Raw genomic sequence first — 72,089 nt, 5'->3', positions numbered from 1 at the left:
TTCTGCCCATATCAAAAAAAAATTGGCACATCCCTTGGCCTCCGATAGGAACAAAAAATATCGCGTCACATTTTTCTACCTTCGACAAGTCAAATTTTTTTCTCGCCCATGCTGAGCAGTGTACACATGGCCCAGTCAGTAGTAAACATGTGGATTATTCTCCTTTTTCCACGTCCCATGTCTTGGACTATCATGTCACCCATGGAACTGGAGGATAGTACCACATCATCATATAGAATTAAACATGTACACCTTTTTGTACAATAAGAAAATCCTAGTCAACATCTAGTCAGCCTGATACGTCACCCTAGGTTGCTATTTTTTGCTAAGATCATCTTTTGCCTAGGTTAAAATTGATGATCATTTGACCATCATTCCTAGGAATTTTACAACTATATTGATAGCCATTTGACTGTCAAATTGAAACTAGTAGTTTTTGATCCAAACCCCTCTCCATATTGCTTTTCAGTTTCGTAGCCTGAATTTTGCGAGCCCATATCTCGAACATCTATACTCTGATTCAGGTGCATTTTTTTTTAAATTAGGAAAAATTTCCTTAATTTTCTAGTGGTGGTGTAATTTTCTGGTTTTGGTGCACAAATTTTGCAAAAATTACATTTTTTGGTGACTATACCTACATAATCCTACGTTTAACAACTTCAAAAGCTTCGTATGGGCACATCTAGTCACTTTTTCAAGTTCCATTTTTTTTCAAAGTGCATATTTTTTCATCTACTTTCTAGATCTAAAAGAAGATTCTTTAGTTGTGTGGACCAATTTCTAACTTTTAGAGCTAGGCCTTCCTTGGCATTGTAAAGCTTTGATTCTTTTTCAAAATTGTTGTAAAACTAAGCTATAGTGCTTAAGTGATAGATTTAAGCCTCATACAGTAGTTGTAAAAGAAAAATAAAAAATTCCACTTTGTTCATTTTGACAAGTGGCCCATTGTAAACACTCTACTTATAAAGTGCCAAAAGCATCTTTTTTGGGGGGGTCTTTTGATTGAGTGAAAAAGGGTGGGGGGGCGGCGGGGGGTTGGGGTGTACTGTGTTCTTCTATCTCTATTTTGTGCTCTTTTCATTTCTGCATCATGGGTTTTAAATGTCCTCCTCTAACTTCATGCAACTATTATACATGGAAAGATATTGCATGGAGTAGATTAATGGAAAAAGGATATAGTCTTTATGTTGATGGTACAATTACCAAACCTACTGATGCTAAAGAACTCATTGATTGGAAAATTCAAGACCAATAGGCTTTAGGAGTTATCAGGAGTTGTGTATATGGGGATCTTCTCTTTCACATTAAAAATTGTTCAGAATCTAAAGAAGCTTGGGATAAACTTGAACAGTTGTATGGCAAAGTGGATGAAGAAAAGGGATTTCAAATTGAGGATGATCTACTTCTCTTGGATCCTAAGAATTATGACACAATTTAGGATTACATCATCAAAGTCAATGAGTATAGGGTACTTCTAAAAGATTGTGGAAATCCCATGAAAGATGATAGGTTGATTAATCATATCCTGAAGAGGCTAACTTCTTAGTATGCCAACTTTGTTTCGAGTTTTAATACTCATAGGTTGACCATGGGATCTACTTACCAGAAGCCTTCCTTTGATGGATTTAAAGACATGTTGATTTTTGAACAATCTCACTTGGTGGATTTTGGACTTCTCAAGTCATCTAAGACCAAAGCCTTGGTGGCTAGTGATGATCAAAAATCAAGTCAAGGGGGGAAAGCAAAAAGAAGAAGAAGCAGTGGAAGCAAAAAACACAATCTGAGACACAATAATCCTCCTCTCAACAAGGTAGTTCTTCTTCAAACAAGAAGGGAAGTAATGAAAAGAAAGACAAACTCTTTTGTGCATATTGAAAAAAGCCAAATCATGATGAGCATCATTGCAAGACAAAAATAATTGATGAGTTAGAAAATCTACTCAAGAAGAACAAGATTCAATTGCTAGGTACTTCCAAGGATACAACTCCAACCTCTTCAAAGGGTAAATGTCAAGCAGTTATGGAAAACACAAATTCTTCTTTGGAATGGGTACTTGACTCAGGTGCCTCTTACCACATGGGTTCTTCAAAAGAAGATTTTTGTTCATTAAAGCAGTCAAAGGTGCCACACATCTTTGTGGAAGATTATACTAAGATGGAAGTTGAAGGGAAAGGACATATGGAAATTGAAAATGTGGAATTCAAAGATGTTCTCTATGTTCCAAATCTAAGCTCCAATCTCCTATTAGGTTACAAAATCACTCACCTTGGAGATGGCCATAAGGTTGAGTTCCTTCCAGATTTAGTGATGGTGTGAAGTCTCAAAGATGATTCATTGGTACCCGTGGAGAAACTCAATGATGAAAAGAGGCTTTATTCTTTCTCCCTCTTTGTGCCTAAGAGTCCTTCCCAAGCCTTTTTGACTCACTCTACTTCAAACATCAACTTATGGCATGAGCGGTTTGGTCATCTTGACTTTCTTTCTCTTCAGCAACTTTGCTCTAAATATATGGTCAAAGGTCTGCCTAATATCATCTTTTCTAAGGGAGAGTGTTCATCTTGTTTAGTGGATATGAATCTCAAGGAGAAGTATGATAAAGTGACATCTTCTCGAGCTCCAATTGTTCTTCAGCTAGTTCACATGGTATTAACAGGACAATTTAAAGTTGAAGCCATTAGCAGTGCTACTCACATACTTAACAGATCTCCTCATCCAACCTTAGATGGCAAGACTCCTTTTGAGGTATGGTGCAGTAGAAAACTAGTTGTGATTCACCTTAGTGTTTTCAATTGTCCAAAATTGGAAAACCTATCCTTGAGGAGTTGCAAGGGACTGACACCTAGGCCTTGTACCTTTATTGATTATGAAGAGAATGCAAAGGCTTACAGACTGATGGATCTAGAGACTCACGAGATTTTTGTGGAGAAGGATGTTCACTTTGAGGAAAGTTCTCCTAGCTTGTCCTCTACTCCTCTTCGCACATCATACACAATGGAAATTGATAGTGACACCAACAATAGTGCTTCAACAAGTTTAGATACATGGGGTTATGTAATTAGTTGCAGTGAGCGGTCACATTAGTTTAGTCCACATGCTTATATTGCCACAGTGAAAGGTCCATCACAACATGGTACATCTTGTCTTCCACCTACAACTTCACTTGAATTGGGAGATATACTTGAGGACTTACATCTTCTCATTGATGATGATTCTTCTACAGTTGTTGTGAGGGCTCACTCTGACCCTCATGTCCATTCTCTACATGATCAATCTTCACAAGTTGGCATGATTGTGGATCCTTATGAACAGCAATTAGTGGATGTCTCTTTGTCAATTAAGGAGATAAATGGTTCAGTGGAATAGGTTCAACAGACATCCTTTCCATATTTGCATTCATTTTTTTAGTACAATTGGAAGGGGTGAACTTCAATATTAGTACAAGAATACTTGATTAGGTTTTAGGGCCACCATACATCTTCAAGATTGTACCTTAGCCATTGTTACTTCTTAAGGGGAGGAACACCTTTCTACATTCATGGACCAGCTTCTTCATCAAAGCATCTTTCACTTTTTAGAATTCTTCTTTTTGAGGGGGGGAGCCTATTCTATCTCTCTTCCTTCTCTTATTCTCTTATGTATATATTGGATGTATGTCATAATGGGGGGGTCTTGATTACTCCATCCATCAATGCATCCTTATTTATAACTCTTTTTTGGGGGAGTTTTTTTTCCATGAGGTATTCCCTCTTTCCTTGCTTAATGAGAGATTTTCATCTTCATTATGTACATGGGTACCTAACATGTCCTAGTAGTTGGGACCCATTCTAGATCTTCATCCTAGTTTTGTAAGCTTAAGGGCATTCCCCTAAGTTACACTTAAGGGGGGGTGTTGGTGTAAATAATTATTTACTTATTACACTCACTTAAGTTTACTTAGTTTAATGGATTAGTTTATTATTTTTAATTATTTTATTATTTTTCTTTTTGAGACACTTAGGAGTTTGTGCACTTTTTTGAGTTGTCATGTACGCAACACAGGAGTATGCAACTCTATTTTAGCACATCTTGTCTACAACACTGTTTTGTGTGTCACACCCTTGTAGGCTTATCCTCTCATCACCGCACTTACTTTTGTACTTAATGGAGGACAACCCATATGTAGTGGAAATGTGCTTGGTTGTATGACACATCATGGTGCTAATTATGAGGCATTCTAGATGCATCTCATAGGCCTTTATATACAAGCACTCCTAGTGTACTTTTACATTACATTGCATGAATTATGGCATATTGAATACATTGTTATTCTGATCATACTCTCTCTCTTTGGTCTATTGTGTGCTTGTGTTTGAGTTCTTAGTTTCTGGGTGAATTTTTCCCTTAGGAAAATTCTTACAAATACTAATCAATAGACTAGAAGAGAAGACATTAGAGGTGAATAGGATTTCTCACATGCAACTATAAATATTGAATCAAATAATGATTTCCAATCATGAATTGAATGGGAAAGATAGTGAAATCACAAAACTGAAGTTTTAGAAGGAACAACTGAGAAATGATCTAAAAGGAGAAAAATAATTTGTTATAAGTTTCAATAGACTTAATGAATCCATCAAGTATATTGAGCAACTGATGAGATCTCCTAGATCTAATAGTGATACTATTGGATTGGGTTACACGAGTACTTAAGAAGGAGAATCATCTAAAACTGGTAAACAAAGGAGGAATAGTGTTAAGAACTACAAACTTGCTTGTCATAATTGTGGAAAGATAGGTCATACAACAAATGTTTTTAGGAGCATCAATGCAAATCATAACCCTAAGAAAAAGTTCATGGGTAACTATCACAAGTGTAATGAACAAGGACATCATGCACATGAATGAAGAATGAAGACCATGAGCACACAAATATTTGAAGGTTACTACTACAAAAGTAAGAAGTATAGACATATATCATATCAATGTAGATCAAATCCTAAGTGGTCATCAAACAAGAAAGTCAAGGAAAACCATACTAGTAGATCCTACAATTAGGATTACAATAAAAGGTATAGTTGTGAGAATTTTCAAGAGTATGGACATATTGCTGAAAATTGCATTAGAACACATTTTAGATGTGACTACAAAAGATGGTTGAGTCAAACTACATAATTTAGTTGTTTTAAAACTGGACAATAAGTAGAGATTGTCTAATGAGGTCAAAAGCACCAAGCAATGAATTCAATAAATGCAAAGGAAAGGTTGATGTTGAAGAAGTCAACATGCATATTGAGCAAGACATGGAAGAAGAAGAAAGATTGTAACACATCAAGTTCAGATGTGATCACTTAATCCAATGGATTAGGTGATCCCATCATTTCCTTTTAGATAGTCAAGAGGTATGTATGGGATTGATATTTCAATGTTCAGTTATACATCAATTCTAAGGATTAAGTTCTAAAAAGATCATATATGCATGAATTAATATGCAAAGTATTGGTTAGAACTTAGAAGATGTCTATAAGTTTTCATGTTGCTGCTAAGCATGAAAAGTTTCACTATGGTTGCTGAGTGAAAGTTAGTTTTTGCCAAGTTATCAAAGGTGCCAGTGTTGGCAAAGCTCATATTGGTCGCCAAGCATGAAAGAAATTACATGGAATCTAAGTGAGTCAAAACTGCTATTGGAAGCTGAGCTAACAACTATGTAAGCATTGATCATTAATTGCAAAGTTTTAAATGCCATATGGTTGATTTTCAACTCATTTGCAATTATTTGAGATTGAAGAGAACATGAAGCATTGAAGACAAATTGGGGAAAAGGATTGAAGAATTTGTAAACTAAATTTAAGTACTACTCAACACTAGTCATCATAATTTTTCAAGGTATTTATCATGTGCCAAGCTATGCTATTTGAATTTTCATAAACCCTAGTTAGTTGTTATGGCATCTAGTTGTTCTGCTATTGTGGTTAGGGAAGGAAAGAAAGTTTTGAATGTTCAATTGATAAGTAATGAGATCAAACAACCACATCTCCAAGTAATTCTTGACATTGAATATAAAGGAGACCCATCTGGTGTGTTATCTATGATACCATCACAAGTTTTGGTGATACAAGATTTAAGGTGTTATTACACTTGTAAGGTTGAAAGCATTGGAGACATGCAGATAAGAGATTTTTATGGAAAATTGTGTGAAAATGGAGTATTGAAAGAAAAAACACAAGGTTGTAAAGAGGGAAGTGTTTACCTATACCCTAGATTTTCCAAACGTGTTCAAGATAGAATGGATAAAGATTGTTCTTAGTAGAATTCATGAAAATTCTATATGGTTGGAGAATGGCCCAATAAAAATCTCAAAAATGATCATTCATAGAGTGATAGGGTATCCAACCCTAAATAGACCTAAGACAATGAGGAGTGATCAATGCAAAAGAGGTAATTGAAAAGAATATAGGGGAACTATGGAACAAGAGAGGGATGACCATACATATAATTATTGATCCCCTAATTGCATTTAAAGTAAGAATTATTGCACATAAGTTCATTCAATCCATCAGGTTAAACAATGTATAGTGTATGGTTGTGGGTTTGTGTTACAAGATAATAAAGAAAGACCATTCTTATGACCTTGTTGAGTTACAACTCCAAAAATTATCTAAGAACTTGGGAGCCATAAGGAAAAAAGAAGTCCACAATGTAAATTTGGTTCAATACCTATTTGTATATTTTTCTATGTGCAAATTTTTTTTCTCTCATTTGGGAAAATAGCTTTGAAAAGAAAAAGATCAATTGCAGTGCAGAATGCTGAATTTATAGAGAAAAAGGGAGCTATTTTTTAGAGTGTGATGACTAGCTATTTTGAGGACTTTAAGAAGTTAATGAAACAAAGACTAAGGATTCTAGTTTCACTAGTTGAGAAGCATTTCAATGATTTTTATTTTCTAGTTTATGTTGGTTTTACTTATGTTCAAGTTGTTGTTCCAAGGGTGAGATGGCTTAGACCACTACCTTATGAGATTAATGTTGATGAGGCATCTACAACCATCACTGCTTTATTGGTGGAAGAAGTTGATAAGGATGCTATTACTTTTTCAATCTATGATGTAGCAAAGTCAAAGATCAAAATGGACCTAAGGACAACTTATGTGATGAGGAAGAAGAATAAGCATGTGAAGAAGCTTAAAGAACAATTTGGTGAAGGGGCAAAAGGAGATGAGAAAGAAGAAGATAAAAAAGATGATGAAGATGCAGCTTCCCAAGCACCACTTGCTATCACACAAGGTCAAGGTGAGGACCAAGGAGAAGAAATATAAATTGATGAAGGATCTAAGGGAGAAGAAGGCAATAAAGCACCTATTGCAATAGAAGAGAAGAAGAGGAAAGAAAAGAAGCTAGAAACAAGTAAAACTAAAAAGGTTTTGTAACCTTCACAACAAAAGGTTATAGTTCCTGTTACTAGGGCTAGCACAAGAGCTACTACCAAAAATACTTATGAGGTTCTAAAGCCTAAAGGAAAGAGATCATGTAAAACTACAAAAGAAGATGAACCTAAGAAAAAGAATAAAAGGAAGTATATTTCCCCAACTAAATCATATGAGGATAGGAAAAAGTTAGATGATAATAGCCAATTTAAAGTGATGAGTCATTGTCCCCCTTCTGATTTGGACATCTTGTGTGAAAATATTAAAATGAATGCTAATTTAAGTGGATTCACACATGTTGATTTCGATAAACTTGGGAAGTTAGATATGGATAAAATAGAAGATTCTATATATTGTTGGTCTCAATTTGGTTTTAACAATTAAGTGTGAACAAACTTAAGAAATATTCTTAATTGATGTCGAGTATAATATAGATGCCAAGTTATTTAGCTACTAGGTAGAGAGAAAGTGCCATGTTATTTAGAAGTCAAGTGACTAATAGATGCCAAGCTAGTATTTGTGCCAAGAAAACTATAGATGCTAAGAAAGAAAATTTTTCTATAGGTACTGAGCAAGAAAAAATTCTTATATGTGCCAAGCATCAGTAATTAGTAAGTGTTGAGTAACATAGAATCAACATAAGAGTTTGTGCCCTCACAAACTCAGATATAAACCATTTTTGAGCTGACACAAGAAGAATCTTGAAGGATTAAAATATAAGATCGAATCTTTTTGATTCCCGATGAAATCAACATGCAACCAATTAGAAAAATGAAAAGATTTGAGTAGGAAAGGTGGATGAATCTCAATTGTAGATTCATACCTAACCCTAAGTCATGAAACCTTTTTAAGGAGGTTGAGATCCCATAATTTAGTAGTGTACAAGAATGCAGAAGAGAGTATGTGAGAAGAGAATACATGCAAGGAGAAAATACTAGTGAAGTGAAAAGGGGTGAAAAGGCTTAGAAGAAGGACAACATTGAAAAATAAATTAGTAGAACAAAGTATCAAAACTTTGAATAGAATCATATCAGATCAAAAAAAAGGGATTAGATTAGATTGGATAGAACAAGGATCTGAAATCAGCAATTAAAGATTGTAAGTTATTAGGTCAACACATTCTACTATACTTCTAGCCGTTGTACTAGGAGAATGAAAATTCTATGAAGATAGGTTGGTTTAATAGCCATTTGTAAATCCTTTAGATAGGTCACTTTTAATAGGGTGTTAGAGCCTTTAGTAGGCTAGGCCTTTCATAGGGTAGACCATTGATGATAGTCAAACTTTGTAACCTTTACAAGTTACATATTGCTACAGTGATAAGTTGTGTGTGTCATCCCCACCCTAGGTTTACCTTCTCATTTTGATGAGTTTTTGGGTTATCAAATATTGTGTTGTCTATTTTCATGGATGTCTTTACTTTCATGATAATTAGAAATGTTACATACATGTAATGATTTCAGTTAAAAATTTTATATGTTAAAGTTTGGTACTTCTAATTCACCCACCCCTCTAAAAATTATTCTTCCCACTTGTATATTCTAACAATTCGTATCAAAGACAAGCTCTTACAAGGATAAGCTTACAACTTAAAGAAAAGATCTAGCAATGAAGGTCTACAAGCTTGGGTAAGATTATAGAGAATTAGGAGATTGAGATACATCTCATTCTACATTCTTGTGAAGAAGCTAGGGAAGAATTGAGGAAATCCCTAAATGGAAGAAAAGAAATCACCATAGCTGAGAATAACACACATTACAAGGAGATTGACACCTAAAAAGTGTTTGCTAATGTAGATTCTAAAAGTTAAATGCAACAATTATAGACCTAATGGAGAAGAATAGAGCTCAAGTAGAAGAGATCTGAACTCTCAAGATTGAAAAAGAATCACAACCCATGATGCTTTTTGAAGTGGCTAAACAAAAGAAGAGAGCTATTGAAGATAAAGATATGATAGAAGATGACAAGAGAAAACTTTCCAATAGACTAGAGGAAAATTCAATTAATCTTGCAAGAATTTCCAACATGTAGTTAGACACCCTAAGCCAAATGATGAATTCCCATCATGAGCTAAATATCAAGGACATTGAGATCTCCACATTGAAGATGCAAAATGAACAATTGAAAAATGACTTGTGAAGGGAGAAGGAAATTGTATAGAGCTTCAACAAACCTAATGAAGCTATCAAGTACTTCAAACAACTACTAAAATCACCAAGATCTAGCAATGACATTTCGGGACTAGGATTCACCAGCACTAAAAAAGGAGAGTCATCTAAGACTATAGAAGAAAGAAACAATAAAGGTAAGAACATAGAACCTACTTGTCATTTTTGTGGTAAAAGGGGATATACTTCTAATGTTTGTAGGAGAAAAAATGCCAATCAACATGACAAACCTAAAAACATGGGTCACTATTACAAGTGTAATAAGCAAGGTCATCAGGCACATGACTATAGGACTAGAACCATTAGGACACTAAGATTTGAAGGACACTGCTACAATTTCAAGAAGTATGGACATAGAGCCTTTCAACGTAGATCAAATCCTATGTGGACATCAAACCAATGAGAAAATTCAAATAGTCATGGACATCACTGCAATTGGGAATACAACACTAGGCATAGCTATCACTACTATCAAGAGTATGGACACATCACTAAAAATTGCATAAGAACACATTTTAGTGGAAGCTACAATAGCTGGTTGAGCCAAACTACATGCTTTAGTTTTTTGAAAATCGGTCACATTAGCAAGCACTACCCAACAAGGACAAAGGTACCTAACTCTAACTCAAATAAAGGAAAAGGTAAGTTAGATGTTGAGCATGTTAGAGGAGAGATGAAAAAAATGTGGAAGAAGAAAGATTGATGGAACACATCAAATGGAGGGATCACTTCACCTAAAAGGTCAAGTGGTCACACTACATCCAACTAAGAAAAAGAAGGTATGTGGGACTAATATTTAAATTTTTAATCATACATCAGTTCCATGAATAAACTAGTATTGAAAAGGATAGATCAGCATGAATAAAGATGTAAAGTAAAATATTCAAAATTTTCACATTGTTATTGAGTTGCCTTTAGATATCGAGTAAAATTCTAGTACATGCTGAGTTGTCTACCAAAGCTAAGTTAGTAGTGGATGCCAAGTGAGAAAATCCCTATTGAAGCTGAGTAAAGGGAAATTCTAGTGTAGGCCGAGTGAAATAGAATTTCATAAGGAGCTGAGTGGATAGCTTTATATACACTAAGCATTAAATGCTATGAAATGAAGGGTATAAGGCCATGTTTTTAATCATGTTTAATCATCGTGAACATAGAGCAAGAGCAAGAAGAGTGTAGAAATAGTTTCCAAGTAGAGATTGAAGCTATTACATAGATTCAAGCCAAGATTTAGCATCATTTCATCGATTGAAGGTATTTACACTAGTGCTGAGCTACATAGTTAAGTAATTTTTAGGTCTTGAAACCTTAGTTTGAAGAAATGACATCTAACTCTAGGAAACCCTAGGATAAGGAATCATTTGAAGTTTAATTGGTTAGTAGTGAAGTCAAACAACTTGATTTTAGACCAAACCCTAGAGTTGCTTATAAGAATGACCCTACTAGGGCTTTATCCGTGATTCCACCTAAAGTTGTGATGGTGCAAGATGTTAGGAGATGTTACGAGATGTTATAATTAAAAAATTGGAGCAATTGGTGATATAGAGATTAGGAAAGCATACAATAAACTATGTGACAACATGGTATTGAAGGAAGAATTTTAGATTATTGAAAGGAAGGGCTTAAACCATGCCCTAGATGTCCCTATAGTATTTAAAATAGAATGGGTAAGAATTGTGTTCAGAAAAATCCATGATGGATGCCTATGGTAGGAAGATAGACCCATTAAACTATCTAAAGGAATTATACATAGAGTAACTAGGTACCCAACCCTAAAACAACCAAAAACCCTAAGAAGTGATTCTAAACAAGCCATAGAGAAGAAAATAGGGGCTAAGTGGAATAAGAGAGGGATGATAATTGACAAAATAAAAGATCCTCTTATAGAATTTTGCTATTAGGTTCATATCTCATAAATTCTACCAATCAAGCTGGCTCAACAGTGTACCTTTTATTGTAGTAGACATGGGATACAAAATTGTTGAGAAGAATCATAGGTATGATCTAGTTGAACTACAATTAAAAAAAATTATGGAGAATTTGGGAGCCATAAGAAGGTCCAAGGAAGCCCAATGCAAATTTGGAGCAATTTTGATATGTCCATTCTTTTATGTATAGTATGAATTCCCCTCTTTTGCAAAGGTAAGATGGAAGACAAACAAGTCAATAGTAGTACAGGTGAATGAATACATAGAAAAAATGGGGGAAAATTTTCAAATTATAATGACCAACTACTTTGAAGACTTTAGTAGTCAATGAAACAGAGACTAAGGATATTTTTCTATCTTGTTGAACAACACATTAATGAGATATGTTTCTTAGTAGACATTGATTTCACATATGTTCAAGCAATAGTACCAAGGGTGAGGTGGCTAAGGCCACTTGGTTATGAAATAAATATTGATGAGGTATTAATAGCAACCACAACATTCCTAGCTAAACATAATATTGATAAAAATGCTCAATCCTTTGGCAATTATGATGTTGTAAGATCCAAGGTAGATATGGAACTGAAAAAACCTTTAATTTTTAAAAAGAAAGATAAAATAGTGAAGAAGCTAAAGGCTAAATTTGGTGAAGGCACTGCAAAAGGTGAGGAGGATGATGAAGAAGAAGATGAAGATGAAGAATAATAGGATCAAAGGCCACTTTCGTTGATCGAAGGCATGAGAGAAGATGCAAAAGAACAAGAAGGTTCCATGGAGGAAGAGGAAACCAATGAAGCACACACCAAACTAGAGGCAAAGAAAAGAAAAGCCGCCACTAAATTAGCTGCCAAGAACAAAAAATGTTTGTAAACCTAGCCTAAAAAATCCTACTACAAGGGCTAGTATAAGAGCCACATCAAAGAAGGCTAAGGAGAAAGAAAATAAGGAGGCCAATGAATAGGGAGGTCTAGACAAGAAGAAGTTGAGAGGATAATATGTTGCACCCTCTGAATCAGATGAAAAAGGAACAAAATCTAATGATAATAGCCAATTTAGAGTGGTAAGTCACACCACAAAATCTAATTTAGAAAAGATATGTGATAGGTATTGAAAATTATTAATTTTAATAAGTTGAATAGAGAAGAATAGAACATATTGGAAGAGTTAGTCTACACTATGATGGCCAAGTTCAAGAACACTCCACTTGAACTTGACAATACAATGCCTAAGGAGTTATATTCAATTGTAGAAACTAAATGGCATTATTGTCTCAATATGGAAAAGAAAATAAGAGAGTCAAAATTGGCTTGAGTAATGCCTGAACTTACTAAATGGAAAATTAGTAAAACAAATAAGAAGCATAGGATTAAATTTGCACCCAAATATAGAGCATTCAATATTCTAGAAAATAAAATTGAGGATGTTGCGAAAAAGTCCACACAAATGTGGAAGTTAATTTATGGTCTCACAAATATGAAAAAATGAGAAGAGGACCCCTTTTAGGGAAGAAACAATGAAGATGAAGAAGTCAATGATAAGAAGGAAGAAGGTGAAAAAGAAAAGGAAGATGTTATAGTGGAGAAGGAGACATGAAAAAATGATGTTGCAATTGCTGATGAGCAGCAACAAGAATAGAATGTGCAAGACACATAAATGCCACCACCAAATCCTCCACATGTAACTCCCATACCTATAGATACAATAACAATTCAAGATGTTCTTGACAATTTTGGTCAGAACATAAATCCACTGATTGCAGAGGGTCTTAAAAAGATTCATCACCAAACTACCCTACAAGCACAATTGTGTACAAATCAAGTCTTGGTGAGTGCGAAAGAATTACAAAAGGTTATAGCAGACATAACAAGGGATGAGGTGAATCCACAAGAACCACCTTCTCATATCCCAATAGTTACAAGTGGACAACCCTAAGAACAAGCTGCACAAGATACATCAGTAAAGGTTGAATCCACAATATCTGTCACTAAAACTATTGAGGAATTAGTGAAGGATCAAATAGGATAGATGGATACCTTTGTCTCTACAGTAAGAGAACAAGGTGCACCCCGAAAGATCATAGTAATTGATAAAGGAAGAACATAGGAGGAGACCCCAAAGGAGAAGGAGTAAGAGGCAATACAAACATTGATAAATCTTCCTATAATAAGGGCTTTGAAAATGCCTTAGAAGCTGGGTACTATTGGCATGTCTCTATAGATTTCTGCACCAAGCTCAAGCTAAACAAGAGTAGCAAGGGTACTTCACTCTGGAGATCCTATACTAGATGAGAACATAGTCATTCCCAAGTATGAATATGAAAATATGAATATTGATCAAATCAATGAAGTGCAGAAGGCACTTGAGAGGAAGAAGAAGCAAGAAATACTCAGAAATGAGTGTAAAGAAAGGAAAGCTTTGATTGAGATAAAAGACATATTTTTATATGCATTCATCTCATAGCTACCTGATAAAACCAAACCAATCATGGAACAACTATCTAGTATAGTGAACCAGGTACACAATGGGGACCTTGATACAAATGCAAAACTATTAGAATGGTCTAAAAGGAAATTTCAAACAAAGGTGAATGAAAGAATATCAAGTGAGATAGCACTTTCACAAGTTCAGCTAGCCAAAAAGATTGAAAATGTAAAAGTAGTACTTGAGAACATATTCTTATTTTACTCAAAATTGTGTGACCCATCAATTTTCACACAAGAAACCAGCCAACAAATAGTGAGCTTGGAGAGGAACATTAAAATATCAAGCATGTAACTACTTAAGGATGCAACTCAAAGTGAGAAGCATTTTCAAACTATGCTTCACACTCAGAAGGAACTAGCTATACTCATAGTAGATGGGGCAAATGAAAAGGCCAAGTTATTACAAATTCAATCTACCATCACCCCACACATGGACATTTTGTAGAAATAATTGGCCTACATTGATTTTTTTATTTTAAAAAGACCCCAATCTTTCTACATTGGAAGGCCTAGTTCACCTTGTACCAAAGACATGCATCTAGCTTAAATCACTGGAAATTGCACTAAATAACTGGGATGCATCTCTTAGGATAGTTATGGAGATAAATAAATCCTTTTTGGCTAAGTATTTAGTTAATGTATATAACCCTTTGACATAAGTATCAAAAAAGGTAGAGATAACATTTTGAGGAAATAATTATTAAAAGGGGCAGATAAAACTAAGGGGGAGATAAGAAGATAAATTTTGAAGAAGAGAAACATATAAGCCAAAAGGAAATTATAATTGCAAGGGAAGATGTATGAGAGGGGGAGTTAGTATTGGGAAGATAAAGAAAGAAAGAAAAGGCAAGGCAAAGATAAAGTGTATCAAAATCAACATGAGACAAATCCAACATGAGAAGTTGTGGATACAACAAAGACACATCAACTTAAGGGGAGTTTACAAATTTTAAGGTATCTTCAATTTTTTTTGAAGAGTTGTATATATGCCAAATAAATGTATATTATACTCAAAAATATTAGATTCATCATGTATAGTTAAGTGTTTTTGACACTCATGTCAAAGGGGGAGACTGTTGGTCTCAGATTGGTTTTGACAATTGAGTGTAAACATAGTTAATAAATTTTCTTAGTTGATGTTGAGTATAATATAGATGCCAAGTTATTCAACTACCAACTAGATAGACAGTATCAAGTTATTTAGATGCCGAGTGACTAATCGATGTCGAGCTAGTATATGTGCCAAGTAAACTATAGGTGCCAAGCAAGATAGAATTTCTATAGGTGTTGAGCAAGACATAATTCTTATATGTGTCAAGCATTAGTAATTAGTAAGTGTCAAGTAACACAGGATCAACATAAGAACTTGTGCCCTAAAAAAATTAGATGTAAACCATTTTTGATCCAACACAAGATGAATCTCGAACGATTAAAAGATAAGATCAAATATTTTCGATTCCTTATGAAATCAACATGCAACCAATGAAAAAAATGGAAAGATTTGTGTGGGAAAGATGGATGAATCTCAATTGTAGATTCATACCTAACCCTAAGTCATGAAACCTTTTAAGGAGATCAAGACCCCATAATTCAATAGTGTACATGAAAGTAGAAGAGAGTATGTGAGAAGAGAATGCATGCAAGGTGTAAATACTAGCGAAGTGAAAATGGGCAAAAAGACTTAGAAGAAGCACACCATTGTAGAATCAGTTAGTAGAATAGAGAATCAATGCTTTGAATAGAATCATATCAAATCAAAAATAAGGATCAGATCAGATTGAATAGAACAAGGATCTGGAATCAGCAATTGAAGATGAGATTGGAATATAAGGATCTGGAATTAGATGAGATCAGACATAACAAGCATATTGAGTCAACATATTCTACTATACTTTCTAGCCATTATATTAAGAGAATGAAAATCCTATGAAGATAGGTTGGTTTAATAGCCATATTGAAAATCCTTTAATAGGGTGACATTCCAAGTGAGTGTTTTTAAAACCTTTAGACAGTTCACTTTAACAAAGTGTTAGAGCATTTAATAGGGCATGCCTTTCACAAGGCAGACCATTGATGATGGTCAAACTTTGTAACCTTGACAAGTTATAGATTGTTGCAGTGATAAGTTGTGGGTGTCATCCCCACCCTAGTTTTACATTCTTATTTTGAAGGGTTTCTAGGTGATCAAATATTGTGTTGTCTATTTTAATGCATGTCTTTACTTTTAGAAGTGTTACATGCATGTGTTGATTTTAGTTTAAAAATTTATAGCATAAAGGTTGGTACTTTTGATTACCCCACACCCCAAAAGTGTTCTTCCCACTTGTAAATTCCAACATATATTCCATGAAAAAAACTTTAAAGATGAGTCCAATTGAGATTTCCAAATCTCTACAAAAGATCCTATATGATAGAGTTGAGAAAAAGTGGAAATATAGTCTCACAGTAGAGAGAAATATTAGAGAGACTACACTTGCAAGAGTGATGCAAGATTTGGAAAAGTATGAGATAAAAAAAGCTATTAACAAGTGTAAGGGATGATTTTTTCCAAAGTATCAAGCTTTTAACATTCTACAAAAGAAGATTGAAGTTGTAGTTCAGCAAAGCACACAAATATGGAAGGTAATTTTATGGGCTGACAACATAAAAGGTTATCTAGTAAGCACCTAAGGAATTAGGTGAAGGAAAAGTAGAGGAAGAGGTAGTTGTAGAAACCAACGATGAATCTATGATGAAAGTACATGGGGAAGGCACTACAAAGGAAAAAGTTGAAGAAGAGAAACAATAATAATAGAATGTACCATAAGTAAACATGTTCAGTGCTAGTCCTAAAGAAGATCTAGTAAAGGCTAAGGATGTGTCTGATACCGCCATTTAGAAGATCAATCCCCTAAAAGAAGAGCATATGTAGAAGATACTGACCAATTCCACCACCAAGACACAATTATGTAGTCATACTATGTTGGTGAGTGTGGATGAGATTGAGAAGGTATAATTGTGATCTATAAGGGAGAAAACAAAAGCATTATAAAGTATCCCCTGTCAATATACAAAGGTGCAATATAAAATGTCTATTATATTATCCCACATGAAAGACACATTGGCTTTACATATTAGCACCAAGGCACCAAAAATTACAATAATTGAGATAGAAATGATCTTGGTCCAAATAGGTTCGCAAGCCAGTCCTACACCTACACCACAAGCACACAATGCAGAAGAGATCAAAGAATAGGAAAGGGATATAACTGAAGGGTTAGTCCTAACTACAAAGCTAGAGGAAGTAATAGCAATATAGACACTAGTTACCTTATGAGGCACTTCTACTCCTACTCATAGTCAAACACTTCATAGGCTGAGTACTAAAGATACACCTTTTCAAGCATCAAGGCCAAGTCCTAGCACATCTAAGGTTGATGAGGTGACATCAACATAGATGAGGTAATTGAGTTATCAAAGTATGATCTTACAAAAATCAAAATAAAGAAAATAAGCATATTGCATTATGCTCTAACAAGGAAGAAACACCAATAACTTCTCAAAAGGGAGCACAAGAAAAAATAAGCACTTCATGACATCAACGACATATTACTTGATGCATTCAACCTCCTTGCACCTAATGAAGCTAAGCCAATCATTGAGTAGTTGGAAGATATAGTAGAGAAGATCAATAATAAATACCTAGATACTAATGTCAAATTATTAGAATGGTCTAAGAAGATATTTCAAAAAAAGGTGGATGAACAAATATCTAGTGCCATTGCACTACACTAGGTTGAGTTAGCAACCAAGATTGAGGGAGTGAAGAAGTTGTCAGAACAAATTTTCTCTCTTTTTACCAAGTTGTGTTATGTTCACCTATTCAAGAAATAAGTGTAGATACATATTCACCATCTAGAGAGAGATCTAAAGAAAATAGGTAACATTTAACAACAATCTCCTTGTCAAGGTCAGTCTCATTTCAAAAATTTGTTATTAGCATATGGTTATTTAGTAGCTTTACATGCTAAAGGTGAAAATATTAGGGCTATACTAATCAACATCCAATCCATGTTAACCCCTCACATGGAGGTGTTACATAAGGAACTAGCCTCTACTAAGACATTTTTGAAGAAAGATCCCTATCATTCTACACATGAAGGCTTAGTCACTCTTGTTGCTGAGTTAGACATACATATAAAACATTTTGACATAGCATGTGACAACTGGGATGCTTCACTAATGATAAAAGAGCATAGAGCTTGGATTTTAGTGGATTTGAGGTTTACATAGTTGGATATGTGTTGGAGATACATTGGGGAACCTTCTCCTATCTGCACATAGAGATTGGAGTTATCATGTTAAAGTTTGAGCCATTTTTACATTGCTACTAGAACTGTGTTTCCTGGTTTCTATGTGTTTATTTGAGGCTGTGTAACTATTTTTTTGCCATGAATTAAAAGATTAAAATTTCAAATATTGAAGAGGTACTAGAATAATATCTATGATCCAAGGCCCGAGTCTAAATTCATCATGGTTTGGGAGATAAGGCAATTTTTCTAACACATTAATTTTCTGCCAGTTTCGCAATGCATTTCTATGCATGACTTTTGGGATGGATGTGTAGTTCTCATTGATGAATCAGCCTTTGAGAAAATAAGGAGTTGTAGAGGAACTAAATTAATGACTTTAGTTCAAATAAAAAGTTCTAATTCAATCTAAGCTAATATTACAATTTTTCTTGGGTATCAATTTTTGGATTGTTTTTGTGTGAAACATGTATAACTTTCATCTTTGATATTTCATATGAGGAATGGGATCTTGTTAATAGAGGGACCTATTATTGGGTCATGTGTGGACTTAAATATAACATTTTATTTAGTTTTGTTCATGTTTGTTAGATTTTTGGTTTACTCTTCCAAGGTGGACCTATATTGTGATTAAATGCTTAACTAGCTGACTTGTGGCTTACTTGGCTATGTAGGGAGCATGTGTTGATGCAGAAATCATGATGGGATAAGTGTGGACCATTGAGGGATGATTGTGGAACATGATTGTGAGGATTTTATATCATTAGTAGAGGAGTAGCTGAGATAGTAAATTTGGAGAAAAGCTAGTGGCTACTATTAAGAAATGAGGAGGTTGCTTGGTGGTTTGTGAGTACAAGTTGAGATCTTGGAGGTTTCATCCAGATTGTTGTTGTGTTATAGATCTAGGCTAGCAAGGAACTAAGTTGGATCTTGAGGGATCTTAAAGAAATATTGTAATTTCTTTATATTTGACCATAATTGGGAAGGCCTTACAACCTGACATATTGATTGTATTTAGTTGTTTTATGAATAAACAGTTATGAATTGGTATCATATCTTGTGTTATTATTTATATTACACTATGTGGTTATTTTCTAGGGGTTAGGACATCTCCATTAGGGATTCTCTTACCTTGTACTACATAAGGTAGACTAGAGAGAAGGTTTGATCTAGTTGGTTTATCATATCAAAGTGCATTTATCCTTGAGTGTGTAGACTAATCACTGAAGTTGAGGTAGTTTGCATTAGGACTTGGGTTGAGAGAAGTTGATATGAGAAAATCTTGATCTGGTGGTGATTGTGTTGAGGATTGATTTCTTCAGAGTCCTACTTTGTAATTCTTGGTGTGGGGTGGTAGATTTTGAGTTTACCTACACTTGCAAAGTGTAAGAATTTGGCTTAGGCTAGAATTCACTGAGGACCAAGGAACTCAAACATAAGCACAATAGTAGACCGATAGAGAGAGTATGATCAAAATGATGATATTCATTCAATATGCAATATCAGCCATATAAAGAGTGCACTAGGACTGTCTGTATATGAAGGCCTTAGGAGAGCTTCTAGAATGCATAGAAATCAACATCATGATAATTCATACAACCAAGAACATGTCCACTAGATATTGGTTATCCTGCATTAAGCATAAAATTAAGTGCGATGATGTGACGATAAGCCTACAATGGTGTATCATGAAAATCAGTGTTGTAGATAACATGTGCTAAATTAGGAGTGCAAATAACTATGTTCTCTACATGAAAACTTAGTGAATGATGCAAACTCCTATGTTGTGGACACCATGTGCATAATTAGAGTTGTGTACTTCTATGAGAGTACACAAAATCCTAAGTGTCTCACCTAAATAAATAATAAAATAATGCAAAATAATTAAATAATGCATTGACCAAAGTAAACTTAAGTAAGTGTAAGTAGTAAATATTTACTTACACAAATATCCCCCCTTAAGTGCAACTTAGGGGAATGCCCTTAAGCTTACAAAATCTAGGATGCAATGCATGATGGGTCCAAACTACTAGGCCATGCTAGGTACCCATGTACATAATGATATGAAATATCTCATAAAGTAGAGAAAGAGGGAAAATGTCATGGGTAAAAGTCTCCCCCAAAATGAGAGATGAAAAACATATGATGTATGGATGGATGGAGTAATCAAGAACCCCCCATGATGAAATACATCTAGTATATACATAAGAGAATGATGAGAAGAGGAAGAGAGATAGAATAGGCTCCCCCCCTAAAGAAGAATACCTTCCAACGACTGATCTGATGAAGAAGTTGATCCAAGAGTGTAGAATGGTGTTCCTCCCCTTAGGAATAAATAATGCCAAAGGTAGAAATGAGATGTTTCTCCTATGTGTGGAGACAATCCCATGGATAAGTGATGTCTCTAAAACCTTCTCAACTATCTGAAGAACCTATCCCAAAGAACTTTCTATCTCTACCACTGATGAAGAACCCTTCTACAATTGTTGATCATAAGTTTCCATAATCACTTCAACTTGTGAGGATTTATCATGTAGAGAATGAACAAGAGGGTTGGATGGAGTCCTCGTGAGAACTGAAGAGGGTGCTTCTGCATGAAGAAGAAGAGGCAAATCATCAATACTATCTCCCAAATTTGACACTAAACTTGTCATGGAAGATTGGATGTACCCTATTGTGTTGGACCTATCACTGTGGTGATATATGCATGTGGACTAAACTAACATAGTGACCTCTCACTGCAATTGTCAGTAGAACCCCACATGTCTAAATCTATTGAAGCATTATCACTGGTGTCACTATCAGTTTCCACACAATATGATAAGTAGAGAGGAGTAGAGGACAAGCTAGGTGAAATTTCCTCAAAGTGTACATTCTTCTCCACAAAAAGTTGATGTGTCTCGAGATCCAGAAGTTTGTATGCCTTCACACTGTCTTCATAACCAATCAAAGTACAAGGCTGAGATGATTGTGCCTTGCATACCTTGGAAAATTTCTTTGCCCATTTAAGAAAATTGAAGACTCTAAAGTGTGTCACAACAGGTTTTCTACAACACCATGCCTCAAAAGGAGTCTTGCCATCTAAGGTTGGATGAGGAGAATGATTAAAAATGAGATTGGGACTACTAGATGCTTCAACTTCTAATGATGGATCTAGAGACTTGGCCTATATCATGCAACTTGCCATAGACTTAAGAGTTTGGATCCTCAATGCTAAAACATATTTTTTCTGTAGACTGAGTGTTGGCAAAGTTGGAAGATCAATTCCCTTATATTCGCAAAAGTCCTTAAGTCTTTAGTTCACATGCATGCTTCCATTCTCCATTCTTACAACTTTGATGGCTTTCTTGAATTTCTTTTCTAGATGAGTATTGAAGGCTAGAAACTTGTCCAACACTTCATTCTTTTTATGAGGAAAGTAGAACCAAGTGTATCTTGAAAAGTCATCAACAAAAGTAAGTATGTAGTGACCCTAGCTAAATGCAAAAGGGCCTGCTAACACCATGTGGACCATCTATAGAACACCTAGTTCTCTTGAAGACTTCCCTTTCTATAACTTCCCCACTAGATGCATATCCACTGAATCTATTGAATATTCACCATGGGAAAAGTTGATTTGGGCTAGACCTTTGACCATTATGTATGTGCAAAGTTTTTGAAGATAGCAAAAGTCAAGATGACCATACTGGTCTTGCCATAGTTGCATGTTTGAATTGGATTGTGATAACAAGGCCTTTGAAGGAAACTTAGGCACAAAATGGGAGAAAGAGTATAACCTTTTTTGATGTTTCACTTTCCCCATTGAAACCAAGGAGTCATCTTTAAAATTGTGCACCTTTACTGGGTCTTGAAGGAACTCAATTCTATGTCCATCTCTGAGGTGAGTGATTTTGTAGATTGATAGGAGATTTAAACTTTGGTTTGGAACCTAGAGAACATCTTAAAACTCTCCATTATCCAATTCCATGTTTCCTTTCCCTTAAACTTCCATTTTTGTCATATCCCATGAAGATGTGTGGTACCTTGGATGTATAATACTTCTTAATTTGATACATGATCTTATCATCAAGACCCAAACATATATCACCTAGGGCTTTCCTATCCATTACTACCCAAGCTAAAATATTACTTGTTGATACATTATCACTTGTTGGTTTAGGAAGAGTACCATCTACATATTGTAAAACTCTATTATGCATTAAGTGATACCACATTTTTATGGACCATTTAACATAGTTATGAGGAGTTAATTTTGGAAATTTAAAGTTTCCCACAATGAAAAAAATGAAAGAAAAGTATAGAAAAGAGAGAACACAACACCAAGAACACCCCCACTTTTCACTAAATCATGAAACCCCCCCAAAATAGATGCTTTGGGAACTTTATTAGTAGTGCAATTATAATGGGCCACTTGCCAATTTTGGCATTTGTGGACTTTGGATTTTTCTTGTTACAACCTCTTAAGAGATTACAAATCTAGAACTTTGCAATGTTGTACAATTGTGAACCAATACAAAGCAAAAAATGCTCTATTACTGAAAGTGACACTTTTGTCCACACAACCTTACAATCTAATATTAGATGTAGAAAGAGGATGAAAAATAATGCACATTTAAAAAAATAGAACTTGTTTTTAACTCCAGATGTGCTCGTACAGAGTGTTTGAAGTTGCAAAATGCATGATTATGTGGGTATAGGTCACCAAAAAAAAAAAGAAATTGAACAATCCATGAATCAAAACTAGGAAAGAGCTACACCATTGAAAAATTTAGGAAATTCTACCCAATTTTAAAAAAATCACACCTAATTTGGTGTTTGGATGTTTGAGTTATGGCCTCTCAAAGTTGGACTACAAAATCCAAAATCAATCTGAAGAGGGGCTACACCAGAAAAAGACATGATTAAATTTGATGATCATACGACCATCACAATAGTACAATTTGGCCCTAGAATGATGGTCAGATAGCCATGAATTTTAATCTCATGAAAAGATGATGTCAACAACCTCCTACACCATTGATGATGTCAGCATGACACTAGCCTATGATGTTGCAGTACAGATTTTATGAAAAATTCTATCATGGCAAATCTATGCGTAATATATGGTAGCTAACTAGGATTGCTAAGTGTATGGTATGATTACCAACGTGGCTAGGTGACGTGTCATCTAGATGAGATGCTAATTGGATTTAGGTTACGATGTGGTGGATATCCACATGTGCAAGTGACTATAGTAGTAGGTAAGTCACTACTAATTAGGCAGGTATGTGGCTTGCAACGTATGTCCTATATATTTGCATTTACTGCAACCATTATTCCACATGGTTTTTCTTGATTCATCCACATGTTGCCAAGTTTTCATATGGTGGGGATGAGGATGGATTTTGGCATTGCCAAATTTTTTGAAAGTCCACCATATATTGTGGCCGGACTTGTGGGTTTTATCCCACATGAATTGTGGGAAAGAGCCACATGTTCTTTAAAAGAACTAAGTGGTAATGAACCTAACAATTAAAATACCATTCGATAGATTATAGAATATTCCACCAAAATTACCAAGCTGAGCTGGGGTGTCATTGCCCAGTTTGGCTAAAAATAATTTCTATGCCTATGCAAATAATAAATCTAAAAATACTAGTTTAGAAAATGAAATGTAGAGAAGAAATAAAATCTAGATCTGAAAATGACCATACCTGAATTGCAAATTGGGGCGTTCAAGTAATTGGGGAGTTCAAGTTTGATTTGCAAATTTTTTTTGCCTCATGATCAACTTTCAACTAGCATAGTAAAATTTATAGTCAGTCTTCATTGAATTGATGCTCTAGATGCAATGGTGAGGTCAAATTTAGCTCTAGATACTCCCAATTTCTATGGATCCTCTAGATTTGAGTCAAGGTGCTAATGTATGAATAGTCTCAAATGGCTATGTGTATAGAATCTCCCTTAGTTTCGATACCATGTAAGAATTTGGCTTAGGCTAGAATTCACCCAACACTAAGGAACTCAAACACAAGCACAACAGTAGACCAATAGAGAGTATTTTTAGAATGATGATATTCATTCAATATGCCATATCAACCCTATTAAGAGTACAGTAGGAGTTCTTGTATATAAAGGCCTCAGGAGAGCTTCTAGAATGCATAGAAGTTAGCACCATGATAAGCCATACAACCAGACACATGTCCACCAAATATGGGTTATCCTCCATTAAGCATAGAATTAAGTGTGGTGATGTGAGGATAAGCCTACAATGGTGTATCACACAAATCAATGTTGTAGATAGCATGTGCTAAATCAAGAGTACAGATAATTGTGTTGTCTACATGATAACTTAGAGAATGATGCAAACTCCTATGTTGTAGACACCATGTGCATAATTAGAGTTGTGTACTTATATGAGAGTACACAAACTCCTAATTGTCTCACCTAAATAAATAATAAAATAATGCAAAATAATTAAATAATGCATTAACCTATGTAAAATTAAGTGTAAATAGTAAATACTTATTTATACCAACACAAAGGACATACAAATGGATTGATGGATGCAAAGATGGAAGAATGATCTTACTGAGACATGATCAGACAATGTTCATAGATTACAGATCAATGTTCTTAGATTTGTGATTTGGTTCTTGATTATTCAAATGAAGTGGTAGGTTGCGTTATGACTTGTAAAAATTTTGAGGTTGTCACAAGGAGCATGGGAAGGTTTTATTGCAAAGGATTTGCAAAAAATCTTAGGAGATGGCTCCAAGAGGATTGGACCCTAATGTTGGCTCCTGATTTAACAGTGTTTAAACAACCAAGTATGCAAGGCAAGAATGCATCTATGGGTAGCTATCTCCAATAATGGACACACTTCACCAAGAACCTAGCCCAACTATAAGGCTACACTCTTTTTGCACTTCAGGCTCTACAAAACCTAGGCAAGTATACCTATAGATTCTTTATATGGTACCAGTTATCAAAGCATACACTGAATCTAATGTAAAGTAGATAAAATCAATATTTGTCCTAATAACTCATGAAATAACATCAATCTATAGTAGTTAAATGCAGATCTATGAATATTAGAAGCTGAGTGAGGGCATCATATTTAAGTTCTTCAAAATGAAAGGGAAATACAATTGATTATTGATGTTGATTTTCAACAAATCCTCAAATATGTAGCAATATAACAAGTGATCCTATAATTGATCAGTGCCTAATCCATTGGGAAATTCAATGAATTCCAAAAATACATCTATGACATCAGCACATATTTCATATACCTAGACATCAGATCTATCTAATCACGTTTTGATTCAGACATCAGTGTTCATTCGGGTCTCATTCTCACAAAATATCCTTCTCAAGTAACCAGTAACCTTGTTTAAACATATCAAGCATTTACTTTTCCCTTTGGTCCAACAGAAAAATACATCAAATATACAACCTAAAGGGGATGAAAATGGATCTTAGATCTTTGTTCCAAGACCACATAAGATTTGCAGATAGCTAAGATAGGAGATAAGAACTAGAATGAAACTAGTGAAATTGTTGCTCATATGTATTCATTTCCATGAAACTATAAATTTAGAGGCATAAAGTTGAAACATGAAAAACATGTAACATATCAAAACTTCCTATATTATCTACACTATGACTATTCACATGAAATAATTATGTTGAACTATGGTATCACAATCAAGGAAACATATCAAAACTGGAACTAGAATATGGTCTCATAGTAATGTACAAATTTTCTCCCCAGAACTAGAACCCCTATAATGAATGAAAGATAGAAAGATATAGATAAGAAAGAATTCTTGGATCTATTATGCAAATGCCACCTATGTACTTGAAATTCAATCTCTTGCAACTGAAAAACCTCTCTCCTCTTTCCACACATTGATCTAATTTCATTTTCATCATTACTTGTTACTAATTTGCAAATATCCTTGTTCAATGATGAAAACTTGTTGAGTCATTCAAAATATTTGAAAACTTCACTGAAATGCTTGGTAAAATTTGAGTTTTATTGAGTGAATGTGATCGAAAATTGACCCAAACTGAGTCTTTACTACCCTTTAACCATACTCAAGTCATCACCTCATTAGAAATAAGTTCTGAACTTTGATACCTAAATGCAATTACAAAAAGGAAACCTGAGAGAAAACCTCACATAGCTCAAATAGACTACTACCTAAGTAAAAAATAACTATAGAATCAAAAAATTTAGATTCTCACAATCTTGACGATATATAATATTGCATATTTTGCCTTTTGAAAATGCCTAGAATCTCAATTTGAAAAACACTCCCCTAGTAGAACACTTAGCTCTATAACTTCTTTAATTTTAAATTTCAAAAAAAATTAAAATGCTCTAAGGTTCAAACTTCATATTAAAGCCCCTTTTGATTAAAAAATTCATGCACGCTGCAATTTGGAAAGAAATAATAAAAAAAGAAAAAAATTAATTTACCAATTTTCTCTTCACTTCTCTGAATTCAAGGTCAAACTGGGTTTGACCAGTGCCATGTGGAACTTTCTGATTGGACACTTGATATGAATGCCACATATCATCTCTTGGTTTTCCCACTCATTGCATCTACCACATCATCAAACATGGGACCTAATGCCATGTGTCATCACCTCATCGACCTTCACTATGTCACCATGTTATTGCATGAGCAACTTCTCCTTGGCAAGATAGTGAGGACCACTGGATGTGCCATGTGGCACAATCTCGTTCAACTATTTGAATCTTGCCACACCACCTCTTGTTCACTGCCACTTGGCACGATCTGATTCATTTCTCATACTACAAGTAGGACCCACACAACATTTTGAATCTTGCCAAATTTTAGAGTTTCTCAATGACCTTGCTATGTTGCTAGCTAGACTTTTTGAGATTTCCTAGCTAGTGAAGTAGCGAGGTGCCAGATTTTTGAATTTTTTATCACCTTCATTCATTTGACATCATCCTTTTTTTTGGTGCATATTCGTCAAAATTTATCTCATACCTCTAGCTAGCCAGCCAACCATGGGCCCCACAATGCGTTCTTGGCTTTCAAAAAGCCCTTGTCTTCAAGACACTTTCACTATGGGCATCTTTGTATTTAAAAAGAATGAAAGATTGGTTCCAATTGAATGTGGGATAATTTCTTTTGCATATGCCTCTCCCTCCTATGCATGAATGCATGAATTCCTCTTGTCATTCTCATGGATCTACTCATTCTTGCCTTCTCCCTAACTAGCACTGACTGGATGATGTGGATGGCTTCCTTTCTATATTGTGTGGTCTGCTCTATTTTTTACATTGGCGCCTACCATTGTCATGATTGTATCTTGCCATGGAGTGTTTCTCTTTAATCTGCAGCTTCCCTTTCATCAGCTCAAACTTCTTATAGCATACATCGATGCTTCAAACTTGGTATGTAGTTGTCTATTCTTAGACTGCATGGAATGCTGCCTACATTAATATGCTTTTGGTTGTCCTTTTTATCATGCTCTGTTGTTCTTATTTATTTTATGCATGGCACTCCTTGTTTTCAAAATTAATGGTGCCTTCCTTTGGTGCTCCATCTTTATTTCACAGTCAATGCATTCATATGTTGCATGCTTAAAACATTGCCTTAGTTCTTTGTCTGCACAAGGTCTTCATTAAAAACGTGGATCACTCCGAAAATGACCTCCACCTTTGATCTCCCCTATGCCTTGAGTTTCCTTTGGTATCTCATGTGTGGGTTTCAACTTTTGGTGCTGGTATTCCTTTTAAAAAGGCGTGATCTTCCTCTTTTTTGACTACCTTGCATGAGCTCTTCTTGCTAGTAGGTTCTTTTTGACATTTTATATTGAGTTCTTATCTGTACTTTACATGCATTGGTTCTACTCCAAACTTGGCACCTTCAATGTGTGGGTTTTCTTTTCCTATGTGAACTTTCTTATCTAAAACATGAAGTGTCAATCTACCTACCCTGCTCCTTTTAAAATGTGAATCCTTGCTTATATTTGGTGACTTTCCTTCAATAAGAAGACTAAGGGTATCTCAATACTAATTAGAGAAATTGTGGACATCTTTCATCATTCCACTATGGGGTACACTATTGTTGTGTGGAAATTGATGTTCTCTTCATAGATGGCCTCCTCTTCATTCGTTAAGATGCCAAAAACCCCCTTATATTTGGCATTGGTTTGAGATAGAAAGAGGACTTTAAAATAGTCAATTTACTTTAAAAAAAACTTGGTCATTCTCCCTCTTTATACCATTAAGGTTTTCATGTGAGCTCCCTCATTTGATAACGTCCAACCGAACCTTTCTCAAACAACAACCACTCCTTTGGAACATCATATCCCCAACTATTGCAATAATAATGGAGTTGAAAATGACTACTATTATATGACTTTTATTTGTTGGGACTTTAAATGTGATGAACAAACATGCATTAACCTAATAGACTAAGAGTCAAAAACATATACAATGTCCCTGGGTGGATTATTCATAGGTTCTGGATAAATGCAACCACCTTCTATACCTCTTATTATTATTCATCACTTGTATATGGTTCAATAGCCATTTGACCCTCAATTTTTGAAATACACATGGTGAAAATTTGTAATAATTGGAATCATTACACTATCCTTTTCAAATCTCTGGATTGCACACATTTTATCAATTTGATGTAATCAGTCAAACCCCAAAGCGGGTCCAACTAAAAAAAAATTGTTTTTGAACAAGTGATATGGAAAATTGATCCATCGATCATATTAAACTATCTAAAATCAAATTCAAACAAAAATTGATCATTTAAAATTCATTTTATCACTATTTGCTCCACTATGAAATTTGTGTCAGGAGGCTCGTTGCCTAGGTTTAAAAATTGATTCAAACATCTGACCTGGCTCTAAAACGTAGGATCTCTATTCTCTACATCACATTCAATAGGCCTACAATATCTTGTCACATGATGACATCAGGGTCAAAAGACATCAACCTCTGAAGTTTCCCAATTAAAACTGCCTATAGATAAACATGTCAGAATGCAAGAAATTGCGTTTGGTTTTGGCCTTGAAACCTAGGTAAATGAGCACTTGAGGTTTTGAAAACTGGGGCATTGATGCTTTGTCATGAGGAAAATGTGATTCTATGATTTGGACTCATGATTAATGACCAAGAAAATTTGGCAAGTGTCTGAAGTTGGATACTCAAAATTGTAGGACAAGAGACAACAATAGAAAAGTGTTCTTTACAAATGGAATGCCCTGAAAAAGTGTGCAGACGGATTCGTCAAAACTTGCAAACTGGCACACTTGAAGAATTTTTGAAGGACAACATAGGGGTACAATCCATTTGATCTAGGCAATCATAGATCTCAAGTTATAACATCATGACAAGGGCATCAAACAATCTACAAATGCTAACACCAGTAAAAAGATAGAAATTCCATTTGGAATCACGCTTGAAAACTTATCAAACGGATTCGTCATGAGATAAAACTTGAAACATAACAAGTCTCTAATGTCTATAATGCAATGCAATAGGAATTTCAATAGTTGGGTCAACTAGTCAAAATTTATAACTTGTCAACCAAGGCTTCCCAGAATTATGTGCAAAGTGCAAATGCATGAAAACCATAACTGAGCAACTTTGAGGGATTCAAAACCTAGGCAAATGGACTCAAAATGACTCAAAATCTAAAACATAGGTTCTTGAGTATGGACATTAAAAACTCCCAAAGTGGTGAGCCATGAAACATTTCTTGGTACAATTTATTCAATGGTAAACACAACCTCCTATCGATGTTTGACACTTAGGGTAAAAATGCAGACTTAACAATTGCTTAAAACATAACTTCCATGGGAAGGCTCAGAATAACAAATTAACTTCATGGAACACTTAGACAGGCTGAATGGAAAGTGCTAGAAGCATTGAACACTTCTTCGGCCTCAACTTGATAACCAAGTACATTGGCATTTGAAAGCGTTTATAGGGCTCAATTTCTCAAAATTGCACAAAATTTGGGCTACAATTTTGAGCGCCAACAGTGGCTCTATCTAGGAATGCATGTCCCTTGTGAACATGGCAAGATTTTAGATCTCTGGAGGAAGTAGACCACACATCTAAACTTCAAAAACTCTCTTGAACAGCTTTATTGAAAGTAGGGAAAAAACTACATTACTAGTACAAATGATGGCTTTGGGCCACCAGAAAGTTTTCAAAACTCCTTACCTCAGTCATACACTTGATTCTCATTTACATTCAACCAAGGTAAACTGAAAATCTCATTATCATTTGTTTCACCCAATGTATCAACATTTGTAATCAACTCATTAGGCAAAACAAAACTATCATCATCTTCACGGTGCATATAAAAATCAGACATACTTTCTTCATCTTGCTCAGTATGAAAATATGAATTAGCATGATCATAGCAACTAACAAAAAACTAACACTGATCACTACTAACTGAATCATGCATTCCTTTAACTAGAAACACAAAAGCTTGGTACTCTATTTTATTCAACAAGTTACATGAATCAATTTGTAACTCACCTTGTGCCTTCAGGTGTGAAAAGTATGTAGAATCTAATTTCTGCCTACTTGCAACCATGTTACTCATCAAGTCAGATTTATTATTTGTTCAAACCTCTTCACATTCTTCAAACAACTAATTAGTCACCAAACATGAAAACTCATTCTGAAAGTGTTGATCTAGACTATACTAATCACTATCATTTTCTTCCTCTAACTGATTGTCAATATAAACCTTGAAATTATCTTTACAAGATGTATCAATACATGAAGAAAATATATAATCTGATTGACAACCTTCACTATTTTTCACTTGATCACATGAAATATCAAAACTTATTGTAGCATAACCACCATGAAAAGAATTTGAAATAGCATTAAACTTCCCTTCACTAACATAATCAGCATTCAACAAATCCTCATGTGCAAAAATGTTTGAGGTTTTGTTATATACACCTCCAAAGTCTAACAAAGATTGTTCAAATTATACCTCTTTTTCCACATCAAACTTTGGGGAATTGATTTGACTGAATGAAAAAGTATTATGATAGAAAATATGAAGATCCTTAGAAATTCTTACATGCTTTTCAAACTCACGAGCCAACAATTCTGAGATTTCATGAGAGCTCAAGAAGATTGCATCACAAATCTTCTCCCAGCTGTGGTTATCATTTGGATAACATGAAGAACTTACAACAACAGGATCCTTAGTGTAACAATATGGAAAATCAACATTGTTACAACATTCTTTCTTATCATGGCAATCACTAGATCTATTGTTGTTACAACTTTCTTCAACTTCATATGTACTGTAACAAGATTTATCTACTCTTTTATATCCATCTTTTTCATGCTGATTTCTATTACCTGATTCATTAACATTTGAATCCACCTCTTCACATTCAAAAGATAGATTATCTTTCTCTATGGACTCATTGTATTCATTACTACCCTGAATTTTAGTACACTCATTATCATCAAGAGACATATCATGAAATCTGTAATCATCATCTTTGACCCCCTTAATGAATCTTTCAATTTGTAAAAGAATTTGTAATCTTATAGGTGCTAGCCAATTGACTAAATTGGGTACTAGAACATCAAGGAAAACACTAGGTAGGGAAGATTCCTGAGGTCTACAATGAAAAGGCATCTTACTGATTACTGATTTAAGCCTTAAATAACATTTTTTGGCACTTAAACCTTGAGTACTTCCTACCTCAACTCTTGTAAGATTGAAAATCCTTTTGTAGACCAGTCTATTCAACAAAGCAATGTTATTATTCACAATTTCCAAACTCTCAAAATTTGGCAAACTAATCTCAAATCTGAGATCTGACTCCTTCTTAGAAAAAATCTCTACCTCTCCCTTTTAGTGCTGAAAATCACTTAATAGAGGCAACCATGTTTTCTAACATTAGAATTCCATGAAAAGAAAACCTAAAAACCAGAATACCTCAAGTATTGATGTTGAACTTCGATCTTCTGATTTGGCATAGGTGCAAGATTAGAATTCCTTCACACCACTGATAAAACTTTGTAGAATCATCACCTCCTTACAATAGGAATAAAATTATCACTGTTGTGATCTACTTTTACACTTCAATTCCTTATAACAAAAAATTGCAAACAACACTTAAAACTTATCAAGAATTTAAAACTTTCTTTTCAATATTCATCAAAAGGTTTAGATTTGCCCATACAACTGAAATTCCTTCAAAATTTTGCAATTAAATCAGCAAGAAACAACTGGTATAGAAATTTGAGAGTCACCACTCACTTATGTGAGAAATAAAACAAAATTTGTCACTTGACAAATCTGAACTAGACCTTCAATGTAGGAGAAACTTGCAGATCATTAACACCTTGAAAAGAAACTAGACTTTATAAATCAAATTTTGAGTCTGAACTATTCTCTACAGTACTTGCAAACTAAACTAATTGAAGATAGACCTATAACAATCATAGCACACAATTTTCATCCAATTTTACAACATACTATTGTCCATGAATAAAGCTCAACTGGGGTGCATGATATTTGAGTAAGAGACCTGGAAAACACATTAGATAACCTACTACTATAAAAATTTTATGCACTTCTTCTACTATATTGAACCTCTTCTTTTCAAATTCTCAAGGCTTTTCTATCATTCAGATTCAATATGGTCCCTAGTAGAGTAGCCATTTTGTTGGCTCCTAATTTAATAGTGTTTAAACAACCAAGTATGCAAGGCAAGAATGCCTCTATGGGAAGAAATCTCCAATAATGGACACACTTCACCAATAACCTAGGCCAACTATAATTCTACACTCCTTCTACACTTAAAGCTCTACAAAACCTAGGTGGGTATACCTATAGATTCTTTATATGGTACCAGTTATCAAAGCATGCTTTGAATCTAATGTAAAGAAGATAAAACCCTTATTTCTCCTAATAACTCATGAAATAACATCAATCTATAGTAGCTAAATGTAGATCTATGAATCTCAGAAGCTTAGTGATGGCATCATATGTAAGTTCTTCAACATGAAAGGGAAATACAATTGATTATTGATGTTGATTTTCAACAAATCCTCAAACATATAGCAATATAAAAAGTGATCCTATAACTGATCAGTGCCTAATCCATTGGGTAATTCCATGAATTCAAAACATACATCTATTACATCAGGACATATTTCATATACCCATACATCAGATCTATCTAATCACCTTGTGATTCAAACATTAGTGTTCATTTGGGTCTCATTCTCACAAAATATCCTTCTCAAGTAACCAGTAACCTTGTTTAAACATATCAAGCATTTACTTGGCCCTTTGGTCCAACAACAAAATACATCAAGCATACAACTTGAAGGGGATGAAAATGGATCTTAGATCTTTGTTTTAAGACCACATAACATTTGTAGACTGTTGAGACAGGAGACAAGAACCAGAATGAAACAAGTGAAATTGCTACTCATATGTATTCATTTCCTTGAAACTATACATTCAGATGCATAAAATTGAAAAATGAAAAACACCTAACATATCATAACTTCCTGCATTATCTACAATACTACTATTCACATGAAAGAATTATGCTAAAGTATGGTATCAAAGTCAAGGAAACACATAAAAAATAGAGCTAGAATAAGGTCTCACAGTAATGTGAAAATTTTCTCCCCAAAACTGGAACCTACCAGTTTCACAGTCACAAAAAACTGGAACCCCTACAATGAATGAAAGATAGAAAGATATAGATAAGAAAGAATTCCTAGATGTGTTATGCAACTACCACCTATCCACTTGAAATTCAATCTCTTCAACTAAAAAACCTCTCTCCTCTTTCCACACATTGATCTGATTTTTTTTTCATCAGTACTTGTTACTTATTTGAAAATATCCTTGTTCAATGATAAAAACTTGTTGAGTCATTCAAAATATCTGAAAACTTCACTGAAATGCTTGGTAAAATTTGTGTTTTACTGAGTGAATGTGATAAAAAATTGACCCAAACTGAGTCTTTACTGCCCTTTAATCATACTCAGGTCATCACCTCGTTAGAAATTAGTTCTGAACTTTGATACCTGAATGCAGTTACAAAAAGGAAACCTAAGAGAAAACCTCACATAGCTCAAACAAACTGCTACTTGTGTAAAAACTAACTATAGAATCAGAAAATACAGATTCTCACAATTTTTGCGATATATAATATCACATATTTTGCCTTTCGAAAATGCCCAGAATCTCAATTTGAAAAATGCTCCCCTAGTAGAACACTCATTTCTGCAACTTCTTTAATTTTAAATTTCAAAAAATTTAAAAATACTTTAAGGTTCAAACTTCATATCAAAGCCCATTTTGAATAAAAAATTTGTGCACGCTGCAGTTTGGAAAGAAATAATAAAAATAATATTTTTTATTATTTACCAATTTTCTCCTCCCCTCTTTGAATTTGGGGTCAAACTAGGTTTGACCAATGCCATGTGGCACTTTTTGATTGGATACTTGATATGAATGCCACATGTCATCTCCTAGTTTTCTCACTCATTGTATCTGCCATGTCATCAAACAAGAGACCCACTGCCACATGTCATCACCTCATCGACCTTCACTATGTTTCCATGTTATTGTGTGAGTAACTTCTCATTGGCAAGATAGTGAGGACCACTAGATGTGCCACATGGCACGATCTCGTTCAACTATTTGAATCTTGCCACACCAGCTCTTATTTGCTGCCACTTGGTGTGATCTAATTCATTTCTCATACTACAACTGGGACCCATGTAACATTTGAATCTTATCAAATTTCAGAGTTACCTAGCAACCTCACTATGTCACTAGCCAAACTTTTCGAGATTTCCTAGCTAGCGAAGTAGCGAGGCACCAGATTTTTGAATTTTTTGATTGCCTTCATTCATCTAACGTCATTCTTTTTTTTGGATGCATATTTGTCAAAATTTATCTCCTGCCTCTAGTTGGCCAGCCAACCACGGGCCCCACAATGCGTTCTTGGCTTTTAAAAATCCCTTGTCTTAAAGATACTTTCACTATGGGCATATTTGTATTTAAAAAGAATGAAAGACCACTTCCCAGTGAATGTGGGATAATTTCCTTTGAATATGCCTCTATGTCCTGCACATGAATGCATGAATTCCTCTTGTCATTCTCATGGATCTGCTCATTCTTGCCTTCTCCCTAACTGGCACTGATTGGATGACATGGATGGCTTCCTTTCTATATTAAGTGGTCTGCTCTATTTTTTCCATTGGTGTCGACCCCTGTCATGATTGTATCTTGCCACTAAGTGTTCCTTTTTAATTTGTAGCTTCTCTTTCATCGGCTTAGACTTCTTATAGCATATGTTGATGCTTCAAACTTGGTATGTAGTTTTCTTTTCTTAGATTGTGTGGAATGCTTCTTGCATTAATATGCTTCCAGTTGTCATTTTGATCATGCTTTTTTGTTCTTGTTTCTTTCATGCATGGCGCCCCTTGTTTGCAAACTTAATGGTGCCTTCCTTTGGTGCTCCATCTTTATTTCAAATTCAATGCCTTCATATGTTGTATGCTTAAAACGTTGCCTCAGTTCTTTATTTGCATAGGGTCTTCATTAAAAATGTGGATCACTCTGAAAATGACCTCTACCTTTGATCTCCTCGATGCCTTGAGTATCCTTTGGTATCTCATGTGTGGGCTTCAACTTTTGGTGTTGGCATTCCTTTTAAAAGGGTGTGATCTTCCTCTTTTCTGACTGCCCTGCGTGAGCTCTCCTTGCTAGCAAGTTCTTTTTGACATTTTATGCTGAATTCTTATCTACATTTCACATGTATTGGTTCTGCTCCAAACTTGGCACCTTCAATGTGTGGATTGTCTATTCCTATGTGAGCTTTCTTATCTAAAATGTGAAGTGTCAATCTACCTCCCTGGCTCTTTTTAAAATGTGAATCCTTGCTTATAACTGGTGGCTTCCCTTGAATGAGAAGACTAAGGGTATCTCAATACTAATTAGAGAAATTGTAGACATCTTTCATCATTCCACTATGGGGTACCATACTATTTAGTGGAAATTGATGTTCTCTTCATAGATGGCCTCCTATTCATGCTTTAAGATGCCAAATTACCCCCTATATTTGGCGTGGGTTTGAAACAGAGAGAGGACTTTAAAAAAATTGATTTACTTTTTTAAAAAACTAGGATATTCTCCCTCTTTATATCATTAAGGTTGCCGTGTGAGCTCCCTCATTTGATAACATCCAGTCGAACCTTTCTCAAACAACATACACTCCTTCAAAACATCATATCCCCAAATATTGCAATAATAATGGAGTTGAAAATGGCTACTATTATATGACTTTTATTTTATTGGGACTTTAAATGTGATGAACAAACATGCATTAACCTAATAGACTAAGAGTCAAAAACATATACAATGTCCCTAGGTGGATTATTCATAGGTTCTAGATAAATGCAACCACCTTCTCAACCTCTTATTATTATTCATCACTTGTATATGGTTCAGTAGCCATTTGACCCTCAATTTTTGAAATGCACATTGTGAAAATTTGTAATAATTGGACTTGTTACACTATCCTTTTCAAATCTCTGAATTTCACACATTTTATCAATTTGACATAATCAGCTGGACCCCAAAGCGGGTCCTGCTAAAAAAATTTCATTTTTGAACAATTGATATGGTGAATTGATCCATCGATCATCTTAAACCGTCTAAAATCAAATTCGAACAAAAATTGATCATTTAAAATTCATTTTATCACTATTTGCACCACTATGAAATTTGTGTCAAGAGGTCTATTGCCTGGCTTTAAAAACTGATTCAAACATCTGACTAGGCTCTGAAACTCAGGATCTCTATTCTCTCTATCACATTAAATACACTTGAAAAAATCTTGTCACATGATGACATCAGGGTTAAAAGAAATTGACCTCTAAAGTTACCCAATTAAAACTGCCTATAGATAAACATGTCAGAATGCAAGAAATTGTGTTTGATTTTGGCCTTGAAGCCTTGGTAAATGAGCACTTGAGGTTCTGAAAACTAGGACATTGATGCTTTGTCATGAGGAGAATATGATTCTATGATTTGGACTCATGAAAAATGACCGAGAAAATTTGGTGAGCATCAGAAGTTGACTACTCAAAATTCTTGGACAATAGACAATAGCAAAAAAGTGTTTTTTACAAATGGAATGGCCCTAGAAAAGTTTGTAGATAGATTCGTCAAAACTTGCAAACTAGCACAATTGAAGAATTTTTGGAAGACAACACAAGGGTACAATCCATTTGATGTAGGCAATCACCGATCTCAATTTATAACATCACGAATAGGGGCATCAAACAATCTACAAATGCTGACACCGGTAAAAAGATAGAAATTCCATTTGGAATCATGCTTGAAAACTGATCAAACGGATTCTTCATGAGATAAAACTTGAAGCATAACAAGTCTCTCCTATCTATAATGCAACAAAATAGGAATTTCAACATTTGGGTTAACTAGTCAAAAGTCATAACTTGTCAAACAAGGCTTCCCAGAATTATGTGCAAAGTGCAAATGCATGAAAACCATAACTAAGCAACTTTGAGGGATTCAAAACCTAGTCAAATGGACTCAAACCAACTCAAAATCTAAAACATAGGTTCTTGGTTATGGACACTAAATAGTCCCAAAGTGGAAAGTCATGAAACATTTTTGGGTGCAAGTTATTCAATGGAAAACATAGCTTCCTGTTGTTGTTTGACACTTGGGGTAAAAATGAAGACTTAACAATTGCTTAAAAGAAGACTTCACGAGAATGCTTAGAATGATAAATTAACTTCATGGAACACTTAGATAAGCTGAATGGAAAATGCTAGAAGCATTGAACACCTCTTAGGCCTCAACTTGATGGCCGGGTGCACTGGCATTTGAAAGCATTTATAGGGCTCTATTTCTCAAAATTGCTCAAAATTTGGGCTGAAATTTTGAGTGCCAACGCCTAGTATGATTACAAATCTCTATGATGTGGTGGAGTGGAGTGTTTTTGAGATGTCTACTCAGTTTGAAACTAGTTTGGATAATCGAGCTAAGGAGGTGTTTGTGGAGTTTGAATATAGTTTTATTGATAAAGATAAGGATAGGGTGATGAAGGAATTCCACATATGTTTGTGGAGATAGAGTCTACCAATCTAGAAGAGAGTTTTCTAGCTAGCTAAGAGACCTATTCAAGAGAGAAGATATCATAACAAGGTCAAGATGGAAGTTGGTTTTGTTGATTAGTTTGTTGAGTCTGATACACAAATTGCATAGCAACTTGAGACTGTTGTTAAAGATATTCCTAACCTTGTTGATATTGGAATGGAGATTTGTTTTTATGATCAGTCAGTTGAGACTAACATGTAAATTGTAGAGCACTTGGTCATGGATAATCAGGTTGTTGTTGGTGATGAATTACAATGAGATTGCTAAGATCTCTAATTATGAGGATTTGCATATGGTTGTTGATGTGCATCTAAATTTATATGTTTTTGCTAAGTTGATTAAGGATATGGATGTTCCTTCTAATGTTGCTAGTGTGGATTCACTAGTTGTTGACTTGGTTTTGGACTTACATGATGTTTCTAACATGGAGTACTTGTTTGAGGATATTGTTGTTGCTAGTTTTCATTAGTTGTAGAGATTATTGGTGAAGCATGTTATGTTCAATTTTTTCTTGGGAGTGAACATGCTGATTAGATTGTTGAGATTGTTTCAATTTTGATGTTTTAGTGGATGAAGCATAGATGGTTTATTTTCATATTTATTATATTGACTTTGATGGAGTGTAAGCCTTTGGTAAAGATGAAGTTAGTTTTAGATCTTTCTTTGGGTGTCAAAGTATAGGACATACTTTTCTATTTACCTAGGAGTCTAATACAGGGGAATGAAGCTTGGATTTTGGTAGATTTGAGATTTCCATGGTTGGAGATGTTAGAAGATTGGTTGCAAACATGAATTTTGATGATATTCCTATGGGGGAATATTGTAGATGATATGTTACATTCATGACTAAGTTTTTCATTGATGTCAACATAACAATTTTTTGTGCTATTTGACAGAAGAACAATGGAAAGATCAAGTTGGTATGGATGGCTAGTTGAGTTTTTACACTACCTAAGGTAATGGAAGATACTTTTGATTATTTGGTATATGTAGTTAACATCATAAGAAGAAAGGACAAGTCTAGAAGAAGTTATGAGAGTTTTGGTGATGTCTATTCTAAGATAGAGTTTACAAATGCATATTTTGGTAAACTTATTATATCTCTTAGTAGAGTTGTTATTCTAATAATTGAGGTTGAGGACATGAAGAAGACATTTTGGTGATGATGTGGCTAAGCTCACTCCTCACAATATTGTATGTACACAAAGATATACAAGTTGCAAGGTGGAAGATTAATTTTATCACTAAATGCAACATGTTCTTTATGTGGTCCTATAATAATCAATTGAGAAGGTCTAACATCTAACTCAGGAAAAAAATTTATGGACTTAGTATAAAGGAAGGACATTTTCCTTTATCATGGTATGCAATGAGATGGTTTCATGATTGATGATAGGAAACAAGAAGAGAAGAATGTGAAGTTAATGAAGACCAATGCTGAAGTCAAGGAAACTTCATTGCCAAGTTTTTGCTGAGTGATACAAGGTTTGATATTTGGATTCAAGGTTCATCACCTGGTCTACAAGGTCTAACAATGATTAGTTTAGTTGATAGAACAAGGAAAGAGGAAAATAATATTAAATTACTTGTTTGAGAAGTAAGCTCTTCTTGTAGTTGAAATTGCATGTTTGGGTAGTGGGCTCATCTTTCATACATTGTACCACCACTCTTAACAAGTTTGGAATCTCATAATAGGGATTCAAAGTCTCTGAATAGGGACTCATTGTACTAAGTGTTGTAATAGAATCCTAATAGGGTCCATCCTATAACAAGGAATATATATATTAGCACATCATCTTGTGGGCATCATTCCCTTTTAGGTTTTCCCTCTAATAAAGGGTTTCTAGAGTCAACATATTTGGTGTAATTGTCTATGTGCATTTTATTATGGTTATTGTTTAGCTTGGCTGAATGGTTAAGTTTTTTTAAAGAAGATAAATGTTGTAAATGTTGGATAATTGATTCACACCCCCGGTCCCCCCCTTTTAGTTATCTTGGTGGACTATTGGTTCTAATGACGGATGTGTTGGAGACACATTGGAGAACCTTGACCTATGTGTGCATATAGATTGGAGTTCTTATGTTAAATTTTGAGTTGTTACTACCTTGCTGTTGGAGCTGTGTTTTCTAGTTTCTAGGTGCTTGTTGCGGGCCATATAAGTATTTTTTTGCAATACATTAGACTTCAGATTTCAAGGATTGAAGTGGGCATAGAAGCTATCTATGGTCCAAGGCACAAATCTTAATTCATCATGCTTCAGGAGATATGGCCATTTTGCTAACACATCAATTTTTCTATCAGTTTTGTGATAGGTTTCTGTGCATGACTTTCAAGATGGATGCATAGTTCTCCTTGAGAAGTTACTCTTTGAAAACTTAATGGCTTGTAGAGGAGCTAATATAATACATTTAGTTCAAAGAAAAATTTCTAATTCAATTGGGGTTAGGAGATATCATGGTTTTTCTTGGTTATCAATTTTTAGATTGTCCCTGTGTGAATCGTGTTGAGTTTTCATCTTGTATGATCTTGTATGAGGAATGGGATATTTTTAAGAGTGGAACATGTTATTGGGTCATGGATAGACCTAAATATAACTTTTTATTTATTTTTTCATCTTTGTTAGTGTTGTAGTCTACTCTTCCAAGGTGGACCTATATTGTAATTAAATGCTCGACTAGCTAACATGTGGCTTACCTAGCTATATAAGGATCATGTGTTGAGGTAGAAATCATAATGGGATAAGCATGGATCATTGGAGGATGATTTTGGAACATGCTTTGGAGGATTCTATATCATCAGTAGAGGAGTAGCTGAGATAGAAAAATTAGAGAAAAGCTAGTGGCTACAGTTTAGAAACAAAGAGGTTGCTTTGTGGCTTACAAGAAAAAGTTGAGATCTTTGAGGTTTCTACTAGATTTTTGTTATGTTACCAATCTAGGATAGCTAGGAATTGAGTTGGATCTTGAGGGATCTTGAAGAACTATTGTAATTTCTTTGTATTTGGCCATAACTGGGAAGGCCTTATAGCTTGACATATTGACTCTAATCAGTTGTTTTATGAATAAAGAGTTGTCAATTGGTATCATATCTTACATTATTATTTATATTGGGTATGTGAAAGATCATGGTCAACCAAACTATGCTCTTAAGTGGCAATAAAAATTTAGAAAATCAGGGTTATTTCAACTTGATGTGGAATTTTCTACTTGTTATTAACTTTATATCAAAAAGTTTAGAGAAAAGAATCTCCAAAAAATTGAATATAGTTTCTAAAATACTAGGATTTATCTCAAAAAAATAAAAATTGATTGGTCAATTTTTTTTAAATTTTAATGTAATATTACAAATATTTCAAAACAAAAATAAGAAGTAGACGTATGACTGACCACCTTAATCAAAATCAAATTATTGTATTTTTTAATAATATTCTAGATATAAGTAGTAGACTCATGCCTAGATGTGACACACATTTTTTGGTATTTTTATTCTAAATAAATAATAATTAATTAATTTTTGACTTTGGTAGTTTTGGAATTAAAAAACTCTCGTGTTTGACCACCTTAACTAATTCAAAACTCTACAAAATTCATTTTTTCATTTTTTTTCCTTATAGTAGAAGAAACATAGAATGTGAGACATCTTTTGGATTTAAAAAATGTTGTACCATTTGAAAGTTATAGTTGTTTTTCAAGTAGTGTGTCAGTCAACACTTTATATGTAACTCCATTAAAAAATAAGTAATAATTATTTACTAAACTCATAATTTGAAAAACCTTACATTTATGGATATATATGAACATTCTTAAGAAACTCTTTTCTTTTCATCAAATTTTGGTGAAAAAAAGTCGTCAGGTACATGTTTGAAGTAAAAATCACATAAAAATAGGCCAAAAGCACATTTTTAGGATGTTTTTAAAGTTGACCATATAGGTTTGGTATCAAAAGACATAGGAGACCTTATAAAGTTATTAATTTTTTTCATTTAGTATCACGATGGATGGGAAAATAGTTGGAATAGATTTTAAAATGGGTTGAGATATTTAAGAACTATAGATTTTTCAAATCAACACTTTTTGACACACCATTATCCTACACATACCCTATTCCACTATGTGGTTATTTTCTAGGGGTTATGAAATCTCCATTGAGGATTCTGCTACCTTGCACTATATCAGGTGGTATTAGGGAAAAGGTTTGATTTGGTTGATTGATCTTATTAGTGCACATTTGTTCCCAAGTGTGTAAATAGATCGCCAAAGTTGAGGTAGTTTGCACTAGGACTTGAGTTGAGAGAAGTTGATTTGAGAAGATCTTGAAATGGTGGTGATTGTGTTTAGGATTGATTTCATTGGAGTCCTAGTTTTTAATTCTTGGTATACAGTGGTAGATTTTGATTTGACCTACACTTGTAGAGGACTTGTGGATGGATTGATGGATGCAAAAATGGAATATTGATCTTGCTAATGCATGATTATAGAGAGTTTGTGGATTGCAGATCTATGTTCCTAGACTTGTGAGCTGGTTTCTGATTATTCATGCTAGGTGGTAGGCTATGATCTAACATGTTGAGAATTTAATGTTGTGACAAGGAGTGTGGAAAGGATTTGTTGTAGAGAGTTTACACAAATATTAGGAGATTGCTCCAAGAGGATTGGACCCTAGGATGATTGTGAATCTCCATGATATGGTAGAGAGGAGATTTTTTGAGACATCTACTTGATTTGAAGATAGTTTGACTAAACAAGCTAAGGAGGTGTCCACTCTATTTGAATCTAGTTCAAGTAATTGAGATAAGGATAGGGCAAGGAAGGCATTCCATAGATGTTTGTGAAGATGGAGTCTATCAATCTAGAAGAGAGTTGTTTGGTCAATTAAGAAATTTGGAGAAGATCTAGTGGCTATGGTTTAGAAAAAATGAGGTTTATTGGTGGTTTTCAAGTACAAGTTGATATCTTGAAGTTTTCTACCAGATTGCTATTATTTTATAGATCTAGGCTAGCTAGGAATTTAGTTGGATCTTGAAGAACTATTCTAATTTCTTTGTATTTGGGCATAACCAAGGAGGCCTTATAACTTGACACATTGACTGTAATCAGTTGTTTTATGAACAAAGAGTTGTGAATTGGTATCATATCTTGTGTTATTTTTTATATTCTACTGTGTGGTTATTTGTTGGAGGCTATGATATCTCCTTTGGGGATTCTCCTCCATTGCATTACATCAACTTAAGATAATGATGGAGGTCCATAAATTTTTCTTTGCAAAATGCACAATTTGTGTATGACTCATGACATAAGTGTCAAAATGGGGAGAACAAAGAAAGGGGGAGAATGCATGAAAGGAGAGATAAGTTTTAGGGGAGACCAAATGGAGACAAAGTTAACACAAGTAGATCTACTCAGCATAAGTATTCATAATCAAAATCAAAATAGAATATTCAACTTAGGGGGAGTTATAGAATTAAGTCATAAGTGTTTTTATAATATTTTGAACTTTTCAAAATTTGGAAAGTCAATTACTATAATGGTGACTATCTGAGTTATGCTCAACAGCTAAGGTTATTCATGCATGACCAAGTGTTTTTTCCACTCATGTAAATGGGGAGATTGTTAGTCTCAGATTAGTTTTGAAATATGAGTTAAAACACACTTAAGTTATTTTGTTAGCTCATACTGAATAAGTAGTGTATGTTGAGCATAAGTTGTTAGTTAAACATGATATGCCAAGTAACTAGTAAGTGTCGAGTCATTCAAGTACCAAGAAGATAGCAGATGCTGAGTCATTCAAATGTTGAGTTTTTAATGGATGCCAAGTAATTTAGAGGTTGAGTTTCAATATTGAAGATATAGTGGATGCTAAGCATTAGACACTTCAAGTGCCAAGTAAATATTTTTGCACATAATTGTTTGTAATGACACAAACTTCTATGTAGACCATTTTTGAGCCAACTTAAGGATTTTTTCATGATTCTAAGATGATAAGGACAAATGTATATTGCAAATCCCTATGCAATAAATGAAACCAATCAATTGAAGGGATGTTTAGAGTGGAAAAATGGGTGAATCAGAATCGTTTATTGATACTAACCCTAAGTCACCTAGGTCTTCTTAGGAATGGAAAACCCTAAACTTTTTATGAATGTGGAAGAAGTGAAGAGAGAAGTTTGCATGTGCAAATTGAGCATTCATGGTGGCTAAGGAGTTGTGAAATAAGAAACATTAGATAATTAGTTAGAGGAGAATATATGAAAGGAATTAGAAGATAAAAGTGATACATTTCATGAAAGAGGGTCAAATATACATCAGGAAAGAGGTGACATATTATCTAGCAGTAAAGTGCTAACTGACATTGCTGAAATATTCTAGTAGCTGAGTCAATTAAATCTCTTAATAGAGTAGTCCTGATATGCTATTGTAAATCCTTTAATAGGATGCTTACATCACTATAAGTTAAAGTCTTTTAATAAGGAACACTTCTAATAGGGTGTTTAAATCCTTTAATGGGGTAAGATCTAACAATCTTGTTAGCCTTTACTAGGGTATACCTTTCACAGGGTAGATCATAGTTTATGATCAAACATTGTAGCCTTCATTAGATACACTTAATTATTGTAGTAGTGAATATTTGTGAGTGTCATCCCCACCCTAATTTTATCTTCTCACTAGAGGGTTTCTTGGCAGCCAAGTATCTTGTGTCATATATGTGTTGAATGTTATTTGCTTTCATACTATGGATAAATATGTTTAGCTAGTTATTTCAGTTTACATGCAAATTGTGAGATGGATGCATGGTGAATGAATTTATGGTTAAAGTTTGAAGGACTAATTCACAACACCCCTCTCAGAGTTTACTTTCCCTATTTTATTTTGAACAATAAATGTCCCCCATCAAATGAAATCCAACCATTAAATCATGTTACAACAATTAAATCTAACTAATGACTTCATGCATTTGTGAGAGAAGAGTGCCTAACTTCTTATTGATTGATCATCTGATACAAAATAATCTATTTAATGGAACAATAACTTCTTATGAACATAGTGTATATTCAAAATGATATAAACCCTACTCATGGAGTTAGACTTAGCAAAAAAAAATGATTACCTAAGTTTCATTTTGCACTCACTTTACAGAATTTTATTTTCAAAAGAGTACTAACTATGATCTATGATCTCACAAGTGAAAGCATGAAAAAAATATGTTTACCTAAATCTACAAGAAATAATTTGTAAAACTATTTTAAGAAAAAATTCCATATACCCCAAATAATCATTGATCTAAGTATTTGTTGTTACCCTACCAAAAAGGATTACTTAGTATAAATGTAACAACTATTCAATTTTTCTAATAAACATTACATGAAAGAGAGCTTTATGATATATCTATATCTATCAAACATATTGGGTATAACACTTGTTAAAAATCTAACTAGAATAAATAATAACACTAAAATATTTCTCACCAGTTTATAAATTAACATTTCAAGGAAACTATGGCTAAACATGAGAATATAGAGAAAGAAACTAGGTGGTGGAGAAACTTGAAATGTCCATTGCCAAGTTAGATAAATGGAATGAGGACTTGGAGAAAAAGTTTGAAAGGGATTCTTATTTCTTGGTACGTGTGAATATGCACTTAGCGAACAGTATGCTCCACATAATGTAAACCAACAAAGACTAGGGGATTGATGATAAGGAGGTGGAGACAAACCACTCCCTGTATGGCTTCCTAGGTAACAAGTGGCTTCACCTACTACTAAAAAACCCAAGGAAACACTAATGACCCCCCTATTGGTGTGGTTCTATTTTACTTTTTTTAGTATGCTACTTAGTTATCCTCTAAGCCTTCAGGGCCCTTTTGGTTTTATCTTTAGATTGATAGTAGGGCCAATATTTATCTGATGGAAATGTTTTTTGTTTTTTTTTATATTCTTAATACTCAATGCTTATGGTAGTATTTAATTCACTATAGTGGTTAGGGGTGATTTATTGAAATTTTGAAAGGTGGTAGGGTAATATTTTGGTAGTGAATACCAACTAATCTTTAAATAGTTGTTCTTTTTTGTTATGGGTTAGCCCCAATTTTGGTTGCTTCATAATTTAAAAAAAAATTCAAGGAAACTTCTTATCTCATCTCCAAAACTCAAGACCAAATCCCAAGTGATCTTGAGAGAAACAAATTGATTTGAACTATAATTTAAGGACTCAAATAGCTATTTTAAATTATTATTATTTAATCTCTACCTACATAAATGTTATCCATATGTCTTTTTATATTGACATAAGCTTATCCTTTGGTTGGTTATTTTTGTTTTGATTATTTTTCATTTCTTTAAACAATAAAATATATATTTCAAATCAATACATTAATCAAGTACATCTATAGCTAAGTGATTAATTTACATCCATTTATTTTCAAAGCAAGATAAAAAGATTCAGTCACTCTATCAAATAATATGTGTCTAATATATATCCAAAATATTTAGATCGAATAGAATCCATAGTCTAGTTTAGATATGAAACACAAGAATGAAATGTTTTAATTTTTTTAAAATACTTTCAAACTAGTAAAAATGAAATTCTTAATACTATCTTTTTTGAAGATTTCATAAGTTTTTTATTTGCACCCAAGCATATTTATATGTTGATGTGTGTTTTATTACCCATCAAATAGTAGAAAAAAACACCAAAATATCTTATCCTCTCTTGAATAAAGTCTCCTATATGTTAAGATTGCAAGAAGATTATATGATGACTCCAAGATTCTTTTAACATTAGGTCCTGATAGTGGATAAGTTTGGTGGTTGATGTGATTTATTGATGATCACAAGGAGCCTTATGTGTATTTACTCACATTCATTTTAATCATTGCTTGATGTGGGAGATATCTAAAGGTTTCAAAATAAATTATTTATTTGGACTTTAACAAAAGATGGACAAATGAAATAAGATAGATGGTAACATGGAGGAAACATTCCTCAATTTTTTATATTCAAATTTGGTAAGTTGTACTGCAACTACATGTTCAAGTTGGTGCAATCTTCAAGGGTTATACCACATATTTTCATACCACCAAATACACCATCATAAAGAAAAATGTATATGAATGATAGAAGTTAAACATATGCATGCACAGGTTTCATGCTATCTTTATAGAATGATTTAGAATCACTAAAATGTAAAAGTATGAACCAAAGGAATTCATCAAAATACCATTATCTTCTTCATTGCAATCACAAAACTTTAACTAAACTAAACTTAATCTAAGTGGGGAAATTTAAGAGAACACACAAACACTGAGATACATAAATTATGTTAGCATAAATGCTGATGGTATCCATTTTGGGATGTATCCTAAGCATTGAAGATATGGTTAGCATGATTGAAACATTGCATTCAAGACTATGTTTGTCATTGATGTGAACATAGTATAATTTCTCTAAAGAATAGAAGAGTAGGAGATAGAGAACAAGGTCATGTGAACTGTGTATTGATGATGAGGTTAAGCACTGTTAAGGATATGTTCTACATTGTGTCATGATAAAGTTGATAAGTGTACATATAGTGTCAAAGACATGCAAAAGTTAATAAATAATTACAAAGGAAAATGGGCAGATAGAATACCTCATCAATGATTTTTTATGTTTGGACTGTATCTCTAAATAGGGATATAATTGTGATGATAAAAGTTAGAAACTAATTGTAGGCAGCTTGATAATGATGATAGTGAGTGTGCAAGGTCAGTGGTCACATAGTTGAGAAGTTGAAAAGAATGTGAGATGATACTTCTTTTGTAATTATAAAATGATTGCAATATCTTAATGAGGTCCTTTTATAATTAATTGGGAAAGCCACAAGGTTGACTCAAGGTATTATTTTGAGGATATGGTATAAAGGAAGGGTATTTTCCTTGTGGTGAAGTGTGTGATTTATGTATGAAATGCAAATTGTACAAGTAATATGTGAAATTGATAAATGCACATGAGCAATCCAATAGATTATTGGATGAAAAGTTTGTGATATGGTATTGAGATTAGAAGAGAATTGGTCCAGTCAAGAGGATAGAGGAGTTAAATGATATACTTAATTTCTATTATTCTGCAACAAACATTACATAGATCAAATAGATAGTGAGTTTAGTATTTTTTCCCCTGAAGCTATTTGGATAGTGGGTCCTTTTGCCTTTTACAATTGCTAATAGGGTTAGAAAAATGCCTAATAGGGTTGGAATCACCTAATAAAGATTCAAAGTCTCCTAAGAGGGAGTGATATGTACTTAATGTATTTGATTGGCTCCTAACAGAGTCCATCATCTTATAATGAACTTTTATATTAGTACATTATTTGCTAGGTACCATCCACACTAACCTTTTCCTTTTGATCAAGGGTTTCCCTAGTTAACATATCTGGTGTTATTGTGTATGTGTTGTTGGAATGTCTTAATAATAAGAATGCTCCCGAGAGGGCGGAGAGGGGTGGGGGGGGTGAGTCATAAGTACTAGCCTTTTCTCATTTTTTTAAATCTTAATAACATATAACTGAAATTAACATGCATGCATATAAACATTAAACAATCATGAGAAACAAACATGCATCACCACATAACACTTGAGATTTTGGTAACCCAAAAACCCTCCAAGAATAAGAAGGTTAAACTAGGGTGGGGATGATACCCACGAAATTACTATAGCAATTGATTTTAACCATTTCTGATGGTTTGCCATGTTAAAGGCCTTCCCTGTTAAAGGCTAAAACACATTGTTAAATGTGACCCTATTAAAGGATTTCTATACCTTGTTAGGAGTGTGCCTTATTAGAGGACTTAAAATTATTCCACTTAGAATGTCACCCTATTAAAGGATTTACATAAGATTGTTAAACCTACCCAAGTCCATGGGATTTCCAAGTTCCTAATACAACTGTGAGAGAGTATTAGAATAATACACCTGATCTAATGCAATCTCTGATGCTAATCTTAGGTATTGGTTCTGCTCTTACTATTAACTAATCTCTACTAGATCTTACCTGTTAATTGTGTTCCTTGTTCTGTTATAATCAAATAGATGTTTAAATGTTGTCCTTTCCTCTAAATCTTTGATAGCAATGTTCTATAATGACCTTAATAGGCTATGCTTTTCCTTCTTCTCGTGGTTTTTCTTTTCTTTTCTCTCATTGTTCAATGGTTTCAAGACTCCCTTATAAAGATTAGTGGTTCGTCATGCATCCTCGATTCAAATGTTCCCACTCAAACCCTTAAAACTCACCCATTGGCTGCATGCATTTTCCAATTTTCTAATTGGTTGCATGAGGATCACATAGGTGATTGTGAGGATTTGATCTTATCCTTTTCTCCTATCAATGAGTCATGCATAACCATTTTTCATCTTGGCTTGCAATTGCACAAACTTTTATGCTGATCTTGCATTGCTCAGCACATAAAGTAATACTGATGTCAGCACCATCTATTCTGGATTGCTTGGTATCTACTAATTCTTGAATTACTTGGCTCATAGAGAATTACTGTGTCACTTGGAACCTATTGAATTCCTACTTTTCTCAGCAACTATTGGATCCTAAGTCACTTGGCACATGTTGAAATCTATATAGCTTGATATGTATTGTAATGTGTTGTGCTTGGTAGCAATTGTAGTTTTCTCAGCACTATCTGTGACTTGGCACATAAAGAAATTCTAGCTTGGCTTCTATTGTGTACTCGACATATATAGTGAAGATGGTTAAGTGTGTTGACACTCATTTGTCAATCTTACTTATCAATCAATAATCTCCCCCTTTGACATGAGTGTCAAAAACACTTACTGATCATTCATGATCCAATCCTTGTGTGTCATTTCTTCACTTACAAAATTCCAAGAAGATATTGTGAACAAAAATATACCTTATGACTCCCCCTGAGTTGATTATGCCTTATTATTTCATGAATTTTGATATCTTGTGCCATTGTGCCTAATGTTCTCTATTTGATGACCTTGTCTTCATGTGATTACCAAAATTTGCATGTCCCTTGACTCCTTTATTTCTATCAACTTCAAGCTGAACATGATTTCAAAAGTGGGCAATCCCCTTAATACATTATCTCCCCTTTTCTATATTAATATATATCCTACATTATCTCCCCCTTTTTGATACTTTTGTCAAAGGGTTATAAACAGTAATGTCATGTTTGGCCAAAAATGTCTTATTTACCTCAAGGAGAATTTTGAGAGCTACATCCTAGTTATTCAATGCAATATCCAATGACTTGTGTTGGATTGCAAGCTCTGCTGCTAGATCAACAAGTCCTTCATGAGTAGAAATATTTAGATCTCTCTTTAGGACTATTTATGCATACATTTTCTCCTTATGTAATATCTCCAAATGATGAGTGATAGAGGCTTCTATTTGCATTAGCTTTTCTTTAATAGTGGCCTCTTCTGCTGATAATGTAGCTAATTTCCTCTGAGTGTTAAGCATTTGAGAAAATTTCTTTTCACTCTATCCAGGATTTTAGGGTAGTTGCATATTGGAGAACTTAAGGTTGCTCTCAATGTTCAAAATATTTTGATTTATTTCTTGTGTGAACTTGGAAAAATCACACAATTTTCTATAAAGGGAAAAGATATTCCCTAATACAATCTTTACATTATCTAGTTTCTTGGCTAGGTCAACCTATCCCAAAATAATGTTATTATCTATCTTTTGGTTGACCTTGCCTACAAACTTCTTTTTTGACCATTCCAAGATTTTCACATTTGTATCATCGTCTTCATTATTCACTTGGTCAACTATATCAGATAGTTGCTCAAGGATTGGCCTGCTTGAATCTAGAGGTTGTAGACTAAAGGCATCAATGAATATATCTTTGATCTCATTCATTGTCTACTTGTATTTGTAGTCTCTCCTCAATGCCTCTTGCCTCCTTATCTTATCCAATGCACTCTATATTTCATTCATCTTTTCTTTAGTTAGAGTGCTTCAATCATAATAGGGTATTTCAATTTCTTCATCAAGCTTAGGAATACCATAATGAATGGTCTTGGCTACCCTAGTAGAACTTGAGCTTTGTGTACTAACTTATAAAGTCAACTTGTCAGTACTTGGCTACTTAATAGGTTTGGTAGGAGTACCTATTTTTGGTAATTCAACCAAAGTTTGTATTGTAGACTCCTCCTTATCCTGTGTTTCTTTTTTATCTTCTTCTTCTTGCTTATCTTCTTCTTCTTGTCTCACTGCTACTGGGGGTGTACTTGCTCTCTGTACTATTATACCTATGAATTCTCCTATTGTTGCACTCGACTCCTAATGAGCTTACATGGCTATTCTTGTTGGTGATAGAGGTGGTAGAAATGTAATTCCAGTAGTTTGAGTGATTTGAGGTGGTTCTTGTGGTGACACCTTGGCTTCTTTGAGTTTATCTACTAACTTTTGAATATCATCTACACTGACCAATATGGGACTTGTACACAATTTTGATTGAAGAGTTGTTTGGTCAAGGATCTTAGTGAGATCCTTTGTAGTTAATGGGTTGATATTTTAACTTGAGGTGTCAAAAATATCCTTAATCTTTATGATTTCTACAGGCTTGGTAGTAGAGTGAGGAGAGCTAGGAGGTGGAAGTTGTGTGTCTTGCACACTTTGCTGCTCATTAGTATCCCTGTCATCCTCCTCTTCAACCTTTTTCTCGACTTTTGTCTTCTCTTCTCTCCTCTTTCTTCTTTCTTCTGGCTACATAGTAGCCTCTTCTTTGTATTCTTCTTCAAATACATCTTCAACTTTCTTATACAAATTCTTCCACGATCTGGTGGTTTTCTGTACAACTTCTTCAATTTTGTTTTGGAGAATGGAGAATGCCCTATACATAGGTGTAAACCTAGTGTTATGTCTTTTGACTACTTTACTTATTTGTTCCTTTGTCAAATCAGATAGTATACTTTCTAGTGTTGATTCCCTCATCTCCTTTTCCATCATTAGACAAAAATGCCATCTATCCTCTATAATTTTAGATAGTTCCTTTGGCAATTGTCCATCGAGTTCAAGAGGTGTATACTTGAACTGTGTCATTAATGCATAGACTAATTCTTCTATTTTTTTTGTTCCTCTTTGGTGAACTTATTGAAATCAATCTTTTCCATTTCACTTAAGTCTCCATTCCTAATCCTTTCATATAATATATCAGCTAAAGACTTAGGAGTATGACTTACTTTTTCAAATTGATCTTCTTCATCAGTATCAGGTTGAGCCACATATCTTTTTCTTTTCCTTGGCTCTTCCTATGCCTTCTTGTTTGGTTTCTTCATTGTGGCTTCCTCTTTGGTTTTTTGTGTGGAGGCCCTTGTTGTAGCTCTAGTTTTTGGCTTCTTGGATGTTGGTGTGGTAGCTTTCTTTGGTTTAGGCTGAGGAGCAGGAGGTGTCTTTGCCTTCATTTTGATGACTATGCCTTTGATGGGTACTTCCTTGGCTTCTTCTTCCTTGACACTTTTATATTCATCTTCTTGTTCTGGCTTTTCTTCATCACCTTCTTCTTCATCATCACTAATCTCCTATGCTTCTCCTACTGCACTTGTTTCTCCAACACCAAACTTCTTCTTTATTTTCTTTACTAAATTTTCCTTCTTCTTTACTATTGTGGCTATCTTGAGTTTGGCAACCACTCTTGATTTGACAGTGTCATATGTCCCAAATGACTTTGCAATTTTGTCCATTTCCTCTGCAAGTAATGTTGTGATAGCTATAGAAGCTTGGTGAACATCAAGCTCATATCTAAATGGTCTAAGCCATCTTTCTCTTGGAAGGACTGCTTGAATGCAAGTAAAATCAATGTCAACTAGAAAGAATATGTCATTTACATGCTTTTCTACTAGTGAAACTGGTATCCCCATTCTTTTCTTCATTGCATTCTTGAAATCATCAAAATAAATAGACATTTGATCATCAAAGCTATCTCCTATTTGTGCAATGAAATCATTTATTTGATTAACAATCATTTTGTTCTGGCTCCAGTTGACTTTTCCAAATGATAGGGAATTCCTTCATCACATAAAAGAACATGCAAACTAACACTGACCCAAATTTACATTATGTTCCCTTGGATTTTCTAATAGCTCCAAGATTTTCATTAATCTATTGCAACATGAGTTCTACAACATCATAGGTGTGGTCTTTCTTTACAAGCTTATATGCCAAATCCACTGCTATGCAAGGTACACTATTCAACCTATTGGACTGATAAAATTTGTGTGATATGATCCTCACAGCAAAGTCTAGAAGTGGATCAATTATGGTGTCTATGGTCATGCCTCTATTATTCCACTTTGCTCCTATGTTCTTCTCAAATTTTTCCTTTTTGTCACTTCTCAATGTCTTTGGCCGATCTAGGTTTGGAAAACCTATGATCCAATGAACCATTTTCTTGGTAATCTTGACTAGTCCTTGCTCTAACTAGAATGCTCCATCATGGATTCTGGTAGGTATTATGTGTATCCATTTAGTTTTGAATATGATCAAAAAAACTAGGGCTTTGGATAAAACCATCTTCTCTATGATAGAAAACTCATCTTTCAATATACCATTATCATAGAGTTTGTCAAAGGCATTAAAGATTTCCAAGTCTTATATGGCTCCTATTTTATAGTCATAACACTTTTTCACATCTTGAACCATAAAAAAAATTTTAGGGACAGTGGATAGGGCACCAGCAAGATCATTTTTGTATGCAACTTCTAGTATGGGCCTAAACTTAGGTTGTTTAACCTCGTTACTAACAAGTTGAATTTGATGGCTTTCCTTCCTTTGGGTCAATTATGAACCAAACACCATTTTTATTGAACTAGGGCTTGATGTTTAAAACAAACTTCACAAACTGTATAATTTGGCACTTGAAGAAAATACCTGGTTAGATGCTTAAGATCACTTGGGTAGATGTTGAATCATTGCAAATCGCTGGTTGAAAGCTTGAAAATCACTCAATCGTGCTCCTAGTAATTGCTTTTCATTTGAATGACTCAAAATGAAATGTTTTTCCCCTTTAAACATTTTAAAAACCTTGCATTTAATGCATTTTTGTACCTTCACCTATCACTTAGGTTCCAAAGGTTTTTCAACTTGGCATCCACTTGATAGTTGTTCTCACTCAACATCTACTAACTTTATTAGTAGCTCAGCCACTACCGATGTTTTTACTCGACTTCCACTTGACTTCTTAACTCAGCATCCAAAGCAGTTTCACTCGGCAACCAAAGAGAACTCGATGTCATCATTCAAGTTTTGTCTTAGCATCTTATCTCATGCAAATTTATACTTTGTAATGCTTCATCAAGGTTTAGGGCTGATTTTATGATACTTCCTTATATGTATCAGCCCCATAGGCTCATCTTGTGATTAGTTGGATGAGATATGATCACTTGACCTCGTGGGTGAAGTGACCCCTTCATTGGATGTACTTGGTCCATGCTTTTTCTGCCATATCTGCTTCATGTCTATTCTGATGTGTTCCACATTAATCTTTTCTTTGCCCTTATTTACTACAATCTTGGGTGCCTTGGCCTTTGTTGGACAATTCCTGCTGACATGTGTAGTTTTCAAGCAACTGAAGCAAGTGGTTTGGTTTAGACATCTTTTATAATTCCCCTTGAAATGTGTTCTTATGCAATTCTGGGGTATGTGACCATACTCTTGACAATAATGACAACTTTTCCTTGTATTTTAATCCCAATTATAATGGTGTACATAGTTGTCCCTCCTTACATGCTAATTTGGTGTCCACGTAGGCTTTGTTCTACATTCAAAGGCTCTGTGTCCATACTTCTTGCAATTATGGTAGTTTCCATCAAATCTTTGTGTCCTTGTGACTTTAGACCTATAGTCTTGTGTCATATGTCCTTGCATGTTGCAATTGTGATAGTAACCCTTGCTTTTGGGTGTGTTTGGCTTATTGATCCTTCTACTCTTGCAGAAATTAACAGTATGCCCCTTTTTATTATAGTAGTGAAAAGTGGGTTTAGAATCCTTACCTTTGTCACTTCTTTGCTCAGCACTCTTTGATGGTTCCCCAACTTCAGTGCTGTTGTATCCAAGTCCTGATGTATCATGGGCTAATCTTGGGGATTTTAGCAACTATTCAAAGTACTTGATAGCTTCACTTGACTTGTTGAGACTCTCTATTGTTTCTTTTTCTCTATTCAATTCATTTTGCATCCTCAAAGTAGAGATCTCAATATCTTTCACATTGAGTTCATGATGAAGATTCATCAGTTGGGCAAGTGTATCAATTTGCATGTTTGAGATCCTTTTTAATTCAATACATTTTTCTTCAAGTTTATTTCCAAGATTTCTTTTTCATCTTCCATCATGATTTTATTCTCAATTGCTCTTTTCTTTTGCTAAGTGATCATAGATAGCATCATGGCCTGTGATTTATGCTCTATCTTAAGAGTTCTTATCTCTTCTATTTGAACTTTATTTTTCTCCATCAGTTTTGCTATTGTTGCATCAAATTCTTTGGAATCTCCTTTGGGAAATACTTGTGTGGTGTCAATCTCCTTATAGTGAATATCATTTTTGGCTATAGCTATTTCCTTCCTTCTTCTAAAGGATTTTCTTAATTCCTCTCTAGCTTCCTCTACCTTGTGTAGAGCAAGATGCACATCTATCACCTAGTTCTGAATGATCTTTCCAAGTTTGAAAACTTCCATCTTCAAATTTTTTTCTCCAAGTTGTTAGGCTTCTTCTTAAGAGAACTTGGCTTTCATACCAATTTTTGGAATCTCTTAATAGGAAGAATGCTTCTAAGGGGGGGGGGGGGGAGGGAGAGGTGGGGGGGTGAATCAGAAGTACTGGCCTTTTCTCTTGTTTTTAACTCTTAATAACATATAACTAAAATTAACATGCATGCATATAAACATTAGACAATCATGAGAAATAAACATGCATCACCACATAACACTTGAGATTTTGGTAACCTAGAAACCCTTTAGGTAAAACTGGGGTGGGGATGATACTCGCAAAATCACTACAATAATTGATTTTAACCACTTCTGATGGTTTGCCCTATTAAAGGCCTGCCCTGTTAAAGGCTACAACACACTGTAAAATGTGACCCTATTAAAGGATTTATATACCTTGTTAGGAGTGTGCCTTATTAGAGGACTTAAGAACGTTCAACTTAGAATGACACCATGTTAAAGGATTTACATAAGGTTGTTAAACCTACCCAATTCCATGGGATTTCCAAGTTTCAAATACAATTGTGAGAGAGTATTAGAATAATACACTTGATCTAAGGCAATCTCTAATGCTGATCTCAGGTACTTTTTTTGTTCTTACTAGTAACTGGTCTCTACTAGATCTGATCTGTTGATTATGTTCCTTGTTCTATTCTGATCAACTAGATGTGTAAATGTTGTCCTTTCCTCCAAATCTTTGGCACCAATGTTCTATAATGACCTTAATAGGCTTTGCTTTTCCTTCTTCTCATGATTCCTTCTTCTTATTTTCTCTCTCACTGTTCAATGGCGTCAAGACTCCCTTATAAATATTAGTGGTCCCTCATGCATCCTTGATTCAAATGTTCCTACTCAAACCCTTAAAACTCACCCATTGGCTACATGCAATTTCCAATTTTTTAGTTGGTTGCATGAGGATCACATAGGTGATTGTGATGATTTGATCTTATCCTTTTATCATGTCAATAATTCATGCATAACCATTTTTCTTCTTAGCTTGTGATTGTACAAAACTTTATGTTGATCCCACATTGCTCAACAAATGACATTATACTAATGCTCGGCACCATCTATTCTAGATTGCTCGACATCTACTGATTCTTGAATTACTTAGCTCATATAAGATTACTATGTCACTCGAAACCTATTCAATTCTTGCTTTACTTGGCACCTGTTGGATCCTGAGTCACTCGGCACATGTTGAATTCTATATAGCTCAACATATACTGTAATGTGTTGTGCTCGAAAGCAACTGAAGTTTGCTCAACACTATCTATGACTCGACACATAAAGAAATTCTAGCTCGGCTTCCATTGTGTAGTCAGCATATATAGTGAAGATGGTTAAGTGTGTTGACACTCATTTGTCAATCTTACTTATCGATCAACATGTGTATCTTCTTATGGTTGTTGTTTATATTGTTCACATATTTAAGGATTAATAAGATTGATTAATGTTATATTAGTTGGATAATTGATTCAACCCATTCACCCCCCCCCCCCCCCAAGTTATCTTGATGGACTTTACTTTCAAAAAATTAGTATCAGAGCATCCAATCCTTGAAGGAAAAACTTAACATCTTAAGGAGATTAATGGTAGTTCACTTCAAAAAAGAAAGTTATAAATTTGATGAAGTCAACTATGATAGAAAGAAGGAGAAAATGAGAAAATGAAAACTTGTTTGCTATGGATGAGTCCAGGATATTGGCTAATGAAAAGAATGGAAAAAATATTGTGGAAAAAAGAAAACTTGAAGAATACAATGAAGTTGAAAGAGATATGTTTATGTGCAATATGCATGCCAAAGAAGAATTATCATCATCTGTTCTCGAGAATGACTATAGTCAGGTAAAATCCTTATCAACATATAGAATTTGGAAAACCTTAGAAGCTATATACAAAGATGATGAGTATGCTAAAAGAATCATATTATAGAATTGGATATGTTTGTTTCAAGATGCTAAAATGATGGAAAATGAATATGTAAGAAGCTATATTAGTAAAAAGTTAGAGATTGTTGTAGGAATTAAGTCTTGGAGTGGATCTAGAACTAAAGATCATATTATTTGAAAGATCTTTAAAAAAATTACTCCACCATTCGAAAAAATAGTATAGATGATTGAGTTAGTGATACCCTCCATTGAGAAGTTTACTAGTGAGACTCTACTTGAAAGATTGGAAGAAACAAAGTGAGATTGAAGCAATCTAGAGATTTTCCAAGAGTGGAAATAGATTTTAGTTAATTAAGTGTTAACCCTTCCTTTGTCAAGCAATGCAAGCATTAGTGGAGACTATGCTAGCAATATAAGATCCAGATCTAAGGAGTAATGAAGAATTGAAGAAGGAGTATCCCTATGTATAAGGAGAGAAAAAAATGGTAAGAGAAACATTAAATGTTGCACTTGCCATGAATTTGGTAATAATGCTTCTAAGTATCATAAGAAAGATAAAATGTATAAGAGTAATTTCAAGTCTAGAGTTCCTAGAGATTTCTTTAATGAAAATGAAGATGATGAGTTTAAAGAAAAAGTTTGGAGTGAAAAGTAATTATAAATTATGACTTGTATCTATTAAAAATATATATTTGAAAAGAAATTAGACAAGAGAAAGCCCTAGTTTCACAAGTAGAAAAGAACTATGATAGGATTATAGATAGTGGTTGTTCACATTATATGACTAGAGACATGAATAAATTTGTTAGGTTCAATAGTCATAATTGGGGTAATGTCAGAGTTGGTAGCAATACAACTTCTCATATCAAGGGAACAAGATCTATTACCTTTGATGGAAAGGCTAACACTAATGATGTCTATTTTTTTAATGGATTAAAGCATAACCTATTGAGTGTTGGATAGTTGATCAATAAAAGATATTAGTTGCAATTCATAGAGAAGAGATGCATTATCGAGGATAAATATTGTAAGTTGATTAGCATCGGTACACCATCCAAAGATTTTTGAATTGAAACCTACATAGATTACATGTTTGGTTGCAAAAGGTAGATAATAGTTGGTTATTCCATAGAAGATTTTTTCTTATAAACTTTGATAATATTGTGAAGGCTAGTGGTTCATTTACTATCGGAGATTTACCTAAAATTGTGAAGCCTAGTAGTTTTGTGTGCAAAGAATGTGTGATGACTAAGAAAAATAAAGTTTCCTTTTCTATCAAGAAGTTCACTACCAAAAAAATTGGAGAATGTTCATACATATTTGAGTGGTCCTACAAGAACAAGATGATTTTATAGTGAAAAGTACTTCATGATTTTCTTGATGATTTCACTAGGATGATGTGGGTAACATTTTTTAAAGAAAAGTTTGAGTGATTTGAAAAGTTTAAGCTTTTTAAGAATAGATTTAGGGTTTCCTAATAATGAGAGTGGAATAGCAAAAAGAGAGGAAATATTTTAACAAGAGTATGGAAAAAGATAGATGATGAGCTATGATTTTTGGCTATAAAAGAAGAAAGTCTTGAAAAAGAACACAATGAAGAGAAAGTTCTAGTGTCACAAGTTGAGAAGAGAGCTAATTGGATCATAGATAGTGGTTGTTCACATCATATGATTGGTCATATGAACAATTTTTTTAAGTTCAATTTCCATGATGGAGGAATTGTTAGAGTTGCAAACAATGTGGATTATCACATAAAGGGAATATGATCTATTGCTCTTGATGGGAAAACTAACACATATGATGTTTACTTTAGTGATGTATTAAAACATAACCTATTTTTTGTTAGACATGTGGTTGATAAGGGATATCACTTATAGTCCACAAGAAAGACATACATTATTAAGGACAAAAATGGTAAGTTGATTGGCACATGTAGAAGATTCAAAGATAATGTTTTTCAGATGAACCCTATAGAGATGACAAGTTTGGTTACTAAAGTTGATAATATTTTGTTATGGCATAGTAGGTTTTTTCATATAAATTTTGATAATATTGTGAAAGCAAGTAGTATAATTTTTGTAAGAGATTTACCAAAAACTATGAAACCTACTAATATTGTGTGCCAAGAATGTGTTAAGGCTAAGAAGAAGAAAAGTTATTTTCCTAGAAAAAAATTCATTATAACATAAAAACTGGAGATTGTTCATACAAATTGGAGTGCTCCAACTAAAATAAGAGTATTCTATGATGAAAGGTACTTCATGATTATTGTTGATGACATTACTAGGATGATGTGGGTAGCTTTTCTTTAAGAAAAGTCTAAACCATTTGAGAAGTTTAAGTTGTTTAAGAATAGAGTTTAGAATGAGTCTAGATTGAAGATTAAATTTTTAATATCTGATAGAGGTAGAGAATTTACCTTGAATTTTTTAAACACCTTTTGGGAAGTAAATGGCATTAAGAGGTAGATATTGACACCTATGACTCTTGAATAGGATGGAATTGCTAAATGAAGAAATAGGTCTGTAATGAAAGCAGCAAGAGCTATGATGTTTGAGAATAATGTATCAATTTCTTTTGGAGAGAAGTAGTTATTATAAGAGCAGATACAATGGACAAAGTGTAGATCAGGAAGGGCATTAAGAGGACACCTTATGAGTTATGGTTTGGACATGCGCCATTAGTGAAGTATTACAATTTTTTTGGGACAAAATGTTATTTCAAGAGAGATGATGACATTAGGAAGTTTGATGAAAGAAAAGATGGAGGTATATTCATTTTTTATTCATTAAAAATAAAAGCTTATAGATTTTTTAATCAGAGGACTAAGACTATTGTTGAAAGTGCAAGTGTAAAAGAAGATAAGAAGTTTGGAGTTAACAAAAGAATGCTTGATTATAATTTTGATGATGAAGAAACTAATCTTAAGCCTATCCAAGAAAATTTTGAGACTTTATGAGATTAAAAATGATTTATAGAATGAAGTTCAAGTTGTCAAACAAAAAGATGAACCAAGATCTGAACCTAGAGAAAAATAAGAATGCAGTTAGTGTCACCAACACCAAAGAAGAATTTGACAAAGAATCACCCTACTAATCATATTATTGGAAGCAAAGCTAGAAGATTTATGGCAAGAAACATATTGCCTAAAGAATTATGTTTAATTTCTCAAGTAGAATCAAAGAGTGCAAATGAAGCATGCAAGGATGATCATTGGATTTACGTAATGAAAGATGAACTAGATCAAATTGTGAGGAATGAGATATAGGAATTAGTCCCTAGACCTAAAGATAGGAATGTTATAGGAATTGAATGGGTTCTCAAAAAAAAGATGAATGAACAAGGTTTCGTTGTGAGATTTACAAAGAAAGATTGGTATATAAAGGATATTTCTAGTAAGAAGGTATAGACTATGAAGAGACATTTGCAACTACTTCCATAATTTCAATGAAACCATGAAGCTGGCAACCACATACTATGCCATTTCCTCATCAACGTATGAATGAAGGGGTCATGATGTAAAACCATGAAATGAGCTATTATGCAACCTTTGCCCAATAGCCAATAGCAGCAGATACAGTTTCACCATTTACCCTATATAATAGATGCATAGATCGTGACCGAGATTTGGACCTTCGTGGTAGAGATCCATGCCCATAGCCTACATTCTCATAGCTAGTAGCTTATCTAGTCCCATAGATATTCTCTCCTAGAGCACCTAAGTAAGCGTTCATACCAATGGAACCACCTGCATAGGCATAGCCCATAGCTTCCCTTCGTTTGGTTCAAGAAGCTACACATGTAAAGCATTAAGATGGAGATCAATGTTGAAAAGGAATGCTTGGTTCCGTGAGCAGTAGGGCATGTTAAACAGAGAACTCACAGTGAGGAAAGGGAGTATGCAGCCTCAGAGGTAGGCGTCATGAATTTGATGAACAGGAACACTCCACGTTGTGCACAGATCAGTAGACACCAAGCAAGGTTCAGAGGAGACCTAGCGCAGTAAAGAAGACCCCACGCATTGGTAAGGAAGATGCCTTGTTTTGAGGGCACTCTGTGGTAGTTAAAGGCCACACGTCCAAAGGAAAAGCTCACACCAACTGAAAAGCCTGTGCATCATAAAAAAATATGGGCTAAAGGGCAACCAGTGACAAAAAGAAGGCAGATCATGCCAAAGCCCATGCAAGTTAAGAGGCCATTCATGCCATGTGTTTGGGAGCTAGCGGTAGGAGAAGTCCTTCATGATCGTTTGAAGAGCAGGATAAAAAACAAGCCCACGCAAATCTAAACAAGGCAACTCCATGGCAGGCAAGCTTGAATTGTCACTCGCAGGGCAGAAAAGGACCAAACGCATTCGAAGAGTAGAGGAGTCATTTTTAGAAGACGAATGCCACCAAAATATGGTTTGAAGCTAGAGAAAGGTGTAAAAATGTTATATCCCACATTGTTTGAGTATCGAATTTTATAATGTTTAGATAGCATTGGACTTGATAGACTTGTTGTCTAAAAGGCATGAGCTTTTGGAGCCGCACGCTCAGGTTGTGGGGTTAGTTCATCTGGCCAGTTGGAAGATAAGTATAATTTTAAACAAATGCATAGTCTAAGTTGGTGATGTCAGCAAGGACGTAAGTTGTCAAAAAGGTCCGAAATCTAGTGACTCGCTACCTCACCATCAAAAAGTGGTGAGAAATTTTGGCTAGCGAGGTAGCGACTAGTCGTAAATTTTCCAAAGTCTAGCAGGAGTAAAAGCCAATGTACAATGTAATGTGGGTCCCATTTTTTATCCAACAAAAAATCAAGTAGCACCAAGTGGCAGATGGTTGAGCGAGTAGGAGGTGATATGGCGAGATCATATCAGTTGCAATGAGATTATGCCACGTGGCACATCCAATGTCCTCGCTTACTTGCCAAGCAGAAGATGCAAGAGATTTAGCATAGTGAGTTAGCGAGAAGATGACATGTGGCAATGGGTCTCATGTTCGATGATGTGGCAAATGCAACAAGCGATCCAATCAGAAGATGCCATGTGGCACTAGTTGAACTTAAGGTTGACCATAGATTAAAAGGGTGAGGGAAATATTGAAGAGTTAAAAATAATAATATTTTATTATTATTTTTGTTGAGAATGCCCACGTCAAGTTTTAAAACCAAATGGGATTTTTTCTAAAGTTTGACTTTAGAATATTTAAAAATTTTCAATAAATTTAAAAAATCAAATCTGAAGACCATGGTTTTTTAGCAGAGTCATTTTCAAAATGGCTTTCAGTGGGTTTCTTAGATGAAAAATAGGCAATGTTATATATCGTCGGAATCGGGAGAAGATGAACTATCCGACTCTGGAGTCAGTTTTTGCATAGGTAATAGCTAGCTCAAGCTATAGGAGGTTTTCTTTCAAGTTCACAGATTGCAATAGATTTTAGGTATCAGAGTTCAAAATTGATTTCTAGCGTGGAAATGACCTAGATATGCATAAAATATGGTAATAATGTAGTTGGGGTTGAATTGGTTAAATTAAAATCAGTAAAAACTCACAAATTTCACTAGAATTGCATATGGTTTAAGATATTTTAGATGCAAAAGGATTTCATCATCAGGCAAATATATTTCAAAGTAGTTGCAATGTAAAGATGAAATAGAAAATCAAATCAAATGGAAGAAAGAGGTTAGAGGGAGTCTTTACAGTTGCAAGAGATGGATTTCTAAGTTGACAGATGGCAGTCACATGTGAGATCTGAAAATTCATCTATCCTATATTATTCTTTCTTTCTTCCATTTGAGGGGTTCCAATTTTTTGTTACTGTGAGACCATTGTTGGTAGGAAAGTTGCAATCATTCTGTGAAACCACTTTTTTGGATCCAGAACTATGATTCCACATCCATTCTTTAGCATTTCTCTGTTGTATTGAGCACCATGTATGTTTTATGCAGAATAGTTCTTTTTTGTTAGGTGATCTATGAGTTTTTTTTGTATGTCTTTCATGTATTCATTTTCAAGGAGAATGAATAAAATATAGCAAAGGTTTCCAAATTCAATTTGAGTCTTGTCTCATGTTTATGGATCTATAATCTTTCTAGTTTGTGATCAAGGATCATAGATTAGGTTACATCTCATTTTGGAATGTATGTGGTTAAAATCTCTTGCATATGGATTAAAGAGCCATGTAATTGCTTGGTATTTATCATAGGGTTTACAGATTCCATGGTGGGATATTTTGAGTATGAGATTCAAATCTGAAATAGATGTCTGTTCACAAGGTGAAGGATATATCAGGGATTTGGATGTAGTAATATGTCTCATATTTCCAAAAGATGTATGGTTATAATTCATTTAATTGCCCTATAGATAAGGCACTGATCAAAAATAGGATCACTAGATTTTGTTGCTCATATTTGGGTCTTGCTGATATCAACATCAATAATCAACGCTTTTCCCTTTTATGTTGAAGAGCTATAATAGAATGCCCTCACTCAGCTTATGAGGTTCATAGATCTGCATCTAGCTATTGTAAGTCTATGTTATTTCATGAGTTCTTAGGAGAAATAAGGGTTGTATCTGCTTAATAAGATTCAGGGATATGTTTTGTACTGGTACGATATCAATTGAATCTCAGGTCTAGCCACCTAGGTTTTGCAAAGCCTGAAGAAGAAGAAGGGTCATGCCTTATAGTTGGCCTAGTGTCTAAATGGATGTGTAGATAATGGGAGTTAGCTACCCCTAGATGCATCAATTTCTCATTGGGATAATTGGAAACCAGTAACATTTTCAAACACCAACAAAATGGCGACTCTGTCGGGAAGTTGCATACAAAAGAACCTAAGGTCTCTGGCATGAAACAGGTTGGATACAACAAATGTATAGCAAAAGATGTTCCTTATTTCCTTGCTGAATTTTCATGCACCCCAATATGTTTTATCCTATTCTAGTAGTACTCTTCAAGGCTGAATGCAGATTGTGTTGATTTAATTGTTATTGTCAATCCATTCATTCGGTTGTTATTTGTACAGTAATACAGCAATCTCAGAGTCAGAATTGTTGAATAAAGGTTTCTCTCTTCTAAGTGTTTTAAAGATTTTCAAATTTTACAAGTTGGAATTTCAATTTAGATCTGTTATATTGTAAATCATTGTTTAAAATCTTTCTCACAATTTGTGAGTGGCAACTCTTTCAAAAGGATCTTTGAATCAGTATAGATTGGTTGTATAAATGTTTTCAAGAGTTTTCAGTTGAATTGAATAGATCTGAAAGTTGTGTGATTTTTCAAGCAAGAAGAGAGATCTATATAAGTTTCTGACAAATAAGTTTCAAAGTGTTGTTTGATATGTTGTCATAAGAATTTGTAATGATAAAGATGAATCACAACTGTGATTTCATTTCTCTCTTCAAGGAGATGGTGACTCTATAAGGTTATGATCAGTGGTGTGAGGAATTCATGTTAGCACCAGGCCAATCAGAAGATCAGTAGTTTCATATAGCAACACTTGAGGTATTTTATGCTTTCATATGATTTCTTTTCAATGAAAGTAAGCTTTACATTTGTGTTCTCCGTCAAGTGAATTTTCAGCACTAAGAAGAGGAGAATAGTTTGAAAAGTTTCATACACTTCATTAGATCAAGTTTCAATAGTTGTTTTAAAAGTTTTTTTTGAAGTGGATTTGAAGAGGTGAAATTGGTAGAAGGGTATATATTTGTTACAAATTACAAATCAGAAGTTATTATAGGTGAATGAGGTTAAATTTTTGAATAATGTCAAGTTTAGTTCACGTAGGATGCAGCCAGTTAGTGAAGTTCCTAGATCCATTTCTACCAAGCGGTATATGCCATTAAATTTTGATGGTATTCATGGTTTCCCGAATACTATGCCTTGTAACCTCAAAAAATATTTTCCTAAGTTTGGTGGGAACCATGAAAGGTTAGCTAACCATCATGTTCAGTTGTTTAGTGACTTGGTTGGTGATTTTGAAATTTCTCATGAAGACATTCAGATGAAATTGTTTGTTCAAACTTTAGAGGATGATGCTAGGGACTAGTTTTCATTTTTACCAGCATGTTCAATTTTATCCTAGGATGAGTTACTATTAGCCTTCATGATGCAGTTTGGGGAAAGAATAAGCATCTCTGATTATTGTCATAAGTTTTTGAATATCCAAGTCAGGAATGGTGAGTTAATTCCTAAATTTAATATCAGAATTGCAAAGGTTTTTAATGAAATTCTTGAAAGTTACAAGCCAAATGATCAAATGTGTTTAGTGGTTTATCTCGGTGCATTTGATAAAAAGATGAACTATCTGTTGAGAGATAAGGAACCTATAACTTTGCATCAGGCATTCATGATAGCAATAGAGATTGAGAATAACATAAAATATGGCTTAACTCGGAGTCACTTCTCTAGAAATGTTTGCCGGCAAGATGAGGTGCAAAGAACAAATCAATGTCATATAGAATGTTTAATTTCAGATCAGCAAATAAACACTCCTGTTGTTGTAAATAGTTTTGTTGAAGATTCAAAAATAAAAACATGTGAACATGAAATCTCTTTGTTGCAAAGAAGAAATGATTCCATTCGGGCTGAATTGAATGCACATGTTTATGGTATTACAACAGTGAATGATAGAATTGATTCATTTGATGAGTTATCCATGCAAGATATAAATCCAGTCATTCATTTTCCCATTGATGATTTGCATTATGTTGAAAACATAATGAATTAGGAAGAGGAAAGGTATTTATTTCAGTATGAGGATGAAGAACCTGGAAGTGATGCATCAAGTGATAAAGATGAAATTGTTGATCTGACATATTGTGAAGAAGCATCATTTGAAGACAATGGCAAGACTTGTTTCTCAAGTCAAGAAGAGGATTGTGATAGTACATATGCGTCTTCATGTAAATTAGATGCTAATTGGGAAGAAGAGAGCAATGACGGAAGTGAGTGTTCTCTTGCTAGTAAAGGTATGAATTCTTTTCTTAAATGTGAAAGTGAGTGTCCATTTTAGAATTGTGTAAATTAGTTTGAGATTGAAAGTTATGAAGAAAATGTTTCTACACAATATGAAGACAAAGAGGTTATCCATAGAGACGTATTACCTAATTGTGTAGAAGAGTGTCTTGAGGATGAATGCAGTGATGATCAGTACGTGATTGATACTAAGATTAATGCATCAGCACCTATTGATAAGATAAATGATGGTTTTCTTGTAAGACATTTAAATCACCTATATGGAGACAATGAAAGTAACTTTGATTTGTATTCTACATGCTTTGTTGACGGAGTGGATGTTAGAAATAGTTTTAAAGTTTTCACTAATCTGTTATATGGTGAGGAGTTTGATGTTGATCAGCACATCACTTGTCCTAATGTCTATGAAGGCACTTTGCATGGAATTATCAATCCTCTTTTTGAAGATCACATGGATGGTTTAGATTTAGTAGAGAATAAGTTTAATGATGATACTTGTTCTTACTACTATAAGAGAGAGTCATTTGAAGATCTTAGATTAATTTTAGATTTTGATGAGGATGACATATGTGAGTATCAGTCAGATTGTTCATTTGAATATCATCCAGTTATGCATAAGGAAACACATTTTCAAGGTATGTGTGATCCCTTTCCCCAAGTTGAATATGAAGCCTTCATATTCGAGAATGATAGCATGCATGAGTCATTTGTTAGAGAAGGTTTTCAGTTTTAGTCTGATATTTTTGAGCATGTTAATCATGACTTTCATAATGAGCTAATGGTTGAAGATGAATATAGTTTTTATTTGCATTGTGAAAGTCAAGGTTTAGATTCAGTTTTGCTAAATGAGTTGATTCAAAATGATAATCTGATTGGTGAGACTGATAGGAGTACAATTTTCAATTTACCTCATGAAATTTTAGATAAGAATTATGTTTATGATAGAGGTAAAAAATTTTACTAAAGTTCGGTGGCCTGGGGCCATTGTGTGTACATAATCTTGGTAGTAGAGTAGTTTCCCTGTTTTCAATAAAGTTGTTCGAGAAAGTTTTGCTATTCAGGTGTGTGGTCTGCTTCTACCAGAGATTTGAATCCTTGCCATGCCCGCAAGGGACATGCATCCCTAGACAGAGCCATTGTTGGCACTCAAAATTGCATTCGTATTTTGAGCATCCATTTGAAAATTTGAGAAAATCAAGCCCTATGAATGCCCATAATTGCATGTTTACCCGGTTGTACCTATGAGGCCCCTTAGGTGTTTAATGTTTTCAACACCTTCCATTCAGCCTATATACCTGTTCCATGAAGATAAATCATCATTCTGAGCTATTTGGCGAAGTCCTATTTCAACCATTTGTCAAATTTACAATTCTGCCCTAGTGTCAAAGAGGAACAGGAGGCTGTGTTTGCCAATGAATATCTCGCACCCAAAAATGTTTCATGACTTGCCATTTTGAGATTATGTAGTATCCATACCCAGGAACCTATTTTTTTGATTTTGAGTCATTTCATGTTCATTTGACTAGTTTTTTAACCCCTCAAAGGTGGTCAGTCACTGTTTTCATGCTTTTGCACTTTGCACACATTTCTAGGAAGCCTTGTTTGACGTGCTATAACTTTGACCCAATTGACTAAAATGCTAAATTTCCTTTTTTGTTGCATGTTAGACATCAGATACTTCTTGTGTTTCAATTTTTAAGTCTTGACGAATTCGTTTGATCAGTTTTCAAACACGATTCCAAACGCAATTTATGACTTTTTACTGGTGTCAGCATTTGTAGATTTATCAGTACCCCTATTCGTGATGTTATAACTTGAAATTTGTGATTGGAAAGATCAAATGGTTTTTTCCCCTATATTGTCTATTGAAAATACTAAAAGTGTGCCAATTTTTAGAACTTGATGAATCCATCTTCACACTTTACCAGGGTCATTCCATTCACAAAAAATGATATTTTACTGATGTCCTATGTCCTGCAAATCCAGGTAGCCTACTTGGAACGTCCACCATTTATCCCCAGTTATTCGTCATAAGCCTAAATCATCATGACATAGAATGAGTGTCCCAATTTTATTTTTCCCCATGTGCTCATTTGCCTAGTTTTTCCAAGCCGATTCCAGAACCAATTTGTTGTTTTCTGACGTGTTTGCTTGCAGATAAATCTGAGAAGACAACTTTGACGGTCAATATATTTTGACTGGAAATTTTTCATGAGACGAGATCTGACAAGGTGAAAGTATGCAAAATAGAGATTTAGTCTCCCATTTTTAAGAGCCTAGTCAGGTCTTTGGATCAATTTTTAAAGCCAGCCGACAGGCCCTGTTAGCTGAAAGTTGTAGTTTGCAGATAAGTGATAAAATGCTTTCCAGTTGATTAATAGGTGGTTGAGCTTATTTCTAATCAGTGTTGAAGGAGTCAGTTTGCCAACTTAGATGTTTGAAAATGAAATTTTTTTTAGCCAAACCCACTTTGGGGTCCGACTAATTGCCTCAGACTGATTGGACGTCTCAGGATCTTAAAGGCATCACTGAGTTTTCAAAATGACTAAAATGGATTAGACTAAATATGGTCTTTTGAAAATATAAAGGCAAGCCAATCAACTAAGAGAAGGATATATGGGAATATACACTGGCATGCACCAATGGAATGAAAAATAGTTTTCAGTATTATATGGAAGATGCTAAGTTTGACCCTTTTCTTCTAAAGATAAACATGTTTATTATAGAATTTATATTCTCTCAATTGCATTAAAATATGTCAAGTCTGATACCATGATCTTGTGGTATATGTGCTATGAGCTACAAAGAGGCATTGAAAATATGATTCTAAATTACCTACATACATATCCACCCTAAGATAAATTTGTCTGAAAAAATAGAACATTCAATACAATATTTCAATGAAACCATGAAGCTGGCAACCACATACTATGCCATTTCCTCATCAATGCATGAATGAAGGGGTCATGATGTAAAACCATGAAATGAGCTATTATGCAACCTTTTCCCAATAGCCAATAGCAGCAGATACAGTTTCCCCATTTACCCTATATAATAGATGCATAGATCGTGATCTAGATTTGGACCTTCGTGGTAGGGATCCATACCCATAGCCTACATTCTCATAGCTAGTAGCTTATCCAGTCCCATAGACAGTCTCACCTAGAGCACCTAAGTAAGCATCAGTAGCAAAGGAACGACCCGCATAGGCATAGCTCATAGCTTCCCTTTTTTTGGTTCAAGAAGCTGCACATGTAAAGCGTTAAGATGGAGATCAATGTTGAAAAGGAATGCTTGGTTCTATGAGCAGCAAGGCACGTTAAACAGAGAACTCCCAATGAGGAAAGGGAGCATGCAACCTCAAAGGTAGGCATCATGAGTTTGATGAACAAGAACACTCCACACTATGCACAGATCAGTAGACGCCAATCAAGGTTCAGAGGAGACATAGTGTAGTAAAGAAGACCCCATGCATTGATAAGGAAGATGCCTTGTTTTGAGGGAACCCTGTGGTAGTTAAAGGCCCCACATCCAAAGTCAAATCTCACGCCAACTGAAAATCCTGTGCATCATAAAAAAATGTGGGCTAAAGGGCAACTAGCGACAAAAAAGAAGGCAAATCATGCAAAAGCCCACGCAGGTTAAGAGGCCATTCGTGCCATGTGTTTGGGAGCTAGCGCTAGGAGAAGTCCTTCATGAGCATTTGAAGAGAAGGATAAAAAACAAGCCCATGCAAATCTAAATAAGGCAACTCCATGGCAGGCGAGTTTGAATTGTCACTCACAGGGCAGAAAAGGACCAAACACAGTCAAAGAGCAGAGGAGTCATTTTTAGAAGCCGAATGCTGCCACAATGTGGTTTGAAGCTGAAGAAAGGTGTAAAAATGTTATATCCCACATTGTTTGAGTATCAAATTTTATAATGTTTAAAAAGCATTGGACTTGATAGACTTAATGTCTTAAAGGCACGAGCTTTTGGAGCCGCACGCTCAAGTTGTGGGGTCGGTTCATCCAGCCAGTTGGAAGATAAGTATAATTTTAAACAAATGTGTAGTCTAAGTTGGTGACATCAGCAAGGAAGTAAGTTTTCAAAAAGGTCCAAAATTTGATGACTCACTACCTCACCATCGAAAAGTGGTGAGAAATTTCGACCAGCGAGGTAGCAACTAGACAGAAAATTTCCAAAGCTCGGTAGGAGTAAAAGCCAATGCAAAATGTAACGTGGGTCCCATTTCTGATCCAACAACAAATCAAGTAGTGCCAAGTGGTAGATGGTTGAGCAAGCAGGAGGTGATATGGCATGATCAGATCAGTTGCAATGTGATTGTGCCACGAGGCACATCCAACTATCCTCGCTTACTCACCAAGCGGAAGATGCACGAGATTTAGCATAGCGAGTTAGCGAGAAGATGACATGTGGCAATGGGTCTCATGTTTGATGATGTGGCAAATGCAACAAGCGATCCAATCAGAAGATGCCACGTGGCACTAGTCAAACTTAAGGTTGACCACGGATTAAAAGGGTTAGGGAAATATTGAAGAGTTAAAAATAATAATATTTTATTATTATTTTTGTTGAGAATGCCCATGTCAAGTTTTAAAATCAAATGGGATTTTTTCTAAAGTTTGACTTTAGACTATTTAAAATTTTTCAATAAATTTAAAAAATCAAATGTGAAGACCATGGTTTTTTAGTAGAGGAGTCATTTTCAAACTGACTTTCAGTGGGTTTCTGAGATGCAAAATGGGCGATGTTATATATCGCCGAAATTGGGAGAAGGCGAACTATCCAATTCTGGAGTCAATTTTTGCACAGGTAATAGTTGGCTCAAGCTACAAGAGGTTTTCTTTTAGGTTCCTAGATTGCAATAGATTTCAGGTATCAGAGTTCAAAATTGATTTCTAGCATGGAAAGGACCTGGATACGCATAAAAGATGGTAATAATGCAGTTGGCTTTGAATTGGTTACATTAAAATCAGTAATAACTCACAAATTAAACCAGAATTGCATAAGGTTTCATATATTTTAGATGCAAAAGGATTTCATCATTAGCCAGC

The sequence above is a fragment of the Cupressus sempervirens genome, chromosome 10 (genome assembly GCF_028749045.1).
Source record: "Cupressus sempervirens isolate cs-2001-9-10 chromosome 10, ASM2874904v1, whole genome shotgun sequence".
Lineage (NCBI taxonomy): Eukaryota > Viridiplantae > Streptophyta > Pinopsida > Cupressales > Cupressaceae > Cupressus > Cupressus sempervirens.
This window is presented reverse-complemented; position numbering follows the sequence as displayed.